The 63,612-nt window shown below is 40.0% G+C and overlaps 2 protein-coding genes and 2 long non-coding RNA genes across 5 annotated transcripts in view; 3 read left to right on the top strand and 1 right to left on the bottom strand.

The window, feature by feature from the left end:
* Positions 1-8,614: 8,614 nt before the first annotated feature.
* Positions 8,615-31,082, bottom strand: fignl2 (fidgetin like 2). The gene is made up of 3 exons (XM_088408134.1): positions 30,962-31,082; positions 27,126-27,266; positions 8,615-10,646 (listed from the first exon to the last, which is right to left on the bottom strand). The coding sequence occupies exons 2-3, from the start codon at positions 27,148-27,150 to the stop codon at positions 8,641-8,643; spliced, it is 2,031 nt and encodes a 676-aa protein (XP_088264260.1). The 5' UTR covers positions 27,151-27,266; positions 30,962-31,082; the 3' UTR covers positions 8,615-8,640.
* A 7,800-nt stretch (positions 31,083-38,882) lies between these two features.
* LOC148426928 (uncharacterized) lies at positions 38,883-39,372 on the top strand. The gene is made up of 2 exons (XR_015864861.1): positions 38,883-39,018; positions 39,318-39,372. It is a non-coding gene; the product is annotated as an uncharacterized LOC148426928 (long non-coding RNA).
* A 5,000-nt stretch (positions 39,373-44,372) lies between these two features.
* LOC148426927 (uncharacterized) lies at positions 44,373-48,549 on the top strand. 2 transcript variants are annotated; one of them, XR_015864928.1, is made up of 3 exons: positions 44,373-44,648; positions 45,587-45,679; positions 48,249-48,549. It is a non-coding gene; the product is annotated as an uncharacterized LOC148426927 (long non-coding RNA). The 2 variants fall into 2 exon arrangements; XR_015864929.1 differs by lacking the exon at positions 44,373-44,648 and having other exon boundaries at positions 45,574-45,679.
* A 1,374-nt stretch (positions 48,550-49,923) lies between these two features.
* LOC148426926 (uncharacterized) overlaps positions 49,924-63,612 on the top strand; it is a 38,532-nt gene continuing 24,843 nt past the window's right edge. The window contains exon 1 of the mRNA XM_088408253.1: positions 49,924-50,154. The gene's annotated coding sequence lies outside the window, so the exon portion shown is untranslated. The remainder of the gene's footprint in view (positions 50,155-63,612) is intronic.

Here is a 63,612-nt window from a genome sequence, read left to right as displayed (position 1 = left end):
ACACACACAATTTTTCTCTGATGGTGAGATTTATTGATAAAGTTGTACCAAGAAAATCGTCAAAATGTATAAAGTATATGCGTCATCAGGGTGCAGTTAGTTTTTGTCATTCAGTCATTCACATTCCAGTCGACCAGGGTTGTGCGATGTGATGCAGTTGGTGACAAATGACCTCCACACATCAGAATTTGCAGCAACCATATCAGTTTTTGCTCGTTCACTGCGGGTGAACATCATCAAATCGAGGATGTTGATATCTTTGAAGCGGGTTCAGGACTTTATTCAAATAATCTGTGGGTTTCCCTGGTTTCCTGACCAACTGTCATTTGGTGACGGTACCCTGGTGACTCTGCGCAAGAGCCCACCCCCAGAAACAAAATGGAGGCTGCAAGAAGGCCCAAAACTCTTTACATGGTGCCAAGTGGACAAGTAAAAACGTTAAAAAAAAAGAAAAAAAAGAAAAAGACTCCACTTTTCGTTTTCGGCATTTTTCATCTTGTTGGAAAAGAAATATGAAAAAGAGAATAATATGAAACAGAATGTTTCCTGAAGACAGTGGATGGTTTATGTCTTCTCCATCTGAGTCATTATGATTTGCTTCACTCAAGATTATTTCCAGTGCCTGTTGAGCATTGAGTCTTCTCTGCATTTTTGTTTTTTAGGGGTTTGCACACCACAGAATTCTTGAGAATTCCCAATAGTAATGCAATCTGCATCCAACAGGCCATTTCAATGGATAGGTCAATTTGCATGTGTTTACATCCGGTCGTCTGCTCGCCACATGAACAACCCCCAAAAATCTTGTTCTTATGTCTCTTACTGTGCTACAGTTTGTCTCAAGCAAGGGAAATCTGCATTTGTACAAACTTATGGAATGATAATGTGAATCATTATAGCATCATACAAAGGCAACCTTATCTCGATGCAAATATGACCTAAAACAAAAGTCGCTAAGAGATTATTTTTTTATTGGAGCTGCATCTATGCCATTTATGGATTAATTTAATCCTAAAGGGTTTAATAGCATTTTTGGGGGCTTGGAACGGATTAGGCTATTTCCATATAAAAAGCGGCTCTACTTATGAATTTACAAAATTACTAGAAGTACGACGGTATTGATACACTTCTTGATAGATACTCCAACAAGATATAGACTTGTCTTATACAGTACAATATTATGAAATAAATAAATAAATAAAAAAGTGTTCTCCCCCGCTATACTGCAAAATTTTGTTTTTGGCTGCAGTCATTTTAATTATTAAAAGTTTTCAGTCAAATAGTCTTTGTTATCTTGTTATCTAGTAACTAGAGGCACGCTCCTTAAAAATGGCCTGACGCATGTGCCTCACCTGGAAAAAGGTGCTGGCTTCTGCACTCGTCCGGACCTTGATACCGATAAGGTTGACATCAGAGGAGTGCTGTGACTCAGTGAGTAAGGGCTGCCAGCTGATAGCAATCAAGTCAATTTTCTACGTAGTCAGGGACACCTGGGCCCTCAGGACCAAGGCTCCCCAGTACGCTTGCAGCCTCTTCGCCCCCTGGTCTCAACTGAGAGCCAGCACAGCTGCATTAGTTCCAGATGTTGCACACTTTTTCTCAGCGCGAGGAATGTAATACTGCGATGTTGCAATCTTTTTTCTCCATGGGAGCATGACACAGCTGCATTGACCGGTGAAAGCATGCATATTTATGCAGGATGAAAGGAGTGACCAAACTTCAACAAAGAGGCTGTTGCGTCATGGAATATGGACCATTGTAGATGGCTTATCAAGGGTGCGATCAATATCACATTCCCTACCAGGTTATTTGTGGATGAAGAGACTGTTGTTAGAAATAAATTATTCAAAAGAACACTTTTGGAAGTGAGCCTATGTTGATATGATATCACACTCGATAGCTTGTAAAGTAACATAAGTGAGTTATTTTTAATAGCTTACTTCATTTTTAATATGTGAGCAACCCTGCACATGACAAGAGATTTGTGTTCTTCGTGTGGTGTACTAAAGAGGAGTGGTGGGAGTAATGCAGAAAAGTAATGGAATTACTGTAATGCATTACTTTTTGCCGTAACACTGTAGTGTAATGCAAAAATGATTAATATTTTACTTGAGACAAATGAGATTACAATGAATTTTTAACCTGAAAATGGTGGGGGGGGGGGTTTCATCCCCAAATTCACCCAAAACAGTGAGATCGGAGGAGAAAAGTCCAGGCAAAATGTTTACTTCCTGTTATTAGTATCTGCTACAGCAGAGATGAGTGCGACAGGTTGAATACGGACAACAAGGTGGAAATATACTCATTGCTTTCACTTTGTCAGAGATAAAGACAAAAGGAATATATTACTTAGGTGCATTTAGCCAATCAGCACCAGGAATTTGACAAACTATTTTAAGCAGAGTCATAGTCATGTGAAGTCAGCGATAAGAAAACACATAAGAGTGGGGATAAAACATCCATCCATCCATTTTCTATAGCTGCTTATCCCCACGGGGGTCACAGGCGCCTATCTCAGCTGGCTTTGGGCAGTAGGCGGGGGACACCCTGAACTGGTTGCCAGCCGGTCGCAGGGAACACAGAGACAGACAACCATTCACGCGCCCAATCACACCTAAGAACAATTTAGTATGTCCAATTCACCTGCCATGCATGTTTTCGGGGTGTGGGAGGAAGCCGGAGTGAACCCACGCAGGCTCGGGGAGGACATGCAAACTCTACACAGGAAGCAGGCAAAATGATCTTTCTCTCGCTCTCTGCACTCATGCTAATTGTTTTTCTCTTTTTGTCCTTACACTTAAAGTTAACACCATGTCTGCCCTACAGCTACACTGCAATTGAAACACAGCAGTAATATAATAAATGTAACACGAAAACAAAGTCAGCTTAAGGGGTTTAACCCTAGGCTATAAGACATCATTTGGAGGATTTACAGACTTACAGACTTAAAATGACTTCTATCTATTTGATAAGTATTTGTAATGTGTTGATTTGTGTTAGGGTGAGCATGCATTGTACAGTTAATGTTTAATGCCAAGCATCGGTTTAACGAGTTTCTGAGTTCATTTTCGATGGATGGTCGAACAGCTGCCGGATTTTTTGAATCCATGTCTTCAGAAATGTCACAGTTGCATTTTCAACTTCAGAAAAAATAAGAACACCACTGGTGGTGGGCAATATCGACAAATTATGTTTAATACTTGCGTGATACTCTTCTCTTTTAAATACAGTCTTTTTCTGAGGTAGATCATTACTGTTTAAGAACATTAACAAGTCCAAAAAACAGTAACATCAACAAAAGACATGAAATAAATACTTTCATGTACAATATGCAGCAAAAAATGAGGTAGAAATTGTTACAGAAATACATATATTGTTACAGAACAACTTTTACAGATCTGAACAGAATGTAAAAAGTGAAAACAGGTTTTTGTTGAACAGACTACTCTTGTTACGAATCACAGAGAAAATAAATGTAATCACAAATATGACAGTTGTATAGTGATTGCCTGATACTGCACCGGCTGGTCACTGTGATGATCAATCAGCGCTTCCAGGAAAGGTGATGGTCACTCGAGTGGGAAGAAGATACACATGGACTAAATTGTTGGTACCCTTCTTTTCACAAGAAAAGAATAAAAGAAAAAAATAGCAATAATAAATGAAAAGGTAATTAAAATTAAACAAAGAAAATTGCAATGCTCTTGAAATGTGGTTTGAAAGAAAGAGACAGCCCTGGAAAAAAAGAATGATACTCCTAGAAAATCATTTGACAAGAGACATGTTCAACCAAGTTGTATGTTCTAATTCTTTCCTTGCCAGCGAAAGGAACTTGTCTGACAGTAACTAAATTTTTTTTTTTCCTTTTATGAATAGAGGGATGACACTCGTGGTCAGCTCTCTTAATTTTACGCTTATTGTGCAGCACTGTAGTAATTAAGTGTGACTTTTTGACGGTAGTGTTGCTTTCGATAGCTATGAAAGATGTAATCAACGGGTTGCCTTTTCCGATAACGCTTGGCACTGAAAATTCACAATTGTTTTCAAACTTACAGTTAATCGGTCAGCCTAACAGCCTCCCGTTGGTACAATACGTCCCAAAGCTTTTTGAAAAATAGCAGTGGGTAAAGGAATGTTAGCAATAAGATGAAATGGCCTCCCAGCAGTTCATTACACACTTATCTGCAGATTTGCGTGGCAGTTAACAACTTTTCCATACCCAACAAGCCACAGCTGGGCACTGCTTGTCAACAAGCTACGTTGCGTTGCACACTTTCTTTTCAATTAACCATCTCGTACTGTGGAAATATACAGTACTGATAAAATGTGCTATACTGTATATGTGTGTTTCTATAGATTACATTGATTACTATGTATTGTAGGTATTTGCTGATCATTTTCACTTTTCTGACAACATTATTATTATTATTATTGATCTATTATTATTTTTTATTTATCATTATTATTATTATCATCATTATAAAATACAGATGAGACAAAAAAATCCCAGGGCCTGGAACCTAATCTATGAAAGTGGGTTTTTTTTTCCTTTTGAAGTCTAAGTATCCTAGACATCCATCCATTTTCTATAGCCGCTTATCCCCACAGGGGTCGCAGGCTTGCCGGCACCTATCTCAACTGGCTTCGGGCAGTAGGTGGGAGACACCCTGAACTGGTTGCCAGCCAATCGCAGGGCACACAGAGACAAAAGACCAATCACGCGCCCAATCACACCTAAGGACAATTTAGTATGTCCAATTCACCTGCCATGCATGTTTTTGGGGAGTGGGAGGAAGCCGGAGTGCCCAGAGAGAACCCACGCGGGCTCAGGGAGAACTTGCAAACTCCACACAGGAAGGCCGGAGCCAGGTGGATTTGAACCGGGAGGCGGATTTGCTATTCACTGCGCCAGTGAGCAGCCCCTATCCTAGACATATAAACAAGTATTATTTGCCATAAGATTTATTTTAAAAAAAACAAAAAGAGAATTGGTAGTGAAAGGGTTAAAGAGTGACAAGTACTGTACTGTTTGGTGACTTGGAGTCCTATTTTGGTAGACAGGCATCTGTCATGTGGGTGGAAGTATGCTGGTGCAAGTCTAGTCTACCCAGTAGGCATTTTTGTGCCAGTGCAATTCAAGTTTAACAGTTTGTTAATTTGATAGACTGACTCAACCTTCCTGGGTGTCCTGGCGCATCTGTTTACCGTAATCCCCCCAAAATAAGACGCACCCTTAATTTTAGGGTCAAATTCTGGTATTTTTTCTGTTACCATGTATAAGACGCAAGAACCCCTTAGCAGCAATGTAAAAACTATAGCAAAACAGAATAAATCTCATTTTTAGAAAAGTCTTCATATAATCTCATGTTCACATCTGTGAGTTATATGTTTGTTGCGCGTTGTTAAGCGTGTTTCAGATATTATGAGCCGTCAGTGAACGCCTAGCCTGCCCTGAATACACTCAAAGCAGTTGTTTTTCCTTGCGGTTTTTGATGCCGTTGGAGTTCATTTTACCATGAATATCCAAAGTTGACCTGAATCCATTCTTTGCCAAGTTTATGCGCGGCTCATTTTTTTCCAGCGGATTTTAACGCATTTTGAAAGTGAAAGATGGCTTGACTTCGAGACAAAAATGTGAGAGCAATGACACACATTAATGTCAGCGGGTAGGGGGGAGAAACACAGCGAAGGGCAACCTTCCACGTTCTGATCTCGCTACAGTCGTCACCTGGGTAAAGAATGTCCCAAGTAAGATGATGAGCATATCATCTAGGTAGACCTCCATTTCAAACAAATTGGACGAGTCCAAAGAGTACAACCCGTGTAAGAGTAACGAAGATGTGTGCGCAAATGAAGAGCAGGAAGGAGAGGACGGACGGAATTTAAATGGGAGGAGTTATTTGGCATGTCCGGTAGATGATGACTTTAACGTGTTAGGGGCATATTCATATGTATGTCCTAGTATTATATATGTACATATAAAAATGTTGTTCTCATACTGTTATTTAATCTTGTAAGTTTTAATTTTTAAATTTATGGGCGCACATGAATTCATCACAAAATGGCTTGAGGAATAAACATTGACGTTTCCACTAAATTTCACTATTTTCCTGTTAAATGGGCAGAAGTGTGGAGCAGAAGCTAATCAGCAACAAAACTTATTTGAGAATTCAAATCTGCAAATGGACTTGTCGCACATGCACAACGGCAAAATGCCACACACACTTAATTTTCTTTCTTTCATAAACACAGAGGTACCAACAATATTTTTTCCATGTTTGTGGGGAGGTGGGGGAGATTGCACCAGGAGGGTAAGAAATGAGGGCGGGGAAGAGAAGAAAGAATATAACATTATCAGGTGGTGTGTTCCTATACTTTTGCCAAATGAAACAATCCAATGTATTCCCCTCTTCTCTTCCCAAAAGTCATTTTAGGTTAAGACTCCTAAATTGTTTGCCTTTGGGGGTGACTATGTGCTCTGCAATTGACTGGTTACGTACATCAATTTTCATCACAAAAATGATCAGATTAAGAGAAGACTAAATTTAGGATTGTGAGTAGCTTGTAAACCTATATGCGTGCTTCGATTTTCTGCGGCCAAAATCAACTGGGGACTCCACAATCTTAATGAGGTCAAACGCAAGAGAAAATGATAGATAAAGAAAGATAGATGGCTGTGAAAGTAAACTTAACAGTGACAAACTAATAGCATGCTCTTTCTATGTTGCTTCACACCAGGGGAAACATCCGTACACTGCAAAAACTTTTACTTTGGACTTTTCTGAGAGGTGCATGATGTTGTTTTTTCCATTGTAAACTTGAACAAAATGCAGTTTGTGCAACAAAAATGCTGTTCTCTATTCTAGAGGTCCCCAACCGCCAGTCTGCGGCCCGGTACCGGTGCCCATGGATCAACTGGCAGCGGATTGCATGGGCCGCACCTGAAATAATCATGTTTTGGAATTTATTTAGTTTATCCTTTAACAATTCATTAATTTGAGCTTTGTTTGGCTTGATCTTTTTTTTTTTTTTTTTTTCCATGCCGCCTCTTGTCGCTGTTGATATTACATTTTATAGAGAGGAAGCGTCGGTGTGGCATCAATTGAGAGCAGACACTGTTGGTGACGCACACGTTTTGTCTCTGTGAAATCTGGCCCATGAGTGTCTGTAAATTGTACTTCTTTGTAAGAATGTTGTCATTAATGATAATATGCCCAAAATTAGTTTATTTGTTGATCCAACAACTTGTCGCTGTAGATTACATGCTAGCTAATGTTAGTTCTTATTTTCAGCTACTTATATTGTGCTGCCTTGTAGGTGTTTAGCTTGTTAGCATTTCTGTTTGTGCCAGGTATTTCCCTTTCCTATATGTTAGCATGTGCAAAACAAAAAAAAGCATTAAAAAAACTCATTTGCATCTAATTAACGTTTTTTTTTTTAATATCAAAATGAATTGCATTGGTAATTCTGTTATATGATTGGTTTAATTAATATAATTTGTGTACATTTTTTTGTACATTTTGTCCGCAAAGCAAAACAAAAAAACCCTCAAGCGTTGACCGGTCCGTAAGGGTAAAAAGGTTGGGGACCCCTGTTGTATCCTACATTACAATTATTATCCCACCATGAACTACAATAAAAATAAAAGGTAGAAGCTTAAAAGAATGAACACAAATATATTTATACTGTATATAATAATACATGGATCTATGGCATCAAAGATCCTTTGAAATACCTGAATTACATTCAATGTGACTCTTGTACCATATTCAAGTTTCTTTCGTGAGGATAAAAGCCCAGTTGTGGCATCTTTTAAAAGGCTTTCTCCTCACTTCTTACCACTGAGATCCCCAAATTTACATACATTCTTTATTTTATATTTCTGAGGTAAAAACATTCTTCCTGAGCATTTCAAACAAGATGACATAGAAAAGAAACAGACAAAGATGTTGTGTGCAGGGGGGGAGCACAGAAGTCGAGAAGGGATGTGCTCGCCATTCATTGCGGTGAATGTCAAACTTACGGAAAACGGTCAATATTTCACTGCGTTTAGGCATGAGTGTTGAGGTGAATTCAGTGACGTCGACTAGATGGCGTAACTGTTGAGTATTTGGCGAGTAGCTAGCTAGCATTGGGACTTTTTGCCATCCGGTTTGATTAGAACAATATCACCTCCGTGTGTTTTTGGTCAGACAAAGTTGTTGATCCCCAAGCGAAGATGAACACAAGCTTGAGTGTGAGCATGCAGGGACTGGCAATAAATAGGATCCTGAGACAAGCAGTAAATGGGGGGATTTTCCAAACCCTGATTATCCATTACCTTGGACCACATCACCTAGCAACAAATCCAATGATTTTGTCCTGGAACCAGGGTAAAGAGGATCTTTGAGAGCATCCAAATAACTATGTGTTTTTCCAATTAGATGCCAGCAGGTATCAAGGTCAGTTCACATTTCTTTTCTTTGGGAAAAAAGAAGATATCGTGGATCCTCATAGTCAATCGACGCCGGTAAAGTGAATGTGTTTTCAGCTTTCTCGTATTTGGGAGCATGGCTAGCTCCTTTGGCTGCATAATTCACATCAAGAAAAAATAAAACCCAAACGCTCTAATTGCGTGTTGTAGTAGAGCGACGGGCTGACTCCTCAGTGGCTATACAGCTTGCTCCACTCTATACAAGTGTCCGGCTCGTTTGCGGTACCGTGTGGGCGAACCTTGCAGAAGGCATTCTCAAAGTCTGTGAAGGTTGGGGCCTTGCCATGTATTGTTCCAGCGGAGGCTGAGGAGAGAGCCTGCTGACTGAGTTGAAGCAGCTCCCACACGGAGTAGCCTTCACTACGCTGCAGCACTGTGCTCAGCTCCCGATCGCTCAGACTGTAGCTCTGAGGGGAAAGTGCTTGCAGCAGCACCTCCCTACGAACGGCTGCATCCGGCAGCCCGACATGGTAGCGTTTTGCAAATCTGCGATGGAGCGCATCTTGCAGCAGATCCGGCCTGCCGGTGGCGCATATGACAATCACCAAACCTGTGATCATCTGGGCCTTCTCCAAGAAGGTGTGCAGGGTTTGTCTCAGGCCCTCCTCTTCCATGGTTTCCACCTGGCTGAGCAGCACCACTGATGGCTGCCGTGTAGCCGCTACTTGCAACACAGATCCTAGAATATGTTCTACCAGGGCCTTTTCTTTCAAAGCTAATGAGGCGCCGCTCAGTCGATAGAGTGACGCTCCAATCTGTGAAGCCAGAGAATGTGTCAAGGTGGTTTTACCTCCTCCACGGGGGCCAAACAGCAGGATGGTTCTAGGAGGCTGCATCACTTGACTGGGCCTGAGCACAGGCCACAATAGGTCTTCTTCGAGGGCAGCCTTGATGTGGGTGAGGCCAGCCAACTCGCCCCAGCCTAGGGCTGGGCTGCAGTCCAAAATCTCCTCGTCAATAAGGTCCAACAGATGGGGTTCCGGACTCTTCAGACCCTCAATAGGGGGACCACACAATGGCAAGTGTTTGTGGGTCTTTGAGTGCTGTTGCTGAGTAAAAGCCTGGTCCCTCACTTTGTTATCTCCTGTCATGCCAGCAGGAGGACTGTATTCTCCCTCCGGCACAAACTGAGGAGATACCAGGGGCTGTGAAGATGTCTTGCCAGGCTTAAAGTTTTGTGTATCTGCGCTGCCAGTTGAGCTGCCGAAACTGTTTCCACCACACTCTGCTTTGTCACCCAAATTGAAGGTGGAGTTTCCTCTGGCTTTCTGCAGGTCATAGCTGTATTTCTTGTAACAAGTGTTGTCCTCAGCTTCATTCCCTCCTACAGCCACCTCAAATGCTTTTCTTTTCAATGCCCCGCTAGATTCAGATGTGCCAAAATTTGTGCTCTGGTAACTGTAACTGCCCCCTATCACTGAGGGTCTAGGAATGGGTGCTGGCAGACTTGAGGACAAGTATGTTGTCGACGGGTTGCTATAGCTGGGGGAAAGGCTGCTCTGGGGAGGGTATGTGCTTTGGGGGTAACTATAGACAGATGTGGTCGGACTATAAGTGGGTACCGCAGTTGAAGTGGATTGAAGTGTGTGAAAAGAGGCAGGAGAAAGTGCTGCATGTTGGGGACAGTATCCGGCTGAGAGATAGGTACCGTTGTAGCTGGATGGGTAGTCACTGGAGCCACTGCAGGAGCTTCCGCCGCTGTAGCCCGAGTCTGACAGGTTGCTGTTCACCACAGTCATACTGCTAATCCCAGCAGGGCCGGCGCTCGGGGCCACAGCCTTGGAAGTGGACAGGTTGTCATGGCTTCCAGGGGACACAAGCGAATAGGACCCACCAGCAGTGTGTGTCAGCGACCAGGGCTCCAGTTCAGCCTTCTGGCCACTGAGGCCTCCAGAGGTACCCGGCACTGGGAAGGCACCCGCAGCAGATGGCCGCTCGTACGCTGAGTCCAGTCCACTGGAGTACTTCTCGGCGTATCGCTTCAGCAGATTGGAAGCCGTGAGTGCGGAGATGTCGTCATTGGCCCAAGAATAGTTGTAGGAGCTGCGGCCGCGGCCGGAGTAGAATTCTGATTTGTGAGCTGGAGATGAGGTGGTGGAGGACACGTCCAGATGTTGCTCGGGCCACTGGCTGAGAGGCTGGGCATGCTCTGGATTCCAGTGCATCTTTAATAAGCCTGAAAAATAAATAAAGCAGTTGTCATCATTGTGTTAAGAAATGTTTTCCTTTAAAAACTGTAAAGGCAACCTCTCATTATGATCTGAGCACACCCACACAAAATTAAAAGGTATTGAATGAGCAGGACTCATCAAAATGTAAATTCAAAAAAAAAAAAAAAGAAATCAATTAATAGAGTTTTTGCAAAGCATCGGCATCTACAGTATGTGCTATAAAATCAAAATAGTGAATGTCATTAGCACGTGGGAGCTAAATTATTGTAATATGTTTGTATTGTTTGGGTGATTGTGTGTTTGTGTTGGATGACAGTCCTGCTATTATTCGGAGGGTGTATGTAACACTACACTTACCCTGTTTGGACTTTAAAGGAGCAGCATGACTCTAATGATGTCTCGATCAAATTTCTTTGGGACCTGGATCACCTATTTTGAAAATTTACTGATACCAAGTCCCTATCCGATACCTTGGTAAGGTATTGAGGAAAAAAAAAAAAAAAAACTAATTGGCTTCCTTTTTTTATTTGAACAAAACTACATGACCCCGATGGCTCAGTGAAGTGCTGGTTCAATCAAGTGAAGCATTTAAATGCTTTTTATTGAATACATGACTAATTATTACAGAGACCTTTGACAACTGTTGCGGTAGCGCTTACCTATACCGTTCATCATTATTATTATTGTTGTTTGTCGTAATTGATTGACAAATATTAGTATTTGTTATTTGCATATTGTCAATGTGTAAAAAAGGTGTTTGCTTATGATATGCACAATGTGATCTATTTGTTTGAATGCAAAATAAGTAATACAGTGGTACTTCTGCTTATGAAATTAATTCATTCCAGAAGCCATTTTTGAATGTGAATCTTTCATAAGTTGATGATTTTTACATGTAGATAGCCTAATCCGTTCCAAGCCCCTACAAATGTTTCTAAACCCTTTAAATGAATATTATTAAATTATAAAAATGCATCAAAAACAGTAAAACATACATATTAGAATTACATAAGTGCATAATATTCAAAATATATCATGCAAAGAAGACTTACAAAAACACCCTAAACCTTTTAAATTCATCAGATTAATTGTAGCAGTTGACAATGTGAAGGCAGTTCACTTGTTTGTCTTCAGGTGGTGCTAGTGTGTTGATGATAAGTGCAGACACCGTTTCAGGACGTTTAATTTATACATTTTTATTTTACATTTCCAATGATCCAGGAATCATTTACAAGTCCGCAGGAGCAATAAATATTTATTTTTTTGGTAAAATTTTAGCCAAAGTGCTTCCTGTGTGATGTCATTGCTAAAGTGCTAAAGACGTGCTAACAGCATTAACGTTAGACAGCCCAAAGTGCTATTTTACATACAGGTTTTTATGTGAATTTGTACAATGTTAAGCATATGTCAGTTTTATGTTTGTTAGTTCTATGGTGTAAATTGTTGGTGGGAAGTGTGGATGAAACGGGTAAAGATGAAAAGTGGAAGAACACAGTAAACATCGGAGAAAAAACTATTGTGTCATTTGTGGGCAAGCCGGCATATTGATAAATGATAAAAATGCATGACAAACTGTCAAAAATACGGTAGATATGGCGTGGGCACTGGTGTCTCATGTCTAATATGCCAACAATGTCACCATTTGTATCTAGAATTTTCTCTCGTGACCAGAGACAATATTTTTCCGCCAAGCATTTTGTAACATGAATTTTTTTGTAACAAGAGGCATTCGTAATTAGATGTACCGCTGTAATACCGACATCTACTGGTCTCTCAGAGGAGCTATTGTTTTCTTCTAGAGTATGCTGTTCTGAAACCTGCTCTCTTCACCACTCACCCTCTTTGCCACCCACCAATGCACTCACACATCTACTCCACATCCAGTATGGATTCAGAGCTGCACAGGCTCCTGGTCTTGACAGAGGGTGGGGAGATCAGCTGGAAGGTGTATGCTGGGGGGATATTGTAAGTTCGGAAGTGCAGTCAAGTTTACTATTCATCAGAAGTCTCTCAGAGAACATTGGAATATCTGTCATTTTGGTTGAAGCCTTGGACAGAAAATATTTGTTTAATCAATGGCTCTCATCACAAGTGTATGATGTTCCCCCCAAAAAACAGGACAGCACAGTGGAGGAGGGGGAACAAAAATACATTTGCACCACTCCTCCCAAAGAATAAAAAAACAAAAAAAAAAAACAAACACAATGAACAGCATTATGAAAACGTTACATTTATATAATTAATCTATTTGCATTCACCGTACCAACTTGCAAGTGTTTTCACACGTACTTTATAAACACTCATGCTACCTCATGCTATGGCACTGGTTTGACATTCCACACATAACTTGGCATTACTGAATAGCTAGTAATCAGCTTGAGGTGGGAAGGAGTCAGCACGAATACACGCACACACACACACACACACACACACACACACACACATGCACCTACACACACGCCCACACACGCATCCGCACACACAAATAGTGGACCCCTGGTTTACAACGTCCCTGCCTTAGGTTTTTACCACCTTACGATGTGGACCGTAACGTCTTTTTTGTCCCCTCTTTACGCCATTTTTATCGCCTTACGACGTTAAAAAAAAATAATAAAAAATTCTCTTCTCAAACATGGCAGTCAGTGAACGCACGTGTCTGCTAGGGGCAATTTCCTTTCTCCTATTATTTCACATTACATTATCCTTATTAACATAATTGTATATTCAATAACTAACTAATATTACTTAGTTTGAGAATTTGTTCTCAGGACTGGTTATCTGCACCAAGACTCCGGTGAAAGAGTAAGCAAGTCATCACGCTGAACTTCACATTTATTTTGGCTCATGTATGGTGTATCATGTAGTATCTGTTGAATAATAAATCAACAGCAATCTTAAAATCAGTCAACTAACATATAATCTAACTTAATCTATGAATTTACTGTATTTTTAGCCGACATTAGTGACGCGCAGAGAACCGAAAACAGGAAACGGAAATGCAACGCGACCCGGCAAATTAAAAGCATGCATTTCAAAATAAGATAACAAACGTCACGAACACCAACGCTTGAAGAATTCTTAACATAGTTATTAACTAATATATATATATATATATATATATATATATATATATATATATATATATATATATATATATATATATATATATATGAAAAGTATCTGAACCCTTTGGATTTTCTCACATTTCTACAGAAAATCACCATCAAATGTGATCTGATCTTTGTCAAAAGCACACAGATGAAACAACAGTGTCTGCTTTAACGAAAACCATCAAAACATTTATAGGTTTTCATCTTTTAATGAGGATAGCATGCAAACAATGACAGAGGGGGAGGAATAAGTAACTGAACCATCACATTTAAAATTTTAATATTTTGGGATGTCTGGCATGAATCGCTGTCTTGAGGTCATCTCAATGGGGTTCAAGTCTGGACTTTGACTTGGACACTCCAGAATGTGGATTTTGATCTTCTGAAACCATTCTAAAATTGATTTACCCGTGTGTTTTGGATCATTGTCTTGTTGCACCATCCATCCTCTTTTTATCTTAAACTGTCTGACAGATAGCCTCAGGTTTTCCTGCAAAGTAATTCTGATAAACTTTTGAATTCATTTTTCCACTAATGATTGCAAGTTGTCCAGGCCCTGAGGCGGCAAAATAGCCCCAAAGCATGACACACCCTCCACCGTGCTTCATGGTGGGGATGAGGTGTTGATGTTGGTGAGCTGTTCCATTTTTCCTCCACATATGACGTTGTGTGTTCCTCCCAAACAATTCAACTTTGGTTTCATCAGTCCACAAAATGTTTTGGCAAAACTTCTGAGGAGTGTCCAAGTGCCTTTTAGTGAACATTAAACGAGCAACAATGTTTTTTTAGACGGCAGTGGCTTCCTCCATGGAGTCCTCCAATGAACCACCATTCTTGGCCAATGTTTTACATAAACAGTGGGCCCCCGGTTTACGAACTCCCTGTTTTACGTATTTTGGACCGCGGCGTTTTTTTGTCCCCCTCTTACGCACAAACCTTTCGTCTTACAAAGGTCAGTATGTGTTTTCGTCAGTATGTCCGCATTATTTTTTTCGCTTTGCTGCATCAACAAAAATAACTTTTCTCGCATGTCAGGGAACGGAAACGCCGATATGCTATTGGTCTTATAAGGTCACAGTCACGGTCTCAGTCACGGAGATGCCGATATGCTATTGGTCGATTAAGGTCACAGTCACAGTCTCAGTCACAGAGATGCGGATATACTATTGGCCGGCGTCACGTCAAATCACAGAAATGCCGATATGCTATTGGCCGGATGAAATCACAGAAATTACAGAAATCACAGTGCCAGTGATTTCTGTAAGTCTTTAGCAGACACTCTAGGGTTCTTTTTTACCTCTCTGAATATTCTGCGCTGAACTCTTGGCGTCATCTTTGGTGGACAACCACTCCTTGGGAGAGAAGCAACAGTGCCAAACTCTCTCCATTTGTAGACAGCTTCTATGACTGTCGATTGATGAACATCTAGACTTTTAGAGATGGTTATGTATCCTTTGCCGGCTTTATACAAACCAACAATTCTTGATCGCAGGTCTTCAGACAGCTCCTTTGAGCGTACCTTGGTGCACATCAGACAATGCTTCTCATCAAGACAATTCTTACCAGGTGTGTGTTTATAGTGGGCATGGCAGCTTTAAGCCACTCTTCAGTGATTGGGCACACATCTGACTTAAATTTTTTGGTAAAAATTGGTTTCAATTGCTCTTTGAGTATCCTGAGGCAGAGGGTTCAGTAAGTTAGTCCTCCCCCTTCTGTCAATGTTTGCATGCTAGAAAAGATGAAAACCTACAAATGTTTTTTGGTGGTTTTAGTTAAAGCAGACACTGTTGTTTCATCTACGTGATTATAACAAAGATCAGATCACATTTGACGGTGATGTCATTCAGAAATATAAGAAATTCCATATATATATATATATATATATATATATATATATATATATATATATATATATATATATATATATATATATATATATATATATATATATATATACTGTATAGAAAGAGAGTGTGATAGAGAAATAAATAAGCTGGCTTTACAGTTTTTTTTAAATGTTGATTCATTATTCATGGCTGTCTGTGCGTGTAGAGCCAAGCTTCTTATTGCTGTCTAAATCAAGTCTTGATATCTGCAGCCAGAGATTCCACTCAGTGCTAAACTTTGGCCTGCTCCTTCTTTACTCTTTTTGAAACCTCTGCATGTGTGTGTTGTCAGATTCCACACATTATTTATTCAGTCAGATGAGACCAACAGACCAGATGGCTGCGGGATTATCACGTCCTTCATATTCAAATCCACTGCCTTAAATTCCCAATGGCCAAAGTAGTTCAAGTACTCACTTAAGCTTTCGGCTCTGACACCCGTCATGGCCAAGACTCCCCAGAACTGCTTCTCACATTCATCAAGTCTGAGAGACCTCAATGACAGTGCGTGTTTGTAGACTGAATCGCAGCTCTTTGTCTGGTTTGCAGAAAGCATATATGTCCGGCAGGCCCTTCCCATCTGCAGCCTAACCAGTTTTTGAGCAGCCCCAATAATAGGGCCTGTGTGTGACAGAGATGGATGAGAGCCCAAGGGAGCTCATAAAACCTGCAGTTAGTATGGAGGCATGGAGGAAGGGAGGGGAAAGTCGACAGCAGGCGCTATGTCCCCTCTAAGCGGCCCGGAGCGGACATTGGAGGACTCACTCAGGCAAGCTAACTGCTGTTTACTCCATCATCAGACTGCTGCTGCAAAATGGACTTCTTTCACAATGAACCCCCAACCCTCATAACCAACGTGCTGGTCAACTAACTACCCACATGCATTTCAGGAAGTGTTCAAAAGGAGAAGAATTACTTTCTAAAATGTGTATAATATAGGTTGTGATGTAAAACAACATGCGTGTGCATATACTCAATGTGTCTCATGAAGATTTAGCAATGCAAAAACTCTAATCTACAGGACTGCATTGTTGTGTGGACACATTCACCGAGGAAGCCATGATTGCATTCTCTGAATCCAAGTTCATATTCTGTCATTAGAATTAACAAAAGGTACAAAGGAGGTGTTCTACTTTATATCGATAACATGAATTTGAAATAACATGAAACAATTTAAAAAAAATATCTGATTCTAAAAGAGCTTTAAAAGACATCCGATGTTGGACATTTATTTCTAACACAGTGTTGGGAGCAAATAATGTATTTTGTAAGAGATAAAAGTGTGAATAAGTTTGTTGTTTTGATATTTACTGGTAATTTGTTGCCAAGGTCTTCCGCTATGCATGCAATAAAATCAAGCATGTGCTGGAGCATATTTCGCCCTGAAATGGCCTTTATGAAGAAATGTAATGTATATTTATGTTTAAAAGACAAAATGCTTGTGTTTTTGAGGGGTATTTGTCAGTATGGGCAAATGACGGATGCTTGAAGATGCTGCAAACACCTTTGAATGTGATTCAACCATGCCCCATGGTGTGCTTCTGTCACTCTCAGGATAGAGAAGAGGTTGTGACAAAACAGCTGCATTTAATCACGGCAGACAAACATCTCAGACGTTTTTCTTCAGTGAACAGATGCACTGATGTTTTCTGATTGGCCCTTAGAAAATTTGAACACACAGCTTATTTCGCTGACCAGTGACCTCAGTTGACTGCAAGGAGATTGATTAAAAAGCTGCAGGATATGCACATTAAAACTTCCCACTGCATGCGCGAGTGTTTCACGGTCCCATGGGGGACAGCTGTTCCTCTGCTGACCGCCTTACTGTCTGTGCGGCCATTGTGGCGAACAAGCATCCAACAGGCGTGCGCTGCTCGGACAATCACGGTGGCTCTGAGACAAAAGCTGAAGGATCTTATTGTTAAAGGCCTTTCTAATTATGGAAATCTTATTAATCTATTCAGACACCGTCCACAGAGAGCTTTTGTGCGAGCCTGGGATTTATCCAGAAAGCGGTGTGAGTTTCATCCTTTTATCAAGGAGCACGATGAAAAACGTGGTGGAAAAAAAACAAAAACATTCTTTCCACAAGATCCCAAAATTATTACCACATGTCAATTGCTACATAGTCTTTTTTTTTTCTTTTTTTTTTACATTGTCATAGTACAAACCTACAAACTGGTCCCATTGGTCCTTTATGGTCTTGTGAATGATTCAACCGGCTGTCTTTAAATGTATACATAAATAAAAAATCTCAAATTGGTAATTTCTTGATGATCGCATCACATTATATTTGGGCATCATCATGATCAAAACACATTCACTCAAATATATGAATAAAATAAGAGACATAAATACTTTTTATTAAAAAATAATCTGGCAAGAATTTAGGGTAATTTTAATGACGTTTTTGTCTTTCTAAAGTCACATTTGGTGAACCAAATTCAATGTTTTATTTTAAAAGTTCAAAGTTCTTACAACAATACAACAAGTTCTACATCCGAAGTATAGTTTTATGTATCTAAACCATTTTTGTTCTTAACTGATATATAACAATTGGAAAGAAAATTTAGGTGTATTTAATATGGATAGATAAAATAGAATTATCAGCAAGATACCTGATTACCAAAATATATTATTAAGTTATCAATGGCCAAAGTTTTCAACAGCTGCAGAATTAAAAAATTCTTATTATAATAAATAATAAGAATTCACATTTTTATTTATACAGGGTGATTAAAAAGCAACTACCGTATTTCTCTGAGGACATGGCAAGTTTTTTCCCCCTCATTTTCAACCACCATATCAGGGCCAATATTTTCCACATCTGTGTTTGAATAACATTGATTCAAATGTGAAATAAGTAATTTCATGTCATTTACAACAAGGCTTAATATATATATATATATATATATATATATATATATATATATATATATATATATATATATATATATATATATATATATATATATATATATATATATATATATATTATTTTTGGTATTTTTAGAGCATGTACATTTACTTAAGTTTAGTTTGGGGTCATGCAAAGAGCTTCCTTTGTGATATCATTGCTAAAACGCTAACAACGTGTTAACAGTGTGGACGTTGGACGCGACAACCCAAAGTGGTATGTTACAACTGTGGTTTTATGTAAACCACAGTGTAATATTTACAATGTTAGCCATAGCTAATGTCAATTTTATGTTTGTCAGTTCTACGATGTAAACTGTTGGTGGGAAGTGTTGATGAAACGAGGGAAGATGAAAAGTGGAAGACCACAGTAAATATTAATGAAAAAAACGATTGTTTCATTTGTTGGCAAGTCGGCATATTGATAAATTATAAAAATGCATCACAACCTGTAATAAATACGGTAGACATCACTGGTTGTGATAACGTAATACTTTACAGTCATGTTGGCATGAACGTGTGTCTTATATTATATGCCAACAATGTCGCCTTACGTATTTTGACATTTCTCTCGTTAATAGAGACATTTTTTCGCAGAGGCATTTCGGAAGCTAAATTTTTCGTAACGAGGGGTTTGTAAGTCAAGGTACCACTGTATCATGTCATTTACAAGCCTTACAGTATACAGTACCTTTAAATCGATATAGTATGCATCTGTTTTAGCGGCCGCCTTATTGCCTCTTTGTTGTCAACAACAAGGCTGCGTGGATCATTTTTCCAGTAGTGTTTATTTGACCAAAGTGCTGGAATATAATGATAAATCCCTGCACTGCTCACATGGCCGCCATCACTCAGTTCACCCCAAAAACAAACAGATTCGCAAAGAGTCACACTCAGGCACTTTCACCACTGGCACACTTGCTCATTCTGTCACGATCTTAAAGTGTACCTACAACATCCCTTTTGGAGGTATTGGTTGGGAAAAGGAGCAATTGTATAAAGTTTGCTATATATTTGGTGCTCCCATCCTGTGACCGCAATCCTCCTGGTTCATTTTAATGCAAAGGTATCATTTTAGGAACAGATTGGACGCTGCATCATTAACTCTTGCATTCCCCAGTTGTTATTGAATGATATGCCAAATTTCTTTTGTCATATCATGGTTGATAAAATGGAGTACCGTAATTCCCCAAATATAAGATGCACCTGTGTATACGACACACCCCTGAATTTGGGGTCACATTCTAGTATTTTCTATGTTACTGTGTATAAGACACACCAAAGCTTTGGCAACAATGTTATATATTTATCGGTAAATTAGACATACGTGTTAGTAAGTTAGTAAGTTAAGGGTGTTTTCAGAGTCCCCACATTGTGAGTGGTCAGTGAACCACCACTGACACCACTAGTTTTGATTTTTTTTGTTGTTTTGTTTTGTCTTTGTCTTTCCCTTTTCCTTGCGGCATGGTTCAAGTTCATTTTACCATGAATACCCAAGGTTTAGCAGCATCCGTGTTTCACAGCCAACCAACCTCTCCCCTCTTAGTTTGTTCTCTTACGGTCATTATTGTAAGTGAGAATACGGCTGATATTAAAATGCACATATGTGCGTCAAAACCGTATGCCATGAGAATGGATGCAATGAAACAATGTTTGCTTTGAGAAAGTTTCCGTAAGAAGGTTGCTGTCTCAAACTTCGGCGTGGGAAGGACAACCCTGACCAGCCAGCTCAAACCTAAATACAGTCAGATATCAATTCACCTGTTATCTACAAAATATCTTGCAGAATGTCTTTACACACAGAATGCTTTGCCACAAATGTACTAATCACAAACACACACACACACACACACACGCGCGCACTGGGTTTCTGCCATGTTTTTTTCTTTCTCGGGCGGGAACCTTCATGGAATTACAGACTTCTGAATCAAATAAATAGAAAGGGTTTGGAAAGGCTGCTTTGGAGCGCAGTATAAATATATTCACACAGTCCTCCCCCGTTCTCCTCATGCATGAGCTAGAAAAGAATGCCTTTTCTCCTTTGTGTATAGTTTCTTACAAATGTCCTGCAGGTCAACCTGGCACACGTCAACAATGTCCGCTTCCACATCTGGTGTATTTGACATTGCATTTGATCAACCAACTCACAAACTGCATGTTTTAGTATTTTGTATGTGATTATTAAAACAAGTGTAAATGGTCCAATTTCGCTTCTATTTTTACATGAACGTACCGTTAGATTTTTTAGGCCACTTGAAACTGCCATGGCAGTAAATTAGACTTTCTCCACAATGTCTGTCTTGCGAAAGGTTTTACTTGTGCAAAGTATTTTGGGCGGGGCTACAGCCAAATTGCTTGACGACATTTGCTAAACATTGATTCATTCACAGACCTGTTTAGAATTGCTAATGGCAGTGCCGTAAAAAAGCAAAAAAAAAAAAAAAAAAAGCAAATTTCCATCTGCAATTGTACACAACTTACAGCCCCATTTAACACACACTCCAAAACGAGGTAGCCAGCAGAATAATTGCCGCATGCGTCACTCCATGCTTGTAATTTTAGAAACACACCCCCATCCTCGACACCGGCTAACACACTTCCACAAATGGCAGGGGCCTATCCGCTGCCCCCTCCCCTTCAAGAAAAACAAGGTTCTTATTTTGTGTGACTGCAGGCAGGCTTTGGGTCATTGTGTTCACTGCGACCACTAATATATCAAAGAGCAGCTGTCGTCAAACCCAGTGGTGAACAATCTCTCCTTCCATCTGTCCCGCTCACCAAATCTCCTTACCAGTGAACATGTTCTATGTTAGGCTCCTGTATGGTCCCATTTTAAAAGCCCCAAAGCCATTTATTGTTGATACAAACAAACAAATAAACAGCGATGGGATGCTCATGTTAATCTGAAAAATCAAACTCCTGACAGCACAATTATTCAAGGGCATTATTTCTCAAGTGTAGTGGTTTACTAATTAGCCCCAGCAGTAGGAATGCCGTGAATACTGCTGCCTCAGTAACCCAGTGAAGTGTTGCCAATCAAATGAGCCTTCTTATTTGGGCCCTTAACAGGCACAGGGGTCTCCATAATGAGCTGATGAACCCTTAGAGGGCAGCACCAGAGGGCCACTGGACATGCAAGGTCCCAGGTAGATAACCGCTTATTTTTGTGGGTGTGTGCTTACGCTTGCACACACACAGAGACTAGAGGCTAATTAGAGCCCATTCACACACCCCACACTAATGTGTTTGCTCAAGGGCCTCGCAGGCCCCGCCGCGTAAACACTCTCGGCCCCACAATGGTGATGGAGCTGGCGTGATCCTCCAGCGTGAGATCTGCCGAGTCTTTCTTCAATGCAAGCCATTTGTTTGGAAAAACACTTGCAACAAACATAAAAGAGACTTCTAAAAACTGCCAAGACTGTGCATCAACTCATTTTGTATTATGCTTGCGCAAACTTCAGCAGGGGCCTTGACAAGACTTAAAGCACTCATGGCTTGGTGGCCTGGGACTGATTTAAGAGTTTGTTTGAAGTACAGATTACAGATTCTTTGCACCAAATCCCTCCAGGAGTATCCATGGCTCTGGAATCTATCTCAGGTTTCCTTTCCTCTCAGGCCCAGCCGTTCGCTACAGTCCTGTAGCCGCAGACGATCAAGACAGCGTTCACGCAAAAATATAGCAATTGAGTCAACACCGTTGCTCGTGGAAAAATGCCCCCTTCAGTTTAACTTCAGTCAGATTATAGATTGCGCAACACATTTTTCTTTTGTTGCTTCTTTTATTCTATAGTGAAAAGTCCCCTGTTGTGAAAAATTTCTGGTTGCAAATATGATTTCGTTGTAGAGGAGTTCTACTGTACTCTACATAATAAATATTCATGTTTCAATTTTGTAAATATAAAAATATACAGCAAAGTTACTTTTGCTATTATCGCGGTTTTTTTTTTGTATTTGTATGGATAGCGCTGATGCCACTGAATATTTTGAGAGGTTGAAAGTAAATATATTTTTTTATTTTTTACATATTTTATTATTTTTATGTTTGACTATGTTGTGAGCCTTTCAAATTCAGCCCAAGGTTGGTGATAATAGGGCCAGGCCAGTGAAAAATCCCCGGAAGATCGCTGACCATGAGTGTCATCTATCCATTCATTTAAGACCACAAAAATGTAGTTGATAAGAATTCTTGTCACTAGCACACAAGCTATGTAATTTAAATGACAACAAATCTAGTTCATGGCACTGAAAGAGTTCAAAATGTAACAGTTTTTAATTTGATCAAATGTGTTTTGTGTCTACAATTATTTGCTAACGAGGTGATAAAGCCAGCAAAGTTAAAGTGGCATTTGATTTTATCACGCTGTTTTTGACTAACTTGTTTGGGAAAATTGACCCAGTTTTGATATTTTGTATCCTTCAGTATGGCTGAAAAGTACCAAAAATACAATATTTTCCGGATTATAAACCGCACCGGTATATAAACCGCAGCAGCAAAATATGAGCAAAAAAATTATTTTTGTCACGGATAAGATGCACTGAATTATAAGCCGCAGCTATTTACGCAAAAAGATGGTACGTGGAAGTTTATCTTTTTTTGTTGTTATTTAATTTCTTTGTAATCGTCTGCCAACAGCAACATCTTCTCTTTAACAGACTGAACATGCCTGCATGTTTAGTCCCAACATATTTGTAGAAAATGGATGAATGGATATTTTTAACACTAACAGAATACTGTTAGTTAAATACAGAAAACTGTTGTTCCATTAAATGAAACCTTGAACAGATACACACATTGCCTTGCTTGTGGCTAGCAAAAACAAAAACAACAACAGATAAGCCGCACTGGACTATAAACCACAGGGCTCAAATCATGAGGAAAAAGTCGCGGCTTATAGTAAAAAAAAAATACGCCTCTTGTAGTAAACCCTAACCCTGTTGATAAAAAAAGAGGGTTCTTATGTTCGGCTTAAATGTTTGTTTGTTTTTTCTGCAAATTTGCAAATTGGAAAAATTGCTTTTCTAAAAGTGGCTCCTGTTTCCAAATAGTTTGAGAACTCCTGGTTTAAGTTACTTACTGTTGAGAAACAAGAAAGGTCAAATTCTCAAACAAGAAATACCATCATTGAAGTGAGACTCTTCACAACTCCCTCACACTCAAAACTGTGCAGGCAAAATCACAACTTCACTCTTTTGCTCCAAGACAGCGAGCTGCAGTGCCACCAGCGAGCGCAGGGGTGTACGTACGTGCCACTGGTGTGTGAGTAAAGCGCGACTATATAACAGTGCTGTGCACGTTCCGACAAACACATATAGCTACATTCTGCAACAATTCCCACCCTGCGGTGGCACAACAGAGCTGCTCAGTAATGTGATTAAAAAAAGACAATTGATTGGACCCCACATGACTCATTAAAGAACTGTGTGGGCCAACTATTCCGCCAGCAGTTTGTGACATTCTTTAACTTGGCATTCACTTCAGTGTGTTGGCTCAAGATTGTCTAGAACAGTGGTTCTAAAAGTGTGGTCTGCGACCCTCCGGGGGTCTGCGGCCTGACTGCAGGGGGGCCAGGAAATAATTTGGGTTATTAATAAGAAATACATATATTTGTATTAATTTCATTTTATTTTATATTAATGTGTGAATGCATTAATGACTCTTCAATAAAGCAACACATTCAGCCAATTTAATATATTTTAAAAAATGTAATCATTTTGAAATTTGTCAAATAGAGCCACATAAACCACGTCATCATCAAAGAGCTTGAATATTTAGTCACTACATGTTTTGCAGTAACCTGTTTGGGGAAAATTTGCCCAGTTTATTTTATTTTATTTTTTTTATGAGGATATTTATTTTGTAAACTATGGCTAAAAAGTAACATACCGTATTTATCAGACTATAAATCGCACAGGTTTATAAGCCACACCAGCAATAAATGAGCAAAAAACGATTTTTTGTCACGGATAAGCCATCCACAACATCAGATATTTATGCAGAAAGATTTGGCGAACCATTTAGAGCAGGGTTATATTAACGTGAAGTTAATATATGCACAAGTTAATACACAAGGAGGATTGCACTTTCTTCATCATCAAGAGGTTAGAAGATTTGTTAGGAGATATGCTGCCACTTTCCACAGTGGATTCACCAGCATTTGGAAACCTTGTCAGATCCCTGTCGCAACTGGCAATAATGATAAGCTAAGCTAACGCTAATTTTTACTGTACAATTGCTATTAATAAATCCTATAAATAGGTCTGGTCAATGTGTATCAAGATGAAGCATACTGTTAACACCTTAACAATTATGTAGGCTAGCTGCTAACGTCAGCCCCACCAAAATTATCTTTTTTTTTTTTAAACATATGTCTCTAACCTAGCCAACAGACCTGCAAGACACTCAAATTTGATTTGAAGAGTGAGATTGGCACTTCTATATTGGCTCCTGGCATGACCATCGACCAATAAGGCTTGTTATTCACATCTGGACGTGCCGGAGAGAGGAGCAAAGACCTTCACCAGACCGTTCGAAATCTCTTACCTAGATTCCTTTTACAATAAAATGGTATTTCAAGTGTAAACTCTCATGGTTATCATGTTTAATCATGTACAGATTTGACTTTAATTCGACTTCCGGGCACCACTAATATGACCGCGACTGTCGCCTGACTTCAAAGGATGGAAAGGGGTAACTTTTCAGTTACTATATAAGGTTTAGTAATTTAAGATTTAAGTAAGTATGTGTACTGCAGTAGTTCGACATTCGCGGCAAGTGCATTTATAATTACCTCGTCTATCTGGCATGCAGGAAGCCTTCACAGCACGTCTCTTTGCAATATAGCCCCCCACCCCCCCAAAAAAAAAATCTGTGATGGCTAGCAAAAAAAAACACAAAACACACACACATAAGCCTACTGGACTATAAGCCGCGGGGCTCAAATCATGAGAAAAAAGCTGTGGCTTGTAGTCTGAAAAATACGGTAAATACTTATCAAATTGAATAAAGTATGTTGGTGAATAAAAAGGGCACTTAGCTTTGGCTTGAACATTATTATTATCATTATCATTATTATTATTATTATTATTATTATTATTATTATTATTATTATTATTATTATTTTACTTCTGCAAACATTAGTAATAGGGGGGTGTCCTTAGAAAAGTTGTTTTCCAACAAGGTGGTCCTCAACTTTTTTATCACCACAGACAGGTCAATGCTTGAGATTTTTATTGGGGACGAAGGCAATAATGTACACAAATTACATTGATTATGTCAATCATCTAACTGAATTACAAATGCCATTCATTTCAATACAAAACATAAATTAGCTGCAACGTACAAATACGTTCTTATCAATGCAAAACCTATGCTATGCTAACATATACAAAGGGAAATTCCTGGCACAAACAAAAATGCTAATGAGCTAGCACTCTTTAACATGCTGAAGATAACAACTAATATTAGCTATCATGTTATCCACAGTCACAAGCTGTTGGATCAATATAAATGACATAAATTCTTACAAAGAAAGTACAACTTAAAGACACTTGGCCACATTTCACAGCGAGACAGAACACCAACAGTGACTGCTCTCAACTGAAGCCACACCGTGCGTCCTCACTACAAAATTTAATATCAACAGCGGAAAAAGGTGGCACCAAAAAACAACGATTAACCCAAACAAAGCACAAATGAATGAACTGAAGAATAAACTGAATCAGTTCCAAAACATCATTCTGTCGGGTAACAGCCCATGCGGCCCGATACCAGTTGATCCACGGACCGATGATTGGGGACCACCATTCTAGAAGGCTTCAGGGAGCTGATGGAACAGCCAGTAAAATAAGTTTTGACGTTAAGCAGCAAAACATGTATCTACTTTCCGACGGCCAACAGATGTTTCAGGCCCATTCTGAGCTTTGGTAACCTCAACACTAACATAAAGAAGTTGGATACACACATGCCACAATCTTATGCTTATGAAATTCTGATTTTTTGCAAAGAATGGTCAATCTGATAACATGTCATGAGTGGCCAACTCTTTGGAAATTACATCTTATATTGTTTTGCTCTGTTTTGTCTGATAGCTGTCATGCTGTAAAGCTCCTTTGAGGCAAGTTAAAAGGAAAGGTAGAGCGGTGGAGGCTGAGGCAGCACCATGCTGGCTGCCAAACAATGCTGCTTTTCCACTGAAATGAAGGGGGGGGGGGGGGAATGAGGAGGTTGGGGGCGGGCCAAAAATGGACATATCTGTTATTAGGTCACTACTGACCAGAGAAAAAACAAACAGCGTGTGTTGCGAAGTCCCAAGGAGCACAAGGGCACCAAGGTGTTTTGTCTGCTCAAAACCATCAACCTCCTGTGTAATGAAACATTCAGGTCATGCCGGGGAAAACGCCTAGATTTGTCTTTTCTCATCTGATCACAAGCCACACATAGAGCGACCATACCAACTTGCTTTTGGAGTTGGGAGTGCGGGCTCAAAGTCCAACTAAATCCTGATTTGGCTGGTTGGTTGTTGTGACACATGCAAAAGTGGTGAGGAAGAAAGAAAAGGTGCAAAGTACTCACTAAAGGGGACAATGGGACTCAGCATTCTGTGGAGCTGGTCTTAGTGAAGAGGAATGTGGTTGAGTGAACGCCGGCCGCAGTTAGCGTCTGTTGGGCTGTAGTCCATCACTGACATACGCTTGAATGGATGATGTGATGGCCCTGCGAGGGAAAGACAGAGTTGACAACATTTGGACCCTCAGCATAATTAACTCTTTCAGTGCTGAGGGTTATCAGAAAAGCCAACTTCTAGAATCCTGGTATATTTAGCATTTTCACTCATGTTTCGAGGCCGACAGAATATTGTGTGCTATGTCTATATCAGTGGTCTGCAACCTATGAATTCGGAGCACATTTCATCCTTATGTTGCACCTCTCCATGGTTTGGAAAAATAAATAATGCTTGGTTCAGATCGACTACGTGGACGGCGTAATAAGCGACACATTTGAATTGCAGTCATTGACGTTTGTTGATTGGGTGATAGGGCGACATCTATCGGATGTGTTTGCTGCGATGGGACACAAAACGTGATGCAAAATAGCCAATCATTTTCAGGAAGGGAAAAACAGGAAACGGAAATAGAGAGAGAACTTCCTGATTAAATGCAAACATTTTCAGAGTAAGATAAAACTGAACATTCTAACTAAAGCGCTCAAAGAATTCTCAACACAAAATTAACGTCATTTTAATGCCCCTGCATGTGAGCAAAGATGGACTCAAACGTCAGGTCAGTTTTCTAATTCTTTACAACTTTTCTTAACACGAACATCGTTAAGAGCCAAATGACAAATGGAGAACGTAAACTGGAAATGTAGCGCAGCCAAATTGCAGCACTTGAAGAATTCTTAACACAGAATAAATCACATTTTAACACCCCTGTTTGTGAACATGAATGGATTCAGATGTTGGGTTGGTCTGCTTGCTTCTTTTAATGAAATAATGTGGTACAAAATTGGTGAATTAAACCTGCTGTAAGCATCTCCTCTGGTTGCTAACACCCAACTGATTCCGTCTGCTTCTACCCTCTCACTCGCCCCAATATTATAGGAGTATGTTTGTATATATATATATATATATATATATATATATATATATATATATATATATATATATATATATATATATATATATATATATATAAATATATGTGTGTGTGTGTGTGTGTGTGTGCATGTGTGTGTGTTCCACGGTTGGGCTCGTAAGGGGAATTCAGTGTATGGCGGGCAATCCAAGCCTATGTTTAATAGCTAATGCATTTAGAACCATCCCAAAAACATCAAAATTGTACATCAAAATTGTACATACATTTTGAAAATTGGTACCAAAATTGTATGGTAAGTGCTACGTATAATGTATATATACAATCAGAAAACACCATAAATAAAAATAAAGAAAGGATTTATTTACCTTTGAGTAGCGCTTGTTATGCCCATATTCCCAAGTAAGGGTAGCCTAGGTTAGGCTAGCTTCGTATTTCTTGATTATCTCCAGCTTCGTTTCCATATAAATTATCATCATATTCTCTCTTTAACATGCAATCTTGGGACCCATGGCTAACCCTTTCAAGTTTAAATTAAGCATTAAAATGCACTCTAAATAAGGTTTTGAAACCACTTGCAATAGAACAAAGCTTTACCATTCCACCCTTTTGAAACGAATGAGACCGACCAATAGCAGACCAGCATCTCCGTCATGTAACGACAAAAGAAAATAAGAGCAAATACCTCAAAAACAGATGGAGACAAAACAACTCAAATACACCCAAGGCCTTAGGGTCATGACAAGCCGGGAAAATACCTTAAAGAGGGTACGAACAAACTCAGTTCCACATCGCAACATCGCAAAAAAACGTAAGCCAGGAATGCTGTAACACGGGGCTCCAAATATATGGTATATAAATATATGTGACGATAGTTCTTGTCGCTGGCAATGAAAGAGTTAACAACAATATATATATATATATATATATATATATATATATATATATATATATATATATATATATATATATATATATATATATATATATATATATATATATCTGTGAAAACCAGGTCAAAATGGCTCTTTAAATTTTAAAAGTTGGCGACCACAGCTCTAAGTAAACATGGGTGGTATTATTTGAAAGATTGTTTTCCATTCGTTCCTTGAATTGCAAGTATGTAATGTATGTGAAGTATGTATGGCAACACTGCCATCCAACGGTCAAAGGTACAGTCCTCAATTGGCTTAATATTAGTTAAGCACTAGTCAAGAGCGTCAGCTACCTTCGATATTTGACGAGAGATTTATAATTTATTATTTTTTTACTATTTTAAAAGATGAGAAATCTTGTCCATGGCACTGAAAAGTTCACGCTACCATAAAAAGCAACCCACTCATTGCATCTTTTTTAAGCTATCAAGAGCAACACTCCCATCAAATAGTCACATTTAATTACTACTAGCTTGAAATTATGAGGAGCTCTAACCACAAGTGTCATCACTCAACTCAAATAGTCACTGGCAGACAAATATTTTACATGACGATAATTCTTGTCGCTGGCAATGAAAGAGTTAACACCCAACCTCAACACTCAACCAAAACCCAATTTTCTGTGTGACAGCACTGCACAGTGACACTAAAACTCCTGTCAATAGAGCAAAAACAAAGCACAAATGCACTCACAAGAGGGCTCATTAAGCTAATTGTAAAGCTCCACGTACCCTCAAAAGAAGGGCTTTTCAAATCTGCCTCACAAAAAGAGACTCGCTTGTGCTCTGCACCAACACACACTGCATTCTTTGCACAGCAAAAAATTTGGCCTCTGCTGTAATGCAAAATGCTGAACAAAATAGAATAGAATAGAATGCCTTCATTGTGATTGTGTAACTAGTATACAATTAAATTAAGTCCTTAAGTGCCGAGCGTTATCGGAAAAGGGAACCCATCACATCTTTGTAGCTATTGAAATGGTCACACCTCTATCAAGAGCAACACTCCCATCAAATGGTCACTTTAATTTACTACAGTGCTCAATAAATTTGAAATTAAGAGGAGCGCTGGCCACGAGTGTTGTCGCTCCATTCAGAAATGAAAAATGTGACAGATAACGTATTTTACATGATGAGAATTCTTGTGGCTGGCAAGGAAAGAGTTAATATTGCATAGTGAATAGATATGAACAATAAATATCATACAATCAAAGTCATAGTTTCACAGATTGCACTTGTAATTTTCAGTTTATTCTTGTTTTTTTTTTCTTTTCTCAATGCAAACTAAATCCGCAAATGATGAAATTGTTTCTTTGAATTCTGGAAAAGCCAATTTTAGTTATGTACATGTCCATTTTACTCCTGCTCTTTCCACTGTTTTACTCTGAGTAAAGACGCAGCAAGGTGAAATTCTACTCCATAATCTCTGCAATAGTAAACTGTTGTTGCAAATTTGCTGTTATATACAGTAGCCTTCCTGAGAAAACCCAGAATAATATTCTATAACTTTAGTCTTTGAGCAATTTTCTTATAATAGTGTCCTCCGAGATAAGATGTTTAACTCATGATAATATAAACTATTTGTCATATTTCCACAACGCCCACCTACAAATAGATACAAGCAATACAGTCCATGCCACGGTGCAGTTTTCCAAGTGTATTCACTCATGTGTTATTAACATGAAAGTGAAATAATGCAATGAGAACCGCTATTTGACAGTCAACCCACAATAATGAAGTACAGCTTCTAATTCAAAGCAAACATATTGTCTCGCACACCAGAAGTTTGTCAGCACCTGACTCCTTCCTTCCTCTCTTTCCTTCGCTCTTTGATCCATTCACTCCTTCTTTACTTGAGATATCAAGAAGGCATGTGGTTTTACCTCTTCATGCCTGCATGTCCTCCATCCTGGCGCTTGGTTAATCCCGAGAGCAGACTGGACGAGGCCACTGTGTTTGTGCTCACTGCTTTGCTTTTTTTCCACATATGGGACAGGACACACACTCTCTCTCTCCCCCTCTCTGTCTCAATCTCTTGCTTTCTCTGTCTGTCTCTCTCTCTCTCTCTCTCTTCCCCAATGCTGGCCAGTTACAAGAGGGTGAACACTCCCCTCCCCCATGAATATGTCACTCTGTTTCTTTCCTTCTCGAAGAGAGAGAGAGCGATATATATATATATATATATATATATATATATATATATATATATATATATATATATATATATATATATATATATATATATATATATATATATATATAGAGAGAGAGAGAGAGAGAGAGAGAGAGAAAGAGAGCAACATAGGGGATTGTAGATGGATGGACTGATGCTGCTCTGTGGGTAATGTAATGTAGCTCTGGACAGAATAAAAAAGAAGGATAAAAAAACAAGACATATATATATATATATATATATATATATATATATATATATATATATATATATATATATATATATACACAGTGGTACCTCGGTACTCGACCGCCTCTATACTCGACCAAATCGGTGCTCGACCAAAAAATTCAAGTAGATAATGCATCGGACCTCGAACAGATTTTCGGTTCTCGACTAGCCGAGCCGAGCCGAGCCGAGCCGAGCCGACCCGAACGCGCTCCTCGGCCCTTCTCGGCCAGCGGGTAAGCGCCAGTTCAACTCAGACCCTCAGCGGAGTAAGACGTTTGTTCGAGTATTTCTTCCCGGATTGAAACTTTTTCGTGTTGCTCTAGCCCTTAATAATGGATCCAAAGAAAGACAGTGATAAGGGGAAGGCAAAGAGGAAAACAATGAGGACCACTAATGAACCGAAGAAGGAAATTATAGCAAAATATGAACGTGGTGTACGAGTGTCCGACCTCGCATCGCAGTTAGCTAGCGTCATCATGGAAGGAGTAACTCCCTCCCGGCCTCCCCACATCCATTCCTGTATGCCATCAACCACTCTCCAAAACGTAAGTAAATTATACAAAATGGTTTATAATGCTTTATTTATCTTTATCTTTATCATGTACTGCTTGTGCACATTTACTTGTGCACACATACTTTCCATTATTTCTTATGGGAAAATTGGTTTCGGTGTTCGAACAAATTGGTGCTCGACCACCACCTCAGAACGGATTATGGTCAAGTACTGAGGTACCACTGTATATATATATATATATATATATATATATATATATATATATATATATATATATATATATATATATATATATATATACATACTGTCTATCAGCTAGCTAGTACTGTGCACTGACTATGACACGGGAGACCGGGGGACGAACCTCAACAAATATCATCAAGTAAGGGTCCTTAGGCTAGACGCAAGACTCCTCATGATATATCAGCCTACCTCATGATGAGTGAACAAATAAGTGATACATACATGAGTCATACTGGCTCAGACATTGCCTGGGTCAACAAGGTCTGTGTCAGTTGCTAAGGGACCAGGGCAAACTGATGAGAAAAGGGCTACTGGAACAAAACACAGAAGGAAGAGGACAGAAAATATGAAGTTGCTGGAATGCTACTATACAAGCAATCCCAGGGAGAGAGGATACATGCAGCAGATGTAGGACCATTGGATATTTCGAAACCTACAATAAAGGCTAACAAAGAAACAGCAATTAGCCCAGTGTTCCAACATCCAACATCTAAATCTACTATTTACTAACTTCTATCACAACTAGAGATTAATGAAATACAACAATGGTGCTATGACATTGGGGAGCCAGGACCACAGCAGGGAGTTGTCATCATCATCATCCCCACAATCAGAGATTGGATACTAAGCCCCAAAAAACAGCTTCAACACAAGAGCAGCTGACCTGTAAAGGAAGATCGTGACCAAACTGCAAACCTGGAGCCCCCAACGAATATCAAAGCTCAGTTGCCAAGTACCGTCAGAAGATCTACTAACCATCACTGCAACCAACAAGCTGATACACAGTATAGCAACAGTAATCATGGGGATGCTTGGATACAAGGTGGACTTGGGACATAACAAATAGTACCCACCATGGAAGAGATGATTACAGGCCAAGATAAAGACAACACAGAGAGAAGTGAGCCAGCTAGCTAAACTCCAGAAAGGAAACATGATGAATAAAGGGGCACCCAGGAAGTACAACTCACTCTCCATACTACAGTAGAGGCACTTGAAACTGCCAAACAGCAACTAACAGCTCTGGCCACCCGGTTGAAAAGATACATCAAGGATGGAGAGGCCAGGAGAATAAACAAGCTGTTCTCCACTGAACCAGCCAAGGTGTACTCTCAGTGTCAGGAGAACAACAACCGGTCAGACCCGCCAAGAGCTGAGGTGGAAAAATTCTGGAAAGACACATGGGAAAGGGAGGTATCACACAACACCAATGCCCAATGGCTAGAGGACTAAGAGCTGACCACAGCAACCTCCCAGAACAAGAACTAGTAACCATCTCAATGGCAGGCATCTAAGAAAGAGTGTCAAAGATGAAGAACTGGACAGCACCAGGCCCAGATATGATCCATACATACGAAGAAGCTAACTGAGCTCCATGAGTATGACGAGGTAAAACCGCATGCTGCACAGATGAACTAGCTGCTCAGGGATGGGACTCACCCAGAGTGGCTAACCCAAGGCAAGACACTCCTAATCATGAATGATCCCGAGAAGGGACCCATCCAATCCAAATACCGACCAAAAAAAACCTGTCTCCGCACAACATGGTAGGCTCTGTCTGGCACCATTGTGGCAAAAATGAGTAAGCATGAGCAATACATGAGTGAGGCACAGAAAGGAATTGGCAGTAGCACCAGGGGAGCCAAGCACCAGCTACTGGTTGATAGAGCAGGCGCCCAAGACAGAAAGAAGAGACAGACCAATCTGTGCACTGCCTGGATTCACTACAAGAAGGCCTATGTCTCAATGCCACTCACATGGATACTGGAATGTGTGGAACTGTATAAGATCAACATGAACCTGAGGACCTCCGGCCAGAACTCCATGGAAATGTGGAAGACAACTCTCGAGGCCAATTCAAAGCCCATTGCCCAAGTCAACATCAAGTGCAGCATATACTAAGGCAACTCGCTTTCACAACTGCTGTTCTGCATAGGCCTGAACCCCCACTGTCAGATCATTACAATGAGCAGGTTTGGGTACCGATTATGTAGTGGGGCAACAATCAGCCACCTGCTCTACAAGGATGACATCAAGATGTATGCCAGGAATGAATGCCACAGGCTAATGGAAACCATGAAGAGGACACAAGGAAGTTAACCACAGCCAAATACCTCCAGAGAGTAAGGCAGATCCTGAAAAGCCAGTTGAATGGTAAAAACAAGGTCCAAGCTATCTACATGTACACACTACCAGTCAGCAGACACCCCGCTGGCATCATAGACTGACCAAAGGAGGAGATAGAAGCCACCGATATCAAGAATAGAATGCTCCTCACCATGCATGGAGGGTTCCACACGAAGTCCAGCATCCTGAGACTTTACACAAAGCGGAAAGAGGGAGGCTGAGGACTTGTGAGTGTCAAAGCCACGGTCCAGGATGAAACATCAAAAACACAAGACTACATCAGAAAGATGGCCCTGAAGGATGAACTGCTAAGTGTCTCAGGCAGCAGAACCCTGAGGAGGGACAACCTGAAGGGACAAACCCCTAAATGGCATGTACCAACATCAGATAGAGGAAGTGTCTGATACCAAGAAATCCTACCAGAGGCTGGATAATGCAGGACTGACAGACAGCACAGAGGCACTAATCATAGCAGCACAAGAACAGGCTATAAGCACAAGAGCCAAAGAGGGCAGGATCTACCAGAGTAGACCAGACTCAAGATGCAGACTGTGTAAAGAAGCCCCTGAGACAGTCCAGCACATAGTAGAGGGTGTAAGATGTTAGCTGGATCAGCGTACATGGAGAGGCACAATCAAGTTGCTAGGATAGTATACAGGAGCATCTGCAACCAGCATGGAATAGAAGTACCTAAATCCCGATGGGTCATACCAGAGAAGGTGGCTAAGAACAACAGGGCCAAGGTGTTGTAGGGCTTCAGCTTCTAGACTGACAAACAGGTTCCGGCTAACCAACCAGACATAGTGGTGCTGGACACAGAGCAGAAGAGGGTAGTGGTGATAGATGTGGCGATCCCAGCCGACCCCAACATCTGGAAGAAGGAACATAAGAAACTTGAGAAATATCAAGGGTTGAAAGAGCAGCTGGAACGGATGTGAAAGGTCAAGGGTTGTGTGGTCCCGTGCTAGTGGGGGGTATTTTGGGCAACAATCCCCAAACTGTGTGAGTGGCTCCAGCAAATCCCGAGAACAACATCTGAAGCCTCAGTCCAGAAAACGGCAGTCCTAGGAACATTGAAGATACTGTGCACAACCCTCAAACTCCAAGGCCTCTGGTAGAGAACTTGAACTTGAGGATGACACGGATACCGCCACGCCGGGGTGATAAGATTACACACAAACTAAGTGGCTACTTACAAAATTAATTCGTTCCAGAAGCAATTTCATAAGATAAATCTTTGATAAGCAGAACCGCTTTGTACATGTAAATAGCCTAATTCGTTCCAACCCCCCCAAAAATTACAATTCCATTAGTGCATAATAATCAACATATATCATGTAAAGAATAATTTAAAAAAAATAATTTTAATCTTTTTCTGTTTTAGACTAAGCTATACCTCGCATAAAAACTGGAAAAATAATTAACATGTCACATTCTGTCAGGTCTTTTCTTTTGTGGGTTCATTATTGTGAAGTTTCCGTTCTATTCCATTGTAGGTTCATGTAGTGTTTCCCCCCTCTGTCGTTAGTGTGATTTGTTTCTCCAGTCTTCCGCATGTTCCAGCCCCCATGTCTCAGCCAATCCGCCTCCCCTTTTTCTCATTTCCTCCCAGGTGATGCATGTCTCCTAATTATTTTGTGTGTACTTAAGTACCAGTGTTTGTCTAGCCTTTTGTCGGGTCATTGCACATATTACATCGCTGATGTCTTTTCTCTGTGTTCGTATGCCGCTGTTCAACACCTCGTAGTCCTCATATCCCACCAGTCACCCGGTTACAGTTCCCCGTGATTTAAGTTTTGTTTCTTGCTCATTTGCTACTTTGTCCAGTTTTTTTGTCAGTTGTTGTTTCTGCCTCATTTTATCATGAAACCACTTATTTTATGAGCACATCTTCTTTCTTCTCTTACATTTTTGGGTCTTCTTGCTTCCACACCGCCACTCCTCATGCCGAGATGTGAAATAACAGTTGATGAAAGTTGATTTATATTGTTTTTTTTCTTTTGTTACTATCTAAAAGGATACAGATTTAAGTGTACTCATGTAATGTTTATAGATAATCATCTTATTTAGAGTCGGCGTGTCGAGTGGGAGTGGGCACAAAACGTTTTCCCTTTCCTAAGGGAGTCTGGGCAAAATATAATTGAGAAGCACTGCTTTAGTACATAAAAATCAAAATATATCATATAAAAAAATTATTAAAAAAATGCTCCTAAACCCTTTAAATTAATCGTTACAATATGAATGCAGTTCATTTGGTTGCCTTCAGATGGTGCTGGTGTGTTGGTGTCATTCCTTGAGTTTATCTTACATGCGAGAATACTTAGGTTGTTACTTTGTCAGCTATTGTGCTAAACTTTCTGATAGAAATTTGTACTTTGTAGTTTTGGCGACGTCCACCTTCTGCTTCCACTAGAAATCTCAGTTTGTCAGACACAGTTTTTCTATGTCTCGTTTGGTTGTACTTTAATTTCACTTTGTGATCCTTTGTGGAACTTCTATATTGTTGAGTTGTTTTTTTTCACGCATTACATGCGCTTTTGTAATAAACACTTATTGTACTTTGCGCATTTTGTTCAGTGAGTCTTGAGGGTCCGGGTCACGGTTGTGAAAATGTAAGACCACCATCCATCCATTTTCAAGAGCCGCCTATACTCAAAAGGCTCACAGGCTTGCTGCTGCCTATCCCAGCTGACCTGAGGCAGTAGACAGGGACACCCTGAACTAGTTGTCAGCCAATAGCAGGGCACACAGAGACAAACAACTGTTCACGCACCCAATCACATCTAAGGACAATTTAGTATGTCCAACACACCCGCCATGCATGTTTGCTCGGATAGTTTGAATCAGACAAGGGATGAATGGAGGACTGCGTTCAACACCTATCCACCTGGACCATTATGAATACATGGTCATGCCCTTTGGACTCACAAATGTCCCTGATGGACCTTCTGCCTTGGAAGAATGGCGACATTGGCTGGAAGGCACCAAAACCCCTTTTCGGATTTGGACTGACTACAAAAACCTAGAGCACATCCGTCTGTCATGTTCTGTTGTAAGTTGGTGTTGGTTTTTCAGTTTTTGTTGTTGTATTTTTCAAGTTGTGGGTTTGTTAATTTTTGAGTCTCGTTCCTATTTAGTTTCCCTTGCGTGTCTTCGTTAGCGTGATTTGTTTCCACATGTCTGTGTACCTGCCCTCCTCGTGCCATCCAATAAACTTCCTCTACCTTTAATCATCTAAGTGGACCTGCTACCCCGGAGTACAACGGACCATAGATGTACTACTGCAACATTTTGGGTGGCCAACCAATGAGAAAGATTCGCATGCGTGAGTTTATCAAGGCCTGTTCTGATTGAAACCAACATCTTCTGCTGTATCCCCTTCTTGCTTCATCACACCCTTCCCCATTTAGGACGTGATAAGTCTTGCGGCAGTGCGCCTCGCTCTGCCTAGCTCCATCTGGGATCACCCAAACTTTCATGTATCCCAGATCAAACCAGCTGTGGACAGTCCCCTAGTTCCTGCAGCCTCGCCCCCACCGCCTTCTCGGTTGCTTTCCGGCTGCTCGGCTGCCGTCGTCAACGCAGAGGGCTCCGTTACTTGGTAGATTGGGAGGGGTATAGGTCTGAAGAGAAGACCTGGATCCCCGCTCGTCAAATCCTGGATCCTACCATGATCACTGACTTCCATTGGCTTCACCCTGATCTGTCAGGTCATGGGACGCCCCGGCCCCTTTGACCACATGAAAAAGACCGTGTTGGTTTTGATGTCCATGCATCACACTAGCTACTCTGCTCGTTTTGGTCAAGGCACTGACGACTTTCCTTTCAGTGTCTTTGTAAAGTGGGGTGAGGGCAGTAGTCCCCAACCTTTTTATCACCATGGACGGGTCAACACTTGAGATTTGTATTGCGGATCAGGGGGGTGGGTCAATCATATAACTGAATTACAAATGCCATTCATTTCAATACAAAACGTTAATTAGATGCAAATAAGTCCTTGTCAATGCAAAACTTTTGTATAACAAAGAAAATACCTGTTACAAATGAAAATGCTGGCAAGCTAGAACTATGTAATATGCTGAAGATAATAACTGACATTATTAGCATTATCCCCAGTCACAAGTTGTTGGATCAACAAACAAATTAGTTTTGGACATATTATCATAAATGACAACAATTCTAACAAAGAAAGTAAAACTAACAGTCGTGTGCCAGATTTCAGAGAGAGACCAAACAACGTGTGTGTCACCGACTGACTGCTCTCAATTGAAGCCACGGCATCCTTATCACTATAAAATGTAATATCAACAACTGCCCCAGGCGACGCCGAAAAACAAAGATCAAGCCAAACAAAGCACAAATCGAAAGAACTGTTAAATCAAATCGGTTCCAAAACGTCATTATTTCGAGTGCGGCCCATGTGGGCTGGTACCAGTTGTTCCACAGACTGGAAGCAGGCTGCGGAATGGTGGTTGTTCTGGAGCAGTTAAAACAGTTAGACCTGTGCCTTGGTTTTCGTTTTTTGGCGCCGCCTCTGGCCGCTGTTGGGAGTGCATTTCTGAAGGGGAGGGGGAGGTGTTCCAGTTGGGAGCAGTTATGTCGATGCCTCACGTTTGTTGTCCGTCCTTACGAGAGCTGGCCCACGAGTGTCTGTGAGTCGTTTTCTTTAGTGGAATATTTGTTGCCCTAATATGCCCATGGTTGGTCATTCGTGTCATTATAGATAATAAGCTGGCTAATGTTAGTTTATATTAGCATGTTAAACGGTGCTGCCTTTGAATGTGTTGGCTTGTTAGCATTTTCGCGTTAGCCTATTAGCATTTCATATTGAAGAGAACATTATTTGTGGTTGTATGTTTGATTTAATCTTCACAGTTGTCTACATTGTCTACATTTGGTAAGATGTGATTTTCACATATGTATACTTACGTTTGGTATATATTCTTTGCAGTTTTACAAAATAAAAATGAGTGAGAACGACACAACTATTAAAGAAGTTGCCCTCATTTTGCTGTTCGCTGTCTGTCTACCTTGACGAAAACCACCTTAACATCTTGGGAGGACAGAACAGTGGTTGGGGACCACTTTTATAGCCTACTTGGTTCCACTGTTTGCAAAACCTTCTACGACTGGTAAGGACGTAAAACTTTGCTTTCAATGAGGATGAGCTGGGTTGAATTTCCTCTTTTTTGTTTTTGTGCATCCTGCTGTGCTAGTTTGACTTTCCAGAACGGGCCATGACATCACGACACAGTCCATCTCCAACGTAGTCCAGAAGCCGACAGGAAGGGAATCCATTTTTTTTTCATCCGCAATATCAATTTTGGGACATTAAAATCAATTTGAATCTTGATGAATGAGAATCCCAATTCTTATGTGAATCAATCATTTGGCACAAAGCACTGGGAAAAGATCTTAATTTGGCCATTTGTATGAGTGGTCGTGGAAGATTAATCAGAATTGCAAAATTTGCACGAAAACTTACGCACCACGTGATGGATCTCCTTCGATCTCACTTGAATACGAGCCGCAGCCGAAGCTCACTCTGCGACACCTGCCTAACGACATTGAAATTGCCTCCGCAATAGTTGTACCTTTGCCCTTTAAATTTTGCTTCTACTTTCATTGCTGGAGATGATAATTGTACTAGAATTCAGTGTTGTCTGAATCAACACTAAATTACAGTACAAATTAAGGAGTTCGAGTAACTCTTCACCGCACTTTCAACTGAATGAAGGAGCTAGTTGACTAGTTTAATGTCCTGGCTTTTTGTTGGGATTCGTAGTCGGCGAGGCATAAAATTGCTCCGCTTTTAGTCAAGTTAAGTTTATTTGTGTTGCAATGAATCACTACTGTGAGGGTGATCAATATTAGGAGATTGGAGAAAAGGCAAGACTCTGAGTAAAAAAAAAAGAGGGAGAGAGCACCAGGGTCTTCTGGTGATCTGGGGTCTCCTCTTCGTTTTATTACAAAGACTACAAAGAAGGCGGTTACAAGTTTCAGTACTACCATATAAGGAATTGTATATGTCTGTGAGTGTGTGTGTGTGTGTGTGTGTGTGTGTGTGTGTGTGTGTGTGTGTGTGTGTGTGTGTGCGTGTGTGTGCATGTGTGTGCATACGTGCCAATAATACTGCAAGCAATGTATATTTTTTATAACATATATACAGTACATATATACAATTATTCCATCAACCACAGATTCAAAAGGATTCACAAGTGAAAAAGAAATCACACAGAACATCACAAATACACAATGACATCCCCTGAACAAAGCGCCCAGAAGAGGAAGGAACAACTCAAAAACCAGATCTGGGGAAAATGAGAACACTTCAGAAGGGACCGCAGGTGAGATCAACAGTAGCAATAGATGCAGAGGTTTCTAAGACTGTAAGGAGTCACAGTCTGGCCTAGTGGTTCCATCCTAACGAATCTTGCATCGGTCAATTGACGAAGGCCGGCATGACAGCATTCAATTTGCCTCTTACCATCTAGGCCTCTCTCTGAACCAGGAAAAGGGGGCAGGAAGGAGAAGAAGGAAGCTACAGTCAGAGGGACCCATGAACTATATGCTTGAGTGTAGAAATTTATTTTTAGTCGCGATTTAAAGTTTTCTACTGAGTTGGCTGTGTGGACTTCCATAGATAGGTCATACCAGAGCACTGGCACGTGAATGGAAAAAGCCTGAGATCCAGCAGACTTCTTTTTAGCCCCCAGGATCATGAACAAGTAACATAGGGTGATACTAGTTTGACGAGATAGGGAGGAGCTAAGCCATGTAACATTTTATAAGTAATTAACAACTTGAAATTGCACCTCAGGTGTACTGGAAGCCAATGTGGGTTGGCTAGTATTGGGGGTCACATGATCGAACATTCTCATCCTTGTCAAGAGTCTCGCTGTTGCATTTTGAACTGACTGCAGAAAGTCCAGAAAACAATATGTTACAGTAGTCAAGGCGGGACATAAATTTGATTAATGTTGTTGTTCCAGTTATGCCCAGACAAACTAAAAGTATTACTAAAGTGCTTAAGAAAACAGCTGGACAGTAAATGTTGTGAAAATCCACTTGATCTTGCTGGACTTGTTATTGAAAATTATTATTACCCTAGGTTTTCCTACCGGGGCCAACTGGGCCAATGTGTCAAGCAGTACGTACAAAAGGCAACTGCATTTGGAAATCATGGAGTTGGTTTCCATATGAAAGAATACATTTATTCTGATATGATTATGACGAACTGCGACGATTATTTCGCACAAATGTAGGGAAAGCAATGTATGTTGTCAAATAAATAAGACTAATTACAAACATGTTGCTGAGCAATTTCGAACCCTGTCAAACACTGCTGAAACACTAAATTCGCTGGATTCAGCAACATTCGCAACCAAACGGGATAGGGGTTCAAGACCATGGTTGAACTTGAGTTGGGATGTTGAAAGCAGAGAACTCTGGCACTCTATCATTCTATTGCCTTATTGGTGCTGAGGCAGCAGTCTATGGACACAGGCAGCTTGCTGAGCCCAGCATTAGTACAAAGACCTCAGGGCGTCGAGACATATAGGCAGCCAAATTGAGGAAAATGATACAGATGGGGTGAAATATGAAGACAAGTCAGGCAGGTAAACTTGCACATACTAGCCTTAAAGTCAAATGAGTGAGCTTGACAGGTGTCATTCCACAAAGCCCTGCTCCCTCCTTCATGATGCACATAAAAGGGAGCCAGGGGGCTACTCAGCTCAGTGACGGTCATTAAATAAAGCAAAGCTCACAGGAAATGACAGTGGTGGTAGAATATAGAGTGGTAGTATATATATATATATATATATATATATATATATATATATATATATATATATATATATATATATATATACAGTATTTATATACACAGTTTTTATATCACGGTCCACCAGGACCTTCTCTGCTGGCCAAATATAACCTGGCATTATCATAACTATAATAAACTACAATAATTATAATAACTATAATAAAAGTCAATTTCATTTTATTCTCCATATCCAGTTCTTTTCTTGTCATATTATGTCATTACGGTTACACTCCTCCTAAGTGCTGCAGTTTTAGTGTAAGTTTTTAGCCAATTAGAATTCACGTGTGTCGCTAGGCAGACTTCATGTCTCTCTGAGCCCGGAGGCGCTGGGCATTCACCTGAACAGTATGAAGGCTTTTGTGCAGTGTGCAATGACATATTGTGTACGGGCCCATATTTTGTTAGACAGCTGCAATAGCCAATTGACCTTTAAGACGCTCACTGCAGGAAGGCGGTGCTATTTTGATCCACCATGTTGAACTGTGAAAGTAGTTAAATATACCATATATATATATATATATGTATATATATATATATATATATATATATATATATATATATATATATATATATATATATATATATATATATATATATATATATATATATATTCATTTCTGCCACCTATGAAAGACGTTGAACCTTCCCGAAGACATCCTTTGCGTTGGCTGATGCTCCTTCGCTCAAACTACATTGAATGCAATACAAAACTGTCCGCTTATTCAGGTTACATTTTTGGTGGCGGAAGTTTGGGCAAAAATACACAGAGGGACTGACTGCGTGCATGACAATTATAATTTCGTCTGTATAGGTCGGCTGGGTGACACAGTCAATAGCGCATCTGCCTCACAGTTCAAAAGTCCTGGTTCAAATCCACCTGGGACCTGTGTGGAGTTTGCATGTTCTCCCCGAGCCCGCGTGGGTTCCCTCCGGGCACGCCGGCTGGCTCTCACACTCCAAAAACCTGCATGACACGTGAATTGGACATACAAAGTTGTCCTTAGGTGTTATTGGGTGCGTGAATGGTTGTTCGTCTCGGTGTGCCGTGCAATTGGCTGGCAACCAGTTCAGGGTGTCCCCCGCCTGCTGCCCGAAGCCAGCTGAGATAGGTGCCAGCTAAGCCTGCGAGCCCTGTGGGGATAAGTGGCTCTAGAAAATGGATGGATATATATATATATATATATATATATATATATATATATATATATATATATATATATATATATATATGTATGTACACAGGCCGTCAAAGCAGTTTCCCATGACCTCTTGAGTCTTGAGTAAGTGAATCATACCTGTATAAAACAGAATACAGCTATTGCAAGAGAAAAGATCTGTGAGGTTTGATCGGTGCCACTTGATTGAAGGTTATTGGAGAAATATGGGAGGCAAACAAAAGAGCAGTGGTGGTAGACTTAAAATGACTTGTGAATAGAGGCTACAGGTCAATGCGCTCACATTTGACCTCATGCACATGGCCTCGTCAGCTAAACATTTCCATTCAGAAGGTTGTTCGCCCGATAATGAACTATGTAAGCGGGTCAGCTACTTTCATCAAGATAAACTGATGATTCAGACGATGATTTAATTCAGTTAAATGGGAATATGCATGTAGCACAAGTGCGAAAGCATGATTTGCTCAGCAAAATATAAAGGTTATAAGCGCATAACATTGCATATCCGTAAGAGGGAGGCTGATTTGAGAGAGTACAAAATGATGGGTTTCCAGCATACCTTAAGAAACACTCTGGAGAAAGGAAAAGACAAAAGTTGATCATCATATTACATGCATCAACACTTAATCCCTGCATCCATCCACAATTCTGAGTCTTCAAATGATGCATGCACTTATTTTGGGGATGTGGAATGGATAGGGGACGATTTGTAAACCACACAGGAAGGCTGGAGCCAAGAATTGGAGCCAAGCCATTAGTGAAGAAAATTAGAGTTGGGGTGGCTCTCTGATGTACAATATTTACATCGTTAGTATTCGTTACCATACTGAAAGTCACATCATGATGACCAATTACACCAGGGATCACCAACCTCTTTGAAACTGAGCCCTACTTCTTTGTTACTGAGTAATATAAAAGGCTAAATAAATTAATCGGTTATAATGTTATTGGTATAAGTTAATTAACTCATTCAATGCCAGGGACGTATTTTTATGATCTTTTAAGAGTCCGGACATTCAATCCCAGATACTTAAGTCTGAAAAAAATAATAATTGATAATAATTAATTCAATATAGTATGCATCCATTTTAGCATGTTTGCACTTTCAAATGCACTTTCATCAAGCACCTCCTTACTGCCTCTTTGTTATCAACAACGAAGCTGAGTGGATCATTTTTCCAGCGGACTCTGACTCATTATGAAAAGGAAAAGACGGCTTGACTTGTCTCCTTCAGTCATTGGACATTGTGCTTGAACAAGCCGACATGGATGTCAGCAGGTGGGGAGAGAAACAGCAAATGGCAATCATTCACACTCTGATCTCACAACAGTCGTCACTTGAGTAAAGAACGTTCCAAGTAGAATGATCAGCAAATCATCTATTTCAAACAAATTGGACGTGTCTGAAGATGACTACCCGTAGAAGAGTCACGAAGATGTTTGAACAAATTATGAGCAAGAATGCATGTCAGATAGTGATAATGACTTTGAGGGCGTTTTGACAAATTGATATTCAGCTGTGTCAAAAAAATAAAGTATTGAAACTTCAAATCGGTTTACTATAGCAACCATAGTTTCAGCATTTGCGTCTACGTGCACGTACATTGCGTACATTAATTGGACAGCCACGACATGTGTAACCACTAAAGTAAAATTCAATTCAGAAATTCACACCGATCATTTGAAAGCTATTTACAGAAGTGGCCCATGGGCTACTCATGAGATCTTGGAGGCTACCTGGTGCCCGTGGCCTGATTTACACAGTCGGAGATAAAAATGCTCAGTTTTGAAATAGCAACAACAGCCCGCAATAAATGGAGTGCCATTTGGAACATACGCTGCTCTATTATTGGCCATCGCTGAATTATTGACATAAACAGTGTCGATTAGAACCCTAAAAAATACCACTTGCTGCTGTTGCTCTTGAAGTTTGTCTGACATTGTATGTCTGGGACAAAAACCTTTCTAGACACTATATATAGTACTTGGGCAATTGACTTGGTGTGACCTCGGAGGACTAATTGTTTCCAGGACTATGTGGACTGACCTGTAGCAAAACTTTGCTTCAATCAAATGAAACATCAAAACACAAGTGATTTTTTTTTAAAAGGCAGAAAAGTGACTGTGATTTTTATGTCATTTTTGCATGTGTGTTAGTGGTAATAATCAATTCCAGGCACAGAAGCTTGACCAATATCATCTTCATCTTTGGCCCAGATTCAGACGAACGAGAAACTCTACCCCTTGCTCCAGTTGCCCTGAAGAGAGTTTCGACGAAGGGGGAAGTGGGGACTCCAGGATTACTAGGCGGTGAGGTTCAGCTGTTTATTATTCCAATTCTATTTCCAACAGCTGAAAATTGGAGAATTAGGCAGCAGCCCTGAGCAGTTTGGGGATCAATGTGGCGGGGTTAAACCCCTGTGGCATGGCTCCACACACAGACAGCTCTTGCAACACACACCCAGAGAGGTCATCCAGAAAACTTAACACACATTAGATTTACAGCTCTAAAGCACGAGATAAGACACACGCAGATTTTACAGGTCGCTGGTTTATGCTGGGTGGCATGAGAGCTGAGCAGTTTGCACGCTCAACCCACTGTGCAGTAGGTGTGGGTTCGCTTCCCTTCTGCGTAGAGTTTGTATGGTCTTTCTCTGGGAAATCCAACATTTCTAAAACAGACATGGTAGGTACAGTATTTTATACAATCTAATTAAGGGGTATCAAATTCATTATAGCTCAGGGGCCACATTCAGGAAAATCTATTCTCAAGTGGGCTGGGCTGGTAAAATAATGAATTTGATACCCCTTAATTAGATTGTATAAAATACTGTACCTACCATGTGTAGCTAAGACAGATCTTAGCTACAGATGTGTGCTGGCGTTTCAACTGAAAAAATGTTGTTTTTCATATATACTGTATTTTCCGCACGATAGGGCGCAGCGGATTATAAGGCGAACCATCAATGAATGACCGAGTTTCTAAAAAAAAAAAAAAGCCATATATAAGGCACACCGGATTATAAGGCGCACATAGAGTTGAAACCATAGTACTGGCTGGAGTTGCATTATGCATCCACTAGAGTTGCGCTATGCTGCCACTAGATGGCGCTTCACTAAAGAGAATGTATTAAAATCAGCAAAGTCAGCAAACATTGTTAATGGAATATAAACTTTATTCATACAATATAAGCGTTGTATGGATATTATAATAAGAAATATTTGTTATAAAAAACAGATAAAACAGAGAATGCCTTATTGGTAATTGTTAATTTAACTACTAAACAGGAGCCGCAGAGCGCAGAATGGATCCAGATCAAGCTATGCACTCGTGAACGCGCGGCGGCGCAATCCTTTTGATTTTCCCCTAGGCATGTATTATATATTTTTGACCAGCTATTTCGTTATAGAGCACAAAGACGTTATGAATAAACGACAGTCAGGGAAATTTAAACGATAAACATGCAACGGTATGAGTGAGGAGCCAAGCGCAGGTGAAGGCCTGGCGCCGCCATCTTTTTAGTTTTTTCCTCAGCATGCATTAAATATTTTCAAACCGTTATTTCGTTATGGAACACAAAGAAGTTACGAATAAACGAAAGTCAGGGAAATTTAAATGAGAAACATGAGTGTGGTGCCACACACTCTTAAGTCCTCAAAAAAAAAAAAAAAAATTGGGTTGGGCCTGCAAATCAAGTAAATTAATCGTGCTGGGCCGAGTCGGCTTTAATACTCTTGGGCCAGGTCGGTTTGAACTGGATTTTTTAGGCATAAACTATAGTTTCTGCAGTCAGCACATGATATGATCCATATATAAGGCGCACCGTCAGCTTTTTAAAAAAAAAAATCAGGCTTTTGGGTGTGCCTTATAGTGCGGAAAATAATAATAGATAGATAGATAGATAGATAGATAGATAGATAGATAGATAGATAGATAGATAGATAGATAGATAGATAGATAGATAGATAGATAAATAGATAGATAGATAGATAGATAGATAGATAGATAGATAGATAGATAGATAGATAGATAGATAGATAGATAGATAGATAGATAGATAGATAGATAGATAGATAGATAGATAGATAGAAGAGAAAAAACACATATCAGTGATGAACCGTCAGGGCCAGCAAGGCCTTCTCTGCTGGCCTAACATAACCTGACATCATTATCATATTAAAATCTAATAATTATAATAACTATAATGAAAGTCAATATATATATATATATATATATATATATATATATATATATATATATATATATATATATATATATATATATATATATATATATATATATATATATATATATATATATATGAACGTCACACGCAACAGTCCAAAGTGATGTTACCTGTGTGGTTTTATGTAAATATATACAATGTCAGCTGTAGCTAATGTCACTTTTATGTTAGTTCTTTTGTGTAAATTGTTGGTGAGAATTTGGGGATGAAACGAGTAAAGATGAAAGGTGAAAGACCACAGTAAACGTGAACGCTGGTGTCTTGTGTCTCATATTATATGCCAACGATGTTGTCTTTCATATCTTGAATTTTCTTTCCTTACTATAGACAATATTTTTCTGCCGATACAGTTCATAAGATGATTTTTTTCGACAACAAAAAGACGTTCATAAGTGGCCATACTACTTTATTTGGCACTTGACAAACTAACTGTAAACACCAAGTCCAAATTACTGTTGACTTGACAGAAATAGATAAATGAAACACCATTTTGGGGGTTTGTAATTTATGAAAAATTATGATGGAAGTCACACGTTGAAAATTTTGAAAGAAAGATATTGCCTCAATTTTAGCTCCAGGAGCGATGGACTTTTGTCCCGTTTGGCATCTTTGATCGATTGCTATCTTTGTAGGTCCCGTGCTGTTTGTGATCCAGTAAATCAGGCCCTGGAGGAGTTAGAACAAAAATAAAAAACCTTTGACGAAGATCATTCATGCACTTTTGTCACCAGCCAAAATTAAATGTGTAAATGATTTTCCCAAGACAAAGAATCTTCCTTTGAGCTGAAGAAAAGCAGAACTGGGGAGCCGCAGGCTCATGAAATCAGTCGTCCATATCGTCGCTGATGAATGCAATAAACACCGGCTCGGCATATCCACTTGTACCAGAGCGAAGGGTGAAATAGGCTATCTGCAATAAAATGATTTCTCTGAGATCGGCCTCATCTTCCACTTTTTGCACCGGGCCGTTTCCTTCCCTTTGAGCGTAGTTGCTGACCAACAGAGAGGGAAGATGAATGCTTCCATTTCAGATGCCGAGGCCACCTTCTTTCATCTTCCCCAAGCCCGAATTCGCATTAAACTTGTAATAGCATACGACCCTGAGAGCCACCATTCTCATTCAGATGGCCCATGTTATATGAATGAGATTTGGTAAAATGCCAATATTTATGCACATACATTCACATTCCCATCATGGCCCTGCTTTGAATGGTAGGGATGCGAGCAGCTGTCATTTCAAATATCACATTATACAGAAGAATGTGCAAACAAGTCGGGGTGTGACAAAATATTGATATCGACAGATATGCGGTTCAGTAAATGTTAAAATTACACAGTACTGATACTCTCGTTAACTGTGTTGATTTGACTTTTTAATGTGCCTCTTACCCACCGAATAAAACACTTTTCATTACATCTTTTTTGAACATGCAAGTTACAAAAGCCTTAACACTATCACTACCAATTCTTTTTTTGTCTTGAAAAAAATAAAATAAAAACAACTTATGGCACATATTACTTGATTATATGTCTAGGATATTGGAAAAATTTGTTAAAAAAATTCCCACTTCCATGAATTAGGTGACAGGCCCTGGGATTTTTTGTTCCATCGGTTAACAACAACAACAACAACAGCAACAACAACAACAACAACATCAACAACAACAATAATAATAATATAGAACATGAATCAGAATAGAACCAGAATCATACCTGCAACCTCTAAACTGTGAGCTGTATTTTTACTAACCACACTTCCACCGTGCTGTCCACTTTTTTATAAATATTTTTAAATAAAATTATTCCCCCAGGTCTGTTCACTGTATGACATATTATATCCACCTTTTTTTATTTGCAAAGCTGTACTGTATTATACAATGGACTCTAGGGTTACGGCGTCCTTGTCTTCCATTTGTTTCATGTTACGAAGGGAAATACTAACAACGTTTGCCGATACATTTTATGTTTATAAACGTTTTGTATATTTGATTGTTTTGTTTTAATTTTACAGAGAAAAAATGGTAACCTCAAATGACTGAAGACAAGAGTCAACCACTTAAAATTACTCCAGTTTCTTCTTCTCTTTGACGAACTCTTCGCTTTCAGTCGAAGTCTGTTCGCACACTGAGAACATTACAACAACACATAAAATTCAATCTCGGCGGTCAGTCTGCGTGCTTATGACTGCGAATGGCACCACGCTCATATGTCACTACATGCGTCACTGCAAATGTCATTAAAATACCGGTCTGTTATTGGTCAGCGTCACGGGATCACTAAGGTGCCGATATGCTATATGCTATTTGATCTTGTGTGAGTGCTTACAATATCATATTTACTGTGCATTTTAGTTCTTAAGTACAACTTACCGTAAGTTGGTTAGCCAAGGGTCCCAAGATTGCTAGTGATGTTAAAGGTAGAAGTAAGAAGATGATTTGTATGAAAATGAAGCTGGACACAATTAGAAAATACAGTACGAAGAAGACTAGAATCGCTAGGGATTATGGCCGAAGTAGCTCAAGTCGAGATCACGCAAAGGTAAATCCATTTTTATTTTTTCTTTGTATATATTTTATTTATGATGTTGTTTAATTGTATAGATGTATATTATGAACAAGTAGCACTTACTATACTATTTTGTTACCAATTTTTAAAATGTATAGGCTACTGTGTACAATTTTGATGTTTTTACCTGGGGTTTTATACGCATTGGCGAATGACTATCGGATTCTATTTTACTCTACTGGCCTCTGCACTAGCTACCCATTCCTTTCAGAATAAAATGAGAAATATAACTGTTCACCTTCATGCCCTGGCCCCCCTTACTTAGCTGAACTCCTGCACCATCATACCCCTGTTCAAGCCCTTCGCTCGCGGACCAGTAGCTGCTCGTGGCGACCGGGCCTTTGCAGCAGCCGCCCCAAGGCTCTGGAATGGTTTGCCAATGTCCGTTAGATCCGCTCAGACCCTTGTTGCTTTTAATTCCCTCTTAAAAACGTACTTCTTCTCACGTGCTTTTAATACGGTTTGCAAGCTGACATCCCTGAAGTGCTGCCTTTTGTGTGTCTTAGCCTTTTCGTGTGTTTTATGTGTTTTTCTTTTATGTTTCTATTTGCACTTTTATTTCATTGGACAGCACTTTGGTTGACCACGGGCTTTTAAAATGTGCTTTATGAATAAATTTGACTTGACTTCTGTTGTTTGCCATACTCCGGAACGGATTCATTTTGTATGGTGGGGGTCCCCTGTACTTTTTCCATTTAACCCTTTCACTACCAATTCTTGATTTTGTTTTTGTTTTGTGCATACAATTTTCTTGTAGTCTCGGATACTTGGAAAATTAGTTTCGAAATTCCCAATTCCATAAATTAGGTTACAGGCCATGGGATTTTTTTTGTTCCATTGGTATTATATAATAATAATAATAATAATAATAATAATAATAATAATAATAATAATAATAATAATAATAATATCATCATCATCATCATCATAATCATAATAATGTACCAGAGAGTGAAAATGATCAGTAAATGCCCACAGTACATAATCAGTGTAATCTCTAGTAACACACATGCGGTATATTGCACATATTATCAATATATTTCTGCAGTACTAGATGGTTAATTGCAGAGAAATTGTACTGTGATGTCATTTCATTTTATTGCCCAATCCCATTTTTTTTCAAAAGTGCAGGGACACATTGTTCCAATTGGAGTGAAAGGGTGAAAAAGACTAGTTTCATACTTCAGACATAACGTTTTTTTTTTCCCCAAATCATCTGTGATCCATTCATTTTGAAGAGTAATGTTATAAGATGAATTTATATTAATATTTGTATGTTTTTGGATGTGATCTGTGATATACCCTTGGTTGAAATGACTGCATTAGTGTACTAGACTATTTCATTTTTACAAATTGACTGAGTTGCTTACTCACTGTTTTAAATTGTGACAGAGATTGAGCTCTAACCCTCACAAATAACAACCTTTAACTTCATTACTTTTTGCCCAGTCTAATTGATGAGGATCATATGTAGACTTACTTAAAAATAAATACTTTTTGTATGTTCTTTGAATCTTCATATTTTCCCTTTCATAAACATCATGGTGGATTGTAAATTACTCCACCAATGCCAGCTTTACAAATGCAGATGTGGCATTTTGCAATTATTTGCTGGTCCATCATTTACAGCACAGTCCCTTTCGACATCATCGGTCTGTTTCTGTATTTCTCCGAGTACAGATTCAGTTTGTTTTTTTTCCTCATTTTCAACCCTCATATTAAGCCGGTTGACTTAAAACAGCGATAACTCAAAACAGACCGATTTTTTCAACATCTGTTTTTGAATAACATGAATTAGAATGCAATATAAGTAATATATCATTTACAAGGCTTAATACGATTTTATATCCTGTACTTCTAATTTGATATAGGATGCATATATTTTAGAGTGTTTGCGCAGAACATCGCAAAATGTACTTTTGTCAAGCGCTGCCTAATTGCTTCTTTGTTGCCAACAATGAGGCTGTGTGATTATTTTTTTCAGCGTATGTTTGACACCCCATGGGCTGGAGAAATCTGGAGAATGAATGTTGAGAAGCCGACATTTAAGGATTCCAATCATTTTAAGTTAAACAACGGCTATGGACAGGTGTCAAACTCATGGCCCAGGGGCCAGATCCGGCCCGCCATCTCATTTTACGTTCCCTGCCAAATGCTAATTAGGACTTGAACTTTCAGGTTAAAATACCAAATTTGCGAGTCGTCTTCAACTTTTACAAATTCTTCAGAAACAACAAGCATTTTATATGGTACCGATCGCCTTTTTGGACGGTTTTTCAGAACTCGGCAAATGTGTGACCATCATCTTTCAAATGTATTGGACTTCACAGTCATAACGGCGCTCCGAAAGAAACTGCAACTACAATGTGGCCCATGATAAAAATGCGTTTGACACCCCTGTGTTGTGTTGACCCACGGATAAAGGGACGGCTCGACAGCGGTTTCTCAAGGAGCAAAGCTGGAAGTTGGGTGCTTCATATGATAGCAAATGTCATGCAATTGCACATACAGTATTAAGGACAGCAACCTAAAAGTACAAAATCAAATGTTTAATGTGCTCCATGTGGAGATTTTCTGGAGCAGCTAACAAGTGAAAATGGAGATAATACTGTGCAGGACAGGGTAGGCAGGATCTCTCCTCGATCTTGTTCAGTATTGTAAATGACTCTGTGCAAGGTGGAAAAGAAGTAGCAGACAGCAGCAGGCTGCAGCAGGCTGGAACGCTTTCTGGCTGTATAATTGAAAATCATTCAGACAGTTGTACAGTTTAACCTTGGAGGGCTGTGGTCTCGTTACTAATTGATGTGTTGGCATGTGCTGGCAATTGAAAAATGAGCTGCATGTGGGCGTCCCTATTTACCTTGGCTCTTTCATAAGAGCTTTACACAACAGCAACACTTTAGATGCTTGAATAAGTCTGCAATGTTTCTTGGCGTTTGCCTTGAAACGTTTCCATTATGCGCATATTCACTGTTGCGTGGATAGGATCGATCTCCTGGAAGTGCCTTCTGGCTTTCGGAACATTCACTCTGACCGTCGCTAGCTGTCTTGAGCCAACCGCTATGTTTTATCGTGCCGCCGTGATATGCCCGTATCTGCTGCTATTTGGGGTGAGCGAAAGTGGGCAGTTTGTGAAATGTTCTTCTTATGGAGCCTTTCTACTAGCAGGAGGCCTGAGCAATGTGCTTCTGAAGCAGATGCAGGAGGCCTGAGCAATGTGCTTCTGAAGCAGATGCATTATTGATGGATGACTGATTGGGAACTCAATTACACAAAGATTACATGGCTGGCAGACACTGGGAAACAGCTACTCTGTCAGAGAGATTGAATTAGAGCATGGGAGAGGAGTAAAAGTGTCCTTCAGAAATGCTGCTCATCTTTCTCCAGACCACCTGAGAATGTGAACAGTAGACAGTAGACAGAACAGTAGATTTCGCACGTCATTTTAATGCGCCGTTGTGATTGTCACCAATTGTGCCACCTAAACATAGTTGGTAATGGTTTATCACCAAGTTAAAGCTTCAAAATTTCTGAAAATGTTTCAACTGCCATATACCTGGGAGATGGGAATCATATACACCAGGGGTGTCAAAATCATTTTTATCATGGGCCACATTGTAGTTGCAATTTCTCTCGGAGGGCCACTGTGAAGTCCAATAAATTTGAAGTATGATAGTCACAAAATTGCCTAGTTCTGAAAAACTGTTTAAAAAAAAAAAACAATCGGTACGAAATAAAATGCTTGTTGTTTCTGAAAAAATTGGAAAAGTTGAAGACCACTTGCAAATTTGGAATTTTGACCTGAAACTTTAAGTCCTAATTAGCATTTAGCAGGCCACATAAAATGAGGTGGCGGGCCGTAACCCTAAAATTTACACATCACAAATTTACCCCAAATTTTATACATTCTCTTGATAAATTTAGACATTTTTTTTTAAATAATATATTGTTTTAACTCTTTTTGAGCACAGCCATTGAGTCACATCTTTTCCATTCTATTTGATAGTTGTTCCATAAATTGACACCTCGACCAGATACACATTTGCTTGCTGGTGGCTAGTAAAAATAACAACAAAAAAACCCACAGATGACCCGCGCTGAACTATAAGGCGCAGGGCTGAAAACATGAGGAAAAAGTCGTGGCTTATAGTCCGAAAAATACGGTATACATAACCCATTTGATCATAAAGATTATGACAAAGGCTTTATTGTGGCGAGTCACGGATTAGATTCAAATACACTCTAATAATGCGGCTTTATCACCGTCATGAATATGTAGTGAGAGGAGAATGTTAGGGGTTAATTAGGGTGAGCAAACATCCTCTTTCACCCTGACATTTTCACTTTTTCCACACCCTGTACGGCCAACCCAGGAAGTTTTATAAATTCATCAACATGTCCGACTAATTGTTCTTAACAAGCCCAGTTAGCATGACTAAGCATGACTAACTGTCTAATTCATCTTGGCCCAGTCCTTAGATAAAGCTGTCGACGCAGGAAAGTGTGAGCCGGGACCTTGGCCCAGCTGTTGGTGGCGCCCGACTGACCCTTTTTGTTATGTCTTGTAATGTGCAACGCTTTGCTGAATGAATAAAAAACAGGCAGGGGCGCTTGAGCAGTTGAATTAGTGCCGGCAAAGCATGAGTTCGCTCGCCAAGCTTTTTCCCTGTACCATGGTATAGAAAAGTCAATCTTGGCAGGTCTGAGTTACTCTTTTTGCTGTTTAGCAGCTAGGCTTGTCCTAGTCTTCTTTTAGAGATTTCTCTGACACTAACCCTTTCACCAACATAATTCAAAATCACTTCGTCACTGTGTGTATTGTGTGCAACTGGTTTTATAATTTTATTAAAAGCGCAATTTCTCTGCTATGACAACGCTTAAAACCGGATTGGAAGTTCTCAGAAATGCTATTTAGATCGATACGAAACACACCTGACTGAAAAGATTAGGATCATTTTCAAGCTCCTGCACAGCTTGTCAATAAGCTAATCCTTTGAATCAGGTGTGTTTCAGAAAGAAAAGCATGCAGGAAACCTGCCCTCGGCGATTGGAGTTTGCTGTATGGAGTATGCTGCAGTTCTTCATAAATCAACTTCTCCAAGACTTAAGAAAGAAACGGAAGCTTGGAGATGGGCCTAAATCACCTTGGACGTCCCAAAATACTACTTGGTCATGGTGTCCCTTGACCAGCTGACTACACATTGCGTAATGCAAATGTTAGGTGCTCCTCCACAAGACCGTACCGTAAGTACGACGTGCTCAAGCCGCTTCTGCTTGGGAAATTCGGTTTGTCGAAGCAGGGCAAGACAGGCTCCTTTGTCTGCCCAGAAATGGTGGCAGCACAGCAGTGGGATAAAGGGACAAAATGATGATCACTGTTGGGCTCGATGACGGCAGATTCCTGTTTCTGCACATTTTCCTATGTCAGCTACTGCCTCTTGTGCATGCAATGTTGGCTAAATACATACATACATTGGACTGGCTACCGGTGATTACAAGGGCTTGGCTGAGGAAGCCGATTGGGTCCTCTTGGCAATGAACTGTTGTGCTGTGCAGAGTGTGGCAGTGGATTCTCTCCTGGAAGAAACAATGGGCGTGCAAATGACAATGGTGGCTGGAGTTGCGGTAACAAAGCGGCGCAAGAAGGCTCTGTGCTTCTTTGATCTGTGTTTTTGCTTCAAGACTATGCATTGTGTTTCTCCTTGCACCTACGCCGGAAGCTGTGGGACGTCGGTATTCAGTAACGGCGAAGCTACGAAAGTGAATTGCTCTTCATCACTGATTCTTGTCAGGGAAATGTTTCTTGGTGGACTGGGGATCACAGTTCATTGTGCTTACACTCACAGACACGGACAAGGCAGCAGCTGGCTGGAGACCACCGCCGTGCGCCCGTCAACAGCATTGGCTCTAGGTCGGTGACAGCACCCTTCCATGGACGCGACTTCCAGTGGAACTTTGTGTCATGACCCCACTTATCGGCGCAGATTTTCCATGCTTTGTGCAGCCTTAAATGCACAATTCTGACAGGAAAATAGCATCTAGGAACATTATGACATAATAGTTCAATTGCAAAAATATGAAGCTAACAATATGCAACACCCATATTGCATATATTGTGTTTTTCCAACGTCATGCAGCCCCACTTCTAATGTATGACACCTTGAAGTCGAGTGTCCTCTTTTTTTGGAGCACAAACTATGGTCACCTTTGTATTAATGTCATTGAGGATGCATCACAGCATTCTGAGGTCAGAGCTCATTGTTTTGGTTGGCTGCATTGGTCCTCAAAATGCCACAAAACAGGCAATTTTAGGAAAGCAATTCTGTGCATTGAGACAAGAAAATAACAAATTTGAAAGCTGGGGTTTACGCCACAAAATAACACTGTTCCCAGATGGAGTTTAATTCAATCCACTTCAAGGCTGCCGTCAGGCTCAGGTCTGCAGTGTGACATTGCAAAGGGAGAGGTAATTACATTTCGGTCCACTCGGGCAACTCGGCTTCTATTCAGAGGTTGCAGTCCATGGCCTCCTCCTGTAGACTGCGGCCAAGAACTGAGTGTCCCGTTGTGGACAAACTACTGAAACAAATTATTACAATAGCAGTCTTGTTTGCGTTGTAATGAATTTGGATGGTTATTAAAAACCTAACTGGAAGCTAAGAGTGGACACTCAGTCAGTTATTGATGGGTGCCTCTTTTGCTTGTTAATGATTGGACACTTGAAAAAACTGATGCCTCGACATGAGCTCGACTAAGCAGGTTAGTACAGTATTTGCGTCCTTTCTCAACCCATTAATGACTGACTCCTGTTTTGCTGGCAACAGACGGTAATCTGTCCTTTTTTTGTGACCAATGAGGTTGCTTCAAGCACCCTTCCTCCAAAAGAAAAAAAAGTTTAAACTTCACACTCTGAATACAGTATGGTACATTTACCGTATGGAAATATTCAGTGAAATTTAAAGTGCCACAAGGTGGTGACAATAATGTCAATTATTATGTACTGTCCTGGGAATGTTGATCAAATATTAGTAAAACTACGTTATCAAAATGCTCAAGACATTGATCAAAGTCTATGCCGAATATTGTGTTTTTTGACAAAGGGCCTGGCCAATTCAGTGCCAAAAATCCTGATAATTCACTGTGACAAAAAACAGCCACTGTATCTTGACCAAGATATCTTCTCTAGACTTGAAATGTCTGTTCTCTCGGGGTGGCTTGGTGGCACAGTAGTTAGCACGTCCCCCAAACAGTTCAGGGACCCACGTTCAAATCCACCTCACTCAGGACTTCCTGTGTGAAGTTTGCATGTTCTCCCTGAGTCCATGTGGGTTCTCTCCGGGCACCCTGGCTTCCTCCCAAATTCCCCCAAAATACATGGATGGCAGGTGTATTGGACATACTTGTCCGTAGGTGTGATTGGGTGTGTGAATGGTTGTTGATCTCTGTGTGGCCTACAACTGGCTGGCAACAAGTTCCAGGCGTCCGAAGTCAGTTGGGATACAGTCTGCAACCCTTGTGACAATAAGCGGCTCTAGAAAACGTCATGAGCTGTCATGAACAGATCAAGAGAAAATAAATCATTGTAGTGGAAGGGACACCTACTGGCAAAAGGAAATACATGTTGTTTTGGTGTTAAGTTATTTACCTCTACCCTACCAACCTTAACCCTAACCTACCTCAAAACCAGACCAATTTCCTCTACATATCTGTGTCTGTATAACATTAAATCAAATACAAAATAAGTAAAACAGTCATGGCCGAACATATTGGTACCGTTGCAGATAAAGACCCAACAACTCCAAATGTCTGTAAAATAAGTTGAAATTGACAAAAGTAATTGGTGCCTCAAATTTTTTATGAAACAAATAGTAGTCCAGAAAGTTTGTGTTTTAATCATCACTTAATATTTAATTTTAAATGATAGATTACACAGAAATGGCCGGACAATATCAATGGTACCCTTTTAGACTTGCAAAAATAAATGAATTTCAAGCAGGTGGTGAGTTTACAGTGACAGCAATCTAGTAATTAGTCATCCAAGCAATTTAATTGGAGCACACCCCTCATTCTGCTGTTGTGTGTCATAACAGAAAGAAAAGGACAGCAACCTAAAAGAAAGAAAGAAAAGCAGAGAGTTGGGTATTTGTGTGCAAGGGGACCAATATTTTCGTCCATGACCGTATGTAATTTACAAGGCTTAAAATTAATATTATTGGATCTTTCACATTTATTTTCAGTTTTGATTGCGGACCCAATTGAATAATAGTGTATTGTTTACATATCTTTGTGAAAGATTCCTGCGGGTTCGGGTATGACCCGGGATAAACACACATGCACACGTTCATCGCGTCAACAACACTTCGAAGATTTATTATTACCAAATTGTCTAATGCAGTTTACAAGCCAATTGTCCAAAACAGAGATCTCTGGATCATTCCCGTGTCAAGATGAGAATGATGCAGGTTTGTCTTCCATCTTTTAAATTCGCCGGTCCACCAAAAGGCGTGGGCCTATGGCCAGGTCAAAAAGTCGTTTCCGGTCCGCTGCTGCCCCCTTTCGCTTGAAGGTTTTGAATCTAGCCATCTCAGTACCTTGGCGAATACTCTTGGAGATACATTGGAGGTCCCCACAGACCGAGACCTGTGGGTGTCAATTGACTGAAATGTGTATTCGAGGTTGAGAATGGAACAATGCGCAGTGGAGCCATTTTCCTTCACTTCTAGGTGTGATGGTGTCTGTAACTGCAGGAGGGACCCCTGGGGGGTGACCAGACCACAATGTGCAACTGATCTTAATTACAAGTCAAGAGTGAAGAAGAAACTACCAATCTACATTACACTAGAATAGCTCCAGAGAAAATTAATAAAGCTTCATTATCATGTACAGTATAAAAATATATAAATCCCTTCATTATGTATGCCTCTAATTCGATATGCATCATTTTTAGCGTGTTTGCACTTTCAAACGCACTTTCGTCAAGTGCCGCAAACATTGACCCATTATGAAAAGGAAATGACGGCTTGTCTTGTCCATTCACGACAAAAATGTGAGAGCAACGACATGGCGCGCGTGGATGTCAGCAGGTGGGGGAGAAATACATCAAACAGCAACCGATCCACGCTCTGATCTCACCACAGTCATCACTTGAGTAAAGAAGTCTTCAGCAAAGCACTTCTGAAGACCTCCATTTCAAACTGATCATCCGGGTCTGAAGATGGCTATCTGTGAAAGAGTAACGAGCGTGTTTGAAAAGATGACGAGGAGGAAAAAGAACGCGTCCAAGATAGCCCTGTATTCAAATGAGAGGAGGTGTTTGGTGTGTCAGATTGAGATGATGATTTAGCGGGCATTTCGACAAATTCATATTCACTGTGTCAAAAAAAATAAAGCCTTGAATTTTCTAATTGTTTAATTGTTGCAACTTTGCAAATTTATTCTGAACCATTTCATTTTCAAAATAGTAAAATTCCAATGTGCAATAATGCCAATGTGCCAGTACCCCAAGAATCACTGCTTTATTTTGACAATTAAATAAGGAGAGAAATTGTCATTTGAATTCGGCAACTAAATCTTTGACCACATTGTGAATTGTAGTTTTCTTCATTGTTTTTACTGCTTGGTTTTTAGGTTTGTGGAGTTATTCACAGTGTCTTTTAGGCATCGACATAAGGGTTGTTTCCTCGTCAATATAAATGCAGCCAAATGTGATATGTCAAAAAAAAAAAAAGAGTGTCAAAAATTGGATCTACACATAAATATTTATTTGGGCACTTGCATCATGAATCCAGTCTTAGCGTTTTTAACTGAGTTTTCAATTGCTTTTCTGATGCTCTCAATTCACATGTGGTCATGTTGTACTTGTCCATTGTGGACTATTGATTGTGCTGTGATGAAACTTGTGACTAAAGCTTAGTTGTATCCCCGTAGAATAAATCACAGTATTGACCCTGTGCTTATCAATAAAGGTAATGACAAACATCTGGCCCCACCTTTAATGGAATCGACAGAGGCTTCCTGGCAGCGGCCCCATGTTGGCCATGCATAGATTGCCCTGATCTTTTTAGTAGGAATCCTCTCTTAATATGCAAATGAGATGTGATTAATGCAATCACCATCAAAAGTAATGCTGTAATAAAGAGCTGACAATCCTTGTATGAAGATAAAATCCGCATAAACACCAATAGAAATACCTTGAATTGTCTGCTGACAAAGAGCCTTGTTTATTGTGATTTAGTCTAAAAAATGGCAATGGCAGGCTGTTTGAAGTCAATGGAGGAATAAGTGGAAAGATCAAATCAATGGTCACTTCACAAAGGTCCAAAGGTGCTGAGTTAGACTTTTGGAGTGGCCTGCAGAGGCAGCACTTTGTCTTGTCCTGCCTCAGGGAGTCAAGCATGGACCTCTCGCCACAGTGCTACAAGCTGTGGGTACTTTTACTCCTTTAAATTTACTCAAGTCCATTTTGGGATTAATTGTGCTATCCCTCCACCTGTGCCATTTTCACATGTGAAGAAGATTTTTGATAGCCAAACCCATATTCAAACCTAATTCATCTATAGGACAGGGAGAGACAGCCAAGCCAGGGCAGCTTGTCCTTTGGGGGCATGATCCAGCAGGTGGAGCAGGTCCTCTTCCTGGGGTACTTGGCATTAGGGTGTTAGGGGGCAAGTTAGGCTTGACCACTAAATGAGCTGTCATTTGACCATGGTGGTGAGGTTTGCATGATCCAATTATCCCAGTAGACACGCAAACCTTATCCATGTTCATTAGTTTCCTTTTGGTTCCAGAGGTGAGGAGAAGAGATTTTGCACCGGATCGGCCAAGTAAACAACAACGTTTCATTTAATTAGGTACAATATTTCACTGTAGAAAATGCAGAAGTGGCAAAAATGTGTGTTTGGGGGTGCATAGCCAGACAATCAACATCTGTAGTAAATGATTGGCCGCGGGTAGCACTGTTGTTCTGAATAATGGCCACCAGAGGTGAGCAATTTGTCAGCACTGACGGACTGCCCGTCAGTCGGTCACTGAGGGACAGACCCGTTTTGCTGACGGGCTGACGAATGACGGGAATGCTAAAAAAACGGCAAATTAAAAATGTCGTAAGTGCAATTTTCATCCCCACGTTGTAATCACCAGGATAGACAGTACATCAGTCCACCACACCCGTTTTGCTCACTGAAATTGGTATAAATCAATGGACTTGCATGTTGGTCTGTCATATTACTGCATCTTTAGAGTTCAAATTCTTTAGATTTCAAATTTGCATGCTTTCTCTAATTGGCTCTCGGCCAGGAAATACAAGAAAGAGGTTTTTCCATTCCCTAATTAAATACGTTTTTTTCTAGTAAAGTCAACCTCAGCATTACTTTGTTTTACTTATACTGTATGTGACATGAAATATGGACAAATTTAGACAAATTTGAATGAAAACCATCTTCTTACTTATTCTATACGTGTTTATAAATGAGAACCGACATCCATCATTAGAGTATCATGTAAAGCATGGGTTGGGAACTCTGGTTCCTCAAGAATCATATCCTGCCTATTTTTGATGTCACTCGCCTTTTGCACCTGGTTCAAATAATCAACTCATCAGCAAGCCCCGTGGAAGCCTGATAATGATTCTCATCATTTCAATCAGGCATGTCGCAAGTAAGACACATGAAGAACAGGCAGGATATGGAAACGGAGTTCCCTACCCCTGATGTGAAGCATGATAATCCCATCCATTGGTCATGATTGCCAATTACATACTTGTCTCAGATGCAGTTTGATCAACATGATGGTGTATTACAGCTTACGGTTAAAGCCCTTAGTTGAGTTTGCTTTCATGTTACTCTTATAATTGCTGTTTTGTTGTGTTTCAAGTGCAGTACAAAAGTAGAGGTAGAGACATTGGGTTAACTTTAAGTGCAAGTAAACAAGATGTTTCATTTCATGGTTTGAAATATTGGTGCCAAAAAAATTCATAGTTAATTAGAAATAAATCGCCAATGTGCCAAATGTAATCGATATGCATATATTTCACAGTGGAAAGTTCTATATATCAAGATATGGACCCTTAGGGAAGGGGGATCAGATGGTGTGTTACACTCATAGAGGGATGAGACTCCGCAGCCTCCCCCAGTAAGGTCGATTCATTGCTGCTGGAAAGCAGGGTTGTTCAGGCAGTCGAACCCTGGATTCAGGGGGAGCAGGGTTCTTTTTTAATTTTTTTGGTGGTTTCCCTGTGTGCGTGACTGGGCCTTCACAAAAGTTCTTCTTTTTGAAACAGTGGCAAGTGTTACTACAGGCAGTAACATGGCGGGGCAGCATGGCGGCATGGCTTAGTGGTAGAGTGGTCGTCTCCCAGCCGAAAAGGTCGTGGGTTCGATCCCCCGACCATCAAGACCATGTCTAAGTGTCCTTGAGCAAGACACTGAACCCCCAGTTGCTCCTGATGCTGCGTCATCAGTAGGTAAATGACTAGTTAGTGTAAAGCGCTTTGAGTACCTAAGGTAGAAAAGCGCTATATAAGTGAAAGTCCATTTACCATTTACCAATGCGGATGGATACCCTGCTGTCCATTTGGTATCACACAGTATCGCACACACTATCAAATGAAATGCTCAGTCAAGTTATCATGAATAACACACAATTGCACCCTGTCGACAGTATTGAATTCCTGAAGGCAATGCTTCAGCAAGAAATTACTGCTCTCTGTAAAAGACAATTTGCAACAGCATCATTCCATCCCTGATGCAAACTTTTCAGCTGACATTTCATGTCATAAGGTTTAGCAAGCAAAGAGTTGACAGAAATAGTATTTACTCTTTATTCAAAATCAAGATCTATAAAACATTTCAAACTAAAAATGTATTGTCTCAGCAATCGGGTTCTGATTTTCTTGGGCTTATCCAGCGATAGACAGTAAAGTTTTATCAGAACCTCATAAAATTCCATCCCATCTCCCTAGGTTTCTTTCTTCTCTCCTTTTGGACTTCTACCTCATTTAGCAGATGGGCTGGAGGGCCACTAAAAGTGACCATTAAAGCAGAGGAAAAAAAAAAAAAACTTTTATGAGATTCATTCCATTATGCTGGGCTTTGGGACTTGTTGTGTGCAAGATCTGCTTGTTCAAAAATTCAAATAAAAAGGTCTAATGTAGCCTTGACCAATTGATACCTACATTTGTTATAGTTTGTCTGGATGAAAGTCCAGTTTGAAATTTTGCAGTGCATATAAAAACGCACGAACAGCACATACACAGCAGCAGGTTGAAGTAGTCGGATGAGCACTTATGCCAATATGTCCATATTATACTGTACATTCACATACGTATTTAATAGGAAATTGTTTTGAAGTTTGGAACACACCTCTAATGTTTCTGTTCTGTTTCCATCGAAGTTTTCCCCTCCATAATTCATTAAAAACACAGTAGTCCAGAAC

This window comes from Hippichthys cyanospilos, chromosome 2 (assembly GCF_059441005.1).
Source record: "Hippichthys cyanospilos isolate Australia breed blue-spotted pipefish chromosome 2, RoL_Hcya_1.0, whole genome shotgun sequence".
NCBI lineage: Eukaryota > Metazoa > Chordata > Actinopteri > Syngnathiformes > Syngnathidae > Hippichthys > Hippichthys cyanospilos.
Note: the sequence above shows the minus strand (reverse complement) of the source record. Positions and strands in the feature narration are given on the sequence as shown.

Bases quoted from the DNA above. Each gene is read 5' to 3' on its own strand.
- fignl2 (XM_088408134.1), bottom strand. From the start codon at position 27,150: ATGCTGAGTCCCATTGTCCCCTTTA. The intron at 10,647-27,125 runs GTGAGTACTTTG...TTTATTTTTCAG, and splicing joins GAGTCCCATTGTCCCCTTTA to GCTTATTAAAGATGCACTGG.